General features: G+C 37.6%; 1 long non-coding RNA gene across 1 annotated transcript; it reads left to right on the top strand.

Moving 5' to 3' along the window:
- Positions 1–30,195: 30,195 nt before the first annotated feature.
- On the top strand, positions 30,196–55,131 carry LOC129642303 (uncharacterized). The gene is made up of 3 exons (XR_008709606.1): positions 30,196–30,303; positions 35,384–35,547; positions 55,011–55,131. It is a non-coding gene; the product is annotated as an uncharacterized LOC129642303 (long non-coding RNA).
- The last annotated feature ends 16,958 nt before the right edge of the window (positions 55,132–72,089 follow it).

The raw sequence follows: 72,089 nt of genomic DNA, 5'->3' as shown, positions 1-72,089 counted from the left end.
GCCACGAAATTAAAAGACGCTTGCTTCTTGGAAGTAAAGTTATGATCAACCTAGACAGCCTATGTAAAAGCAGAGACATTACTTAACCAACAATGGTCTGTCTAGCCAAAGCTATGGTTTTTCCAGTAGTCATGTATGGATGCTAGATTTGGACCATAAAGAAAGCTGAGCTCCAAAGAAATGATACTTTTGAACTGTGGAGTTGGAGAAGACTCTTGAGAGTCCCTTGGACTACAAGGTGATCCAACTAGTCCATCCTAAATGAAATCAGTCCTGAATATTCATTGGAAGGACTGATCCTGAAGCTGAAACTCCAATACTTTGGCTACCTGATGGGAAGAGCTGACTCATTGGAAAAGACCCTGATGCTGGGAAAGATTGAAGGTGGGAGGAGAAGGGGATGACAGAGGATGAGATGGTTGGATGGTCATGAGTTTGAGTAAGCTCCAGGAGTTGGTGATTCATGGGCAGGCCTGGAATGCTGCATTCCATTGCATTGCAAAGAGTTGGACACGACTGAGCCACTTTACTGAACTGAACTGTAAAATGACTAAGCACTGATTGAGTCATCTTACAGGAAAAAAAAAAAGAAAAGAACATTTTGGGCAACCCAATACTAGTATTATAATAAGTGTTGAAGTTCCTTTACCGACTGAGCTATCAAGGAAGCCTATAAAGAAGGAGGGAAATTATAATTATTTAAATCCAGGCAAGAAATGATGTGAGTTTAATGAAGTTCAGTTCAGTTCATTTGCTCAGTCATGTCCGACTCTTTGCGACCCCATGGGCTGCAGCACACCAGGCCTCCCTGTCCATCACCAATTCCCGGAGTTTATTCAAACTCATGTCCATTGAGTCAATGATGCCATCCAACCATCTCATCCTCTGTTGTCCCCTTCTCCTCCTGCCGTCAGTCTTTCCCAGCATCAGGGTCTTTTCAAATAAGTCAGCTCTGCATCAGGTGGCCAAAGTATTGGAGGTTCAGCTTCAACATCAGTCCCTCCAATGAACACCCAAGAGTGATCTCCTTTATGGTGTACTGCTTGGATCTCCTTGCACTCCAAGGGACTCTCAAGAGTCTTCTCCAACACCACAGTTCAAAAGCATCAATTCTTCGGCGCTCAGCTTTCTTTATCGTTCAACTCTTACATCCATACGTGACTACTGGAAAAACAGTAGCCTTGACTAGATGGACCTTTGTTGGCAAAGTAATGTTTCTGCTTTTCATTATACTGTCTGAGTTGGTCATAACTTTCCTTCCAAGGAACAAGCGTCTTTTAATTTTAGTTTATGAAGTAGTAGTGGTAGAAATAGAAGGGAAAAATACTTTTAAGTTGAAGGTTGACTATGCAGTGATTGGAAGATAAAAAACTAGGATGATTTCTCAATTTATGTCTTTAAGGACCTTGTTCAAATTCAGTCTGGTGAGAGGTATAGAAAGTAGTGCAGAGGGGCATAAACCTATAGTAATTATTGTTTTAATATGCTGAGTTTGAGTAGGCATGGCGCATTCTAGGAGCAATTTAGAGTAGGCAGGTGGATTTACACAATATACTCATGAGAAAAGCCTGCACTAGTTGTAATTTGATAATTATCATTGTTTTCTGAAACTCAGGATATAAGCCTAATGTCTGCTTTGTATAGTACGGTATTTCCAGTATTTCTTAAAGTTTTTTTTTTTTTCTCCAAGTTAGGTATTCAATAAATATTTGTTGAGTGAATGAATCTGTTTATATTTGACATTTAGTTCGAGGTGTTGATGAGATCACCTGAGTAGATTATATAGAATGAGAAGAGAAGACCAAGAGCTGAGCCACAAGGAAGAGAGACATTTATACTATGTCATTTCCATTACAAACCAGGGACATTTGGGGAGGAAAAGCCACTGAGTTAACTGGAAACCCAGAAAACAAAGTATGTAGAAGAAAATGAGAAAATTTCATAGAGACTATCAGAATGATGTCAGTGAAAAAGGATCTGCTGATCCTGGTGTCAATACAAAGATTGGAGGTGACCATAATGAGAGTAACTATTGAAATGATTAGATAGCAGCTAAATCAAAGTATGCTGAATGATAAAGGAGAAAGGAACATGTGAAACACACTAGCTTACTTGCTGTGAAACAAAGGCAAAATGTGAGTTATAGCAAAACCAAGGTATAAAATCACCCATTATATACTAAATGGAATGAAAGAATAAGATGGAAAAAATGAGGATACAAGAAAAGCCAGGCATAAAAGAAATGAAAATTTAAGTTCAAATGCTGCTGCTGCTGCTAAGTTGCTTTAGTCGTGTCCAACTCTGTGCAACCCCGTAGACGGCAGCCCACCAGGCTCCCCCGTCCCTGGGATTCTCCAGGCAAGAACACTGGAGTGGGTTGCCATTTCCTTCTCCAAAGCATGAAAGTGAAAGGTGAAAGTGGGATTGCTCAGTCGTGTCCGACTCTTAGCGACCTCATGGACTGCAGCCCACCAGGCTCCTCCATCCATGGGATTTTCCAGGCAAGGGTACTGGAGTGGGGTGCCATTGCCTTCTCCAAAGTTCAAATGCTACTTCTGTGTTTATTCAACAGTGTGTTCTAAGTGTCTGCACATTGTTGAAAGGGCAGTTATACATAGGAGGATTAGACATATTTTAGTTAGGCAGGCTTTTGGTCAGTGTCTTGCAGTGAATGCTAATGAGGCACATTGCATACATTGAGACTGATTTTCATTTGTGCATCAACCGTGTTAATAATAGCATCTAATTAAGACATTCATTAAAAGTCTATAATGTTAACTTAATGGGAAAAAAACCTAATAGAATGCCATTAGGTTTTGTTACCTTAAAATTATACAAGTGTAACAAATGCCTTAATTAGTTGGTAAAAGAAAGGAATATTATAAAATTTAATTTAGTATTATTTAATGTAGAGAATAGCATTTTCCAGTGCTAACGCTTTATTTTAGTGATATATAAAATACTAGATATATTTTTAAATAGACATAGGAGCTGATGGGTGACAGTCCATGGAGTCACAAAGAGTTGGACATGACTTAATGATTAAACAACAGTTTCAATATAGGTCAGGAAAATAAGTTTCTACTGGAAATGTAGAAGTATAATATAAGAAATAAAATTCAAAGGAAACCTTTATAAAACCTTTATGGTAGTTCCTGTGTAGGTAAAATTCTCATTATTCGGTTTCCTTCAGAACTAGAAGTACAAGTTGAAAATAGAAATTTGCTTAGTTTTAAAAGATTGCTTACATCATATTGTATTAGAACAAAGAAGAAAGAACAAAACTAAATTTTGTTGAGATAAAAGACTTTTGATTTCCATGCAGTAGGTACAATCATGATACTTTTAGTTCTGATTGCCGCTGGGGTTGCATTTTTTTTCCCTCTTAATTTTAATCCTGTGATTTTCTGTTTTTTTACATATTCTGTCTTTCCCTTAAGTATTTTGATGAATAACATTTTATGATTAATAATGTTAATAGTTATAACATTAATAATAAAACTAATACAAAATATTCACTAGCTATTAGTCCATAATAAAAGACCTGACACAGTTCTACAAATAGAACATCAAAGAAGTTGGAGAAGGCTTGCGTCTAATGCACATTAAACATTGTAATACTTCTCAGTAAGTTCAGAATGCTAAAAATTAACCAAACTAATGCGCCTAGGGGCTTCCCGGGTGGGTCAGTGGTTCCGGCGCAAAGAAGCCCTCTGCCAATGTAGGGGCCATGTTTTACATCTCCGACCCAGGAAGATCCCCCTTGACACAGAGCAATTACGCCCATGTGCCACAGGTACTGAGCCTGTGCCTAGGGCCTGGGAGTCACAAGTACTGAGCCCACGTGCCACTGAAGCCCATGCCCCCTCACAATAAGAGAGGCCACTGCAATGAAAAGGCCGTGCACGACAGCGGGAGAGTAGCCCCCAGTAACCCCAACTAGAGAGAAACCCAACAGCAATGAAGACCCAGCGCAGCCAAAAATAAATAGATAAAAAAATAAAATTATATATACACACACATATATATATATATAAACTAATGAGCTTAGGAATTTGCCTTTCCTTTTTGGATTCAGATGAAATAAGAAGTCTTAGGCAAAATGCTTTATGAAATACTATTCAAAACCCAAGTCGTTTCTATAAGCTTTTGCCATTCTGAATTATCAGAGAAATATGAGTCACGTCTCCTGGATTGTCAGTCTGGACCTTTTGACTGGCCTACTATTGAATGGGGATAGGAAGTTTCTTTTTTAAGTTTGTACCAAAAGATTTACCCACAAGTAAGTTTCCCGCAAAGAGTCGGACGACTGAGCGACTGAACTGAACTGAAGTTTCCCGACAAGCAAAGGCTGAGATGGGGATTCTTGACCGCGTGCTGTAGCGCGGGGTGAGAGAAGGGAAGGGAAGGGAAGGAAGCAGGGCTGAGAAGGGAACAAATGAAATAAGATGGCTGTTTTAGCCAGAGACAAGCTGAACTTGGATCGCACAGGGAAGGGCGGAGGTATAAACTGCACCACAGAGTTAGCATCATGTTGAAACAAGAGGAGAGATTTTATTGCCTAGTGTTAGCTAGTTGCCTGCGGGCTGCCTCAGAGCAGGAAGAGGAAGCCACAAGGCCCCCAAATGCAGCGTATGTACATCCAGGAGCGATCCCTGATAGAGGGGGGAACTGGAGTGGTCCCCTAACATTCACAACCAGCTGGAAAAGCATTTCCGTCTATTTGTTTTTTGAATAGTCATCCTTCTTTACTTATTCACGTGTTCCCTTAGGTCTTGGCCTTACCTAGACTTTCTAAATTATTAGAACTTGTATTTTGATGTCTTCAAAGTGCGGGTAGTTGATTTTTCAACTATTACACATGCAGATAATTTTTCCTTTCTCTAAAATTAAAAACATAGTCACAGATTGGATATTTTGTTATTTTTATATCCCAAATGCCTAATTCAGAGCTTATTTATCAAAGACATAAACATGTGAACAGAAACTGAACCATAATTTCTGAGTAAACTATCAATATTTTTACAGACTAGAAATAATGAAACCACCAAACACATTGCAGTAGCTGTTCCATTTTGTTAGAATTTTACTGAAACACATGCCGAATAGTACAAATGTAGCAGAAGAGCTAAAACAAACTTAGAAAAATAAATATATTACAATGTGGTTTTCCTCCGAGTAAATGAATAATTATATACAGAATAGCTGATTATGCTCTAAAATATTTTCTTTTATTTTTACATAAATATGTACAAATTGTTCCTAGTTTTTGTTCAAGTTCATCACAATTTCTAGAAAAGTTTTTTACCAGAGGGTGTGTGGGGCAAGCTAAAACTCCTGGTGCTGCAGCTTGTCCTGAGTGTATAGCTACTTTATTCTGGAGGGGATACTCAAGCCTTTGAAGGCAGCCCTAATCACTTAGCATTCGCCTCCAGGATGTGATGTTGTTGGATTGCTATCTCAGTGGGTGGTTCTGCGTGTGGGAGGGCAGTTTCAGCATGTGTAAGGCAATATGCAAAGGAACTCAGAACCCAGCAAATTTATTTAAACATCTTTCAACTGAAGCAAATAAACACTAATTACAAAGTCAAACACAGGGCAAAGCAATAACTTAAAGTTAAGGATGGTTAATGAAGTATTCATGGAGGAGGTGGGAAATGACAGTGGATGCTCAAAAAATAGTAGAAATTGGTCAGCGAAGTATGGGAAAGTTTTAAAATATGAAGATAAAATGATGAATGGGAGGAGATGTGAAATATATGTCTTAGGGACAGTACACCAAGTAAGCTGGGACTGGGTGCTGTTGTGAAAGAGAAAATAGTAACCGCATGAAGGGAATTATAGATGGTCTTGCATCACAGGCTCAAGGAATTATTCTTATTTAGAGAGCCAAATATTTGACTGCCCTTTGAAATATAGAATGAGATGAACAGATCTGGACCTGTAAAGATAGACATGGCCACTTTGATACCTAATTGCATGGTGAAAAGTGATTTGGAGAGGCAAGTTTAGCAATAGTGTTAATGTAGCTCTGAAGTAGATACTCTAAAAATACAGTGAAGATTTAATTTTATAAATGCTATTGAAAAAATTGCAGATGTTCCAGTCATGTTGCACATTGCCTGCAGATTTCTTTCCATTACAAGCACATCATGGATGTCACTGAAAGGCTAAATCCCACCTCTTGCTTCAGAGAAATAAAGAAGAAAGAGTGTATGTGCTGGATGCATATATTTCTTCTGTTTCTTAGCAAAAAAAAGAAAAATGCATGCATATATGCTATCGATAAGGTCTCCATTCTTAATTCAAAATAGTGTTGAGGTCATAAAACGTAACAAAATGGAACCACCTTGACATTTAGGATATATATGCTGCTGCTGCTAAGTCACTTCAGTCGTGTCCGACTCTGTGCGACCCCATAGACAGCAGCCCACCAGGCTCCCCTGTCCCTGGGATTCTCCAGGCAAGAACACTGGAGTGGGTTGCCATTACCTTCTCCAAGGCATGAAAGTGAAAAGTGAAAGTGAAGCCGCTCAGTCCTGTCCGACTCTTGGTGACCCCATGGACTGCAGCATACCAGGCTCCTCCATCCATGGGATTTTCCAGGCAAGACTACTGGAGTTGGAGTTATTCCATATTTTATGGATCACAGACTTGAAAATTACTACAGACTAATGCCAGAACTGGATTTCCCAGGTGATTCAGTGGTAAAGAATCTGCCTGCCAATGCAGTAGAGGTTAAGAGATGTGTGTTCAATCCCTGGGTCAGGAAGATCCCCTGGAGGAGGGCACTGCAATCCACTTCAGTATTCTTGCCTGGAGAATCCCATTGACAGAAGGGCCTGGTAGGCTACAGTCCATAGCATTGCAAACAGTCAGACACAACTGAAATGATTTAGCGCATGTGTGCGCGCACACACACACACACACACACACACACAGCCAAAACACTGAAAACAGAATTTCATACAACGCCACAACAGGAAACACAGAAGTCAGCTGGCTGCATTGTGGAGAATGTAGAAAAAAAGAGCTGCAATAGGAATTAAACTGTTCTGATTCAAAGCATCCTTGTATTTATGAGCCTCATTTCCTTGGCACAAAAGCAAGACTGTGAACACGAAGGGCAAGGATGGTGTCTGCAACCATAATATGCACTACGTACAGCGTTTTCAAATACTGTGTTCTAAATTGAATTATTAATATTTAATTGAAAAAGTCAAAGAAAAGAACAAAAAAAGGCTGTCTGCAAGTTACAAATAGATTGGATTCCTAAAAGTCACATAAGCCAGTGACTTAGAACACCAGATGCATGGTTCTCATCAGAGCAACAAAAACTGAATTCATTCACTTACTCATTTCAACAATTATTTATTGAGTGCATACTTAGTCACTCTGCTAAATATTGCTAATAAAAGTAGAAAAGATATCATTCCTGCTCTTAAAACTGCCTATTTATAGTTTAGTGGAGGAAAAAATGATAACAAATCAATCAACCATAGCCTGTCGAATCCATAGTATAATAGATATATGATTGTGGTTCCATAGAAAAAGAGAAGCAAGTGCTTTTTTTTCCTACTGAGGCAAATACATGATTGAACAAAGAGAAAACTGGCAGAGACTTAGGCCATATAAAACGTCCATATATGCATAGGAAGTTGAGCAATCATTGACAAGTTTTATACATTTGAGGATGATGATACTAAATTACTCATATCCTGATTGAACAAGACAGAAGGAAGAGAGAGCAGTTAGAAAGGATTTTTTTAAGAGCCAAGGTCAAAAATGTGAGACTACAAACTAAGGCAGTGTCATGAAACAAAAACAAAACAAACCAAACAAAAAAACCCTTGTATTTTTAAAAATAAATTCAGGCAATTGTATTTTTTTTCATTTATTTATTTTATTTTTTAACTTTACAATATTGTATTGGTTTTGCCATATATCAACATGAATCTGCCACAGGTATACACGTGTTCCCCATCCTGAATCCTCCTCCCTCCTCCCTCCCCGTACCATCCCTCTGGGTCCTCCCAGTGCACCAGCCCCAAGCATCCAGTATCGTACATCGAACCTGGACTGGCGACTTGTTTCATATATGAAATCCAGGGAACTTCTTACTTTTTTGGGTTAAGTAGCCAGTTGGTTGGATGACAGTGTTTCATGCACACCCATATAGCTCTATTTAGCTCATAATATTCCTTGTTTTTGCACTCTCATACCCACCACCTGGTGTCAGAGCTGTGACCCTTGGAACGCTGGACTACAAAACCAACTTGAGATTTCCCTGAGCTTCCACGTTCCTGTCTCAGTGGTTAAGGCAGCATGATGAAGCTGTGATTGTGAAAAACAGAGAGACAAGACACAGAGAGACTGAGAGACAAAGAAAGAGAGAAAGAAACGTTTTTATATTTTTTCTTTCAGTTCCCTGGGTGGAAAATATTTGAGCTAAAGCATTTTTATTTCATTTATTTCTAAAGTGCACTTTGTTTCATCCATCATGTGTCATAGAAAGATTTAACTTGCAGAAACACTTCAGTAACTTATGATTATGTTCCTACGTTAAGCTATACTTTCAGTTCAGTTCAGTCACTCAGTTGTGTCTGACTGTTTGCAACCCCATGGACTGCAGCAGACCAGGCTTTTCCAAGGAGTCAGTTCTCCACATCAGGTGGCCAAAGGATTGGAGTTTCAGCTTCAGCATCAGTCCTACCAATGAATATTCAGGACTGTTTTCCTTTAGGATGTACTGGTTGGACTCCTTCCTGTCCAAAGGACTCTCAAGAGTCTTCTCCAACACCACAGTTCAAAAGCATCAATTCTTCAGTGCTCAGCTTTCTCTATAGTCCAACTCTCACATCCATAGATGACTATTAGAAAAACCAAAGTTTTGACTAGACAGACCTTTGTTGGCAAAGTAATGTCTCTGCTTTTTTTTTTTAATGTCTCTGCGTTTTAATATGCTGTCTAGGCTGGTCACAGCTTTTCTTCCAACGATCAAGTGTCTTAATTTCATCACTGCAGTCACCATCTGCAGAGATTTTGGAGCCCAAGAAAGAACTGTCACTGTTTCCACTGTTTCCCCATCTATCTGCCATGAAGTAATGGGACCGGATGTCATGATCTTAGTTTTCTGAATGTTGAGCTTTAAGCCAACTTTTTCACTCTCCTCTTTCACTTTTCAAGAGGCTCTTTAGTTCTTCCTAGTTTTCTGCCATAAGTGTGGCTTCATCTGAATATCTGAGGATAGTGATATTTCTCCCAGCAATCTTGATTCTATCTTGTGCTTCCTCCAGCCCAGCGTTTCTCATGATGTACTCTGCATATAAGTTAAATAAACAGGGTGACAATATACAGGGTTGACATACTCCTTTCCCTATTTGGAACTAGTCTGTTGTTCCATGTCTAGTTCTAACTGTTGCTTCCTGACCTGCATACAGATTTCTCAGGAGGCAGGTCAGGTGGTCTGGTATTCCTGTCTCTTATTTTCCACAGTTTGTTGTGATCCACACAGTCAAAGTCTTTGGCATAGTCAATAAAGGAAAAGTAGATGTTTTTCTGGAACTCTTGCTTTTTCTATGATCCAGTGGATGTTGGCAATTTGATCTCTGGTTCCTCTGCCTTTTCTAAATCCAGCTTGAACTTCTGGAAGTTCATGGTTCACATATTGCTGAAGTCTGGCTTGGAGAATTTTGAGCATTAATCTGCTTGCGTGTGAGATGAGTACAACTGTGCAAATATAGTTTGTGCAACAACACAAGATACGTGTGTGTGTGTGTGTGTGTGTGTATATATATAAAATAAGGTTTTTTCTATATAAGAATATCTTCAAAACTTTTGAATTAATACAAGTTCTCCCAGAGAGAGCAGACACCATATAATCAGGTGCTATGGTGGGTGAGGTTAAATTAAGTTTCTGGCCTCTCTGCTTTCGTAAGCAAAAGTAGGTGAAACAATGGAGGATGTAGCATACTGGACATTATAGAAATTGAACAGGCCAATATACTTATTTTTAATCCTTTTTTTCTTTGGCTCTTCATATTCTCATTTTCTCTACCAAATTCTGTTTTTCTTTGATAAGCCTTATGTTTAGGACATGTTTTAGCACAATCACATCTCATAACAAGTGTTATAGTGTGAAATATCTATTTAATGTATTCATAAGAAGTCTACATTTTAGTGTCAGATAACAAGTTAATCTTTATGTGCAGATAAGAAAGTATTTCAATCAAACTATTGCCAGCAGGCCCAACACTTCTCAGAGATATTAAGAGGAAAGTGAGAACATGTAACAGATTAAATATTTTTATAAAGGAAATAAAATGATTTCCACCATTTCTAAATTTCGACTCTGATGCTGGGAAGGATTGGGGGCAGGAGGAGAAGGGGACGACAGAGGATAAGATGGCTGGATGGCATCACTGACTCGACAGACGTGAGTCTGAGTGAACTCCGGGAGTTGGTGATGGACAGGGAGGCCTGGCGTGCTGCGATTCATCGGGTCGCAAAGAGTAGGATACGACTGAGTGACTGAACTGAACTGAGCCGAGTGTTTCAAGGCAATGGAATACAACAGTGAATCAAGTGAGACATAGTGGATGTGCAGCTTCAGTGAACTATTATCTTGGCTGACTTGGACTGAGGTCAGTGGAAAAGAAAAAGAAAACCAATAACAACCAATAGGTATGTGACTTACTAAGGTATTCTTGCCTGGAGAATCCCATGAATAGAGGAATCTGGGGGGCTAAAGTCCATAGGGTCCCAAAGAGTCAGACACAACTGAAGCAACTGAGCAAGCCCACAGTAGCACTTTTCCAGATATTCATATATATCTCTAATTACAAAGCTATTGTTAGTTTTTTCCTATCAGCTTTTATCCTTAATTAAGTCATATTGCATCAAATTGCATGAACTCCACCCAAGGTATCTTCCCAATTCTTTTATGAAGATGGAGCTAATTAAACTATGCATTGTTCTACCTCTAATTATGATTTAATTATATTTTTATAGTTTTTCAATCATAAAGTCATTATGATAAACAGGTGCCACATTTCCACATTTGCTGCTGCTGCTGCTGCTGCTAAGTTGCTTCAGTCATGTCTGACTGTGCGACCCCATAGACGGTAGCCCACCAGGCTTCCCCGTCCCTGGGATTCTCCAGGCAAGAACACTGGAGTGGGTTGCCATTTCATTCTCCAATGCATGAAAGTGAAAAGTGAAAGTGAAGTCGCTCAGTCATATCTGACTCTTAGCGACCCCATGGACTGAAGCCTATCAGGCTCCTCAGTCCATGGAATTTTCCAGGCAAGAGTACCGGAGTGGGGTGCCATTGCCTTCTCTGCCACATTTGCTAGATACTCAGTTAGTATATGCATGAATCAGACTAAGCCAGATATATTTTTATCTTTGGTTAAAATCCTTGTTCTAATTTAACAATACATTTTCTCCTTTGAATTATTCCAGGACAGTGCTGTTTACATAACAGAAAAAAAAAAAAAGGAAATTCTTCTAGTGTGTTATAAACCATTTAAATTAGTTCACAATTTTTTTCCATACTACTGCCAAATGTGTAGCAAAAATATTACTTTTGCATTTTCAGAAACTATTCTAATTCATCTCAGTAGATGATGATATAAATTTTGATTAACAGCAGTTATTTTAGTTTGATCTTGCAATTTGAGCATTCTTTTTAAATAACTCTTCCTCATTTAGGTGAAGGCCCACTCTTTAATAATTCCTCCCTTTTCCTCCTCTTTTCCAAGTTTAAATGATCCGTTGTGTCCTATTGGTCGAGGCAGAGAAAATTCCTTGGATTCGGGCTTGATGTTTTTCAAGTGTGCTCAGTCCTAGTATCGACTCGGACTAGTTTCTTTCCTAAGAACTAGGTCAAAACCAGATTCCAAAACCAGCTTCTGAAGCAAAAGAAATCCATGGGCTGCCCCCTCCCCTTCCCTCTCTCTCTTTGCGTCTCTGCTTAGCACAGTCCGTAGCCTCCTGAGCTGGCTTTGGTGCACCTGCGCTTGTGCTCCTGATCCTGGCGCTGTGGATGTCTTCCGGTTCAGATTTAAACTTACGCGGTACTCAGTCCAGGTTGTCTGCTGGGCCACCCTGCTCCATCCCACCACCACTTTGTACCTTCCAGTAGAAATTTCCTTTGGGCAAGGTATCTGGTTTAAGGCCCCTAGCTAAATATCACGCCTCCCACAGGGACAACCAGGAATATTCTGGTCTCCCTACGACTCAAGAGAATGAGGGGAAAAGAAAAACTCCTAGGTTTATATATCAATTATTTTACTGTGATGTCCCACTCAGGCTGATCTGAGGAGCTCTTATCATGTTCTCTTTCAACACCCTTAAACATAACATTTGAATTCCAGCGAAAACCCCATATCCCTTTTCTCCCAAAGTAACCTAACACAGGACTGATGCTGAAGCTGAAACACCAATACTTTGGCCACCTGATGTGAAGAGCTGACTCGTTGAAAAGACCCTGATGCTGGGAGGGATTGGGGGCAGGAGGAGAAGGGGACGACAGAGGATGAGATGGTTGGACGGCATCACCGACTCTATGGACATGGGATTGTGTAGACTCCAGCTGTTGGTGAGGGACAGGGAGGCCTGGCGTGCTGTGGTTCATGGGGTCGCAAAAAGTCGGACACGACTGAGCAACTGAACTGAACCGAACCTAACACACCACATTTCACTCAAGACCGAAGAGTTAAGATCCCTTTCACACGTGTCTTTCTTCCCCATTTTTTCTTTCCATTTTGTATAACCATCCTTGTCCATGGGGAAATTCTTTTGTTTTTCCATCCACTTTTAATTGAGATTAATCTGTCCTGTAACCTCTTCCCTAGGACAGAGGCCCACATGGATCATACTATGGGCACAAAGTCTGTCATTTACATTGTGGCTGAGAGTTGACCTGAATCATTCAGTGTTGATAATTTATATGAAAAGAAATTCAGAATCATTTCTCTCTATATAAACATGGCTTTTAAGCATATGTTTGTGCTGTAAAATAGGATTTTAGATGTAAGCATTTCTATTATTAAAAATTTTAGCCATACTAAGGGTATTAAGATCCAATTTGGATCAGAATTTGAATATTATTTCTTCATTCCTATTAAAATAACTGTAAAGTATTCCCTTTCTCTCTGCCCAAACTGCTACCTCAGAAACAGAGAAGCAGACAAAAACATAGAAACCTCAGATAATTGGATGCTTCAGGCTGACCAGACAAAAGATACATCATCAAAGATTCATTAATATTTCTCAAATTGTTGCCCATGTTTTACATCTTGGCACAGTTATACGCTTGCATCCATGGTTAAACCAGTGTGTTTTTGTGATATGAACATTAAAACATATCAAATTTATGTTTTAATTTTAAGGTTTAATAATTATTAAGGTTTGATAATTTAAACCTGGTTCTACTTACCCAGTTTTCTGTTTATGCATCCATGTATGGATTCTGGTTAAGAGTCTCCTAAATCTGAGCCAGATATTTTTTCTGTATATGCATTTATTATCATTTTCTGAGCAAAAGAACAATGTTTTCATCAATTCTACACAGGGGACAATGGCAAAATATTAAGAATCTTTTCACTGAAAAGAATGGGAAAAATAAGAAGGAATAGGAGGACAATTAAAATAAGCACCAAAAACGCAGAGAAGATGTTCTTTAAAATTAAAAGGGCTAAGCAATAATTGTGTTGATGTAAGGAATTATTTTTTGTTACTCTTTAGCTCTGTCCTTATGTTAGAATTTCTCCCCTACTCCAAATTTTCTGATCTTCATCTCACTTGATTCTTCCCAGTGTCCATTAATCGCTTTCTCTAATCGACTTTCAATGCAGCAGTCAGGGAAGTCTAAAATGCAAATCTGATCATGTCACTCCTCCATTTACAGCATTCTGAGGTTTCCCATTTGCACGTATTAAAAATGCACATTTCCTCGCATAGGATTCAAGATTCTTTTATGATCTGACTACTACTGAATTCCTCAGTCTCATCAAGTGCTATTTTCTGTCCCAGGATATATTGGTGTCTCATTAGCCATACCCGCTCAGAAGCCAGAGAGCAGGAAGATCCTATTGATATAGTGGAGCAAGATTTTAAAATCTGGACCACAGTGCTTGGTGGAAAAGGACAAAGAGTGAATCTAGAAGAGAAAAAGAGTAACTAGGTGAACAGGATCAAAGAGAATGAAGACAATATGACCTTGTAGGACTATCTTAACTTGGCTGTATTGGTAGTTTGCAATTCCAGTTAACAAGCGATCTCAATTAGTGACTCTTTGTTTACTTTCCCAGCTCGATATTTTTGCTTCCTCCTCATATTACATGCTTGCAGAAAAAGAGATTATATCTCTTGTTTCTGTATAGCCAAAAGAAAGTGCTTTAATCTTTAAAAATAACATTTTGCTTCAATTATATGGTGTGTGTGTGCGTGTGTGTGTGCATTGACTCTACTGTTAGTGTTGTTTGACCCTCACAATGATTGATGCATGAATAGTCAACAAATGATTCAATTATCACAATAGATGAAAATGCCAACTAATGTACTCATTTGATGTTGTTACACGTCTCTGTTGCCAAATATGATGCCATCTGTAAGTTGATTGCAGAGCTTTATTATTAAACAATTGGATTTTTATTTATAATGCAAGTAGTCAAGCCTAGTGAAAGTATAAAGAAGAAAATATTTATTACATAAAAAGAGTAAAATATGTCTATGTTGAAATTAAATTCTTTCAGGCTTTTATCCATTTGTGTGTGGGCATGCTAAGTCAATTCAGTCATGTCTGACTGTATGACCATATGAATCATAGCCCACCAGGCTCCTCTGTCCATGGGATTCTCCAGGCACGAATACTGGAGTGGGTTGCCATGTCCTCCTCCAGGGTTCTTCCTGACCTAGGAATCAAACTCGTGTCTCTTATGTCTACCTGCTTTGTCAGGAGGATTCTTTACTACTAGTACCACTTGGGAAGCACTTTTATCCATTTACTTAATGTTAATATTTTCTATATTTGTTATTAAAAATCAACAAGCATGAACTAATTATAGAATTATTTAAATCCAGTCTAAAAATTATACCTGCGTTATTCTTGTTTATACCCTTTACTCTATAAATACTTTGTTCAGTTTTGCTCACCATGACAGAGAAAAATCTTTGTCTTAGTTTTTACTTGCATCAGAAGTTAAGCATTTTCTGCATTATACGCTATAAGACAGTACACACAAATTATCCCACTCTTCAAGCACTAATATACTTCTTTAAACAATAAAACTATTTTATTAATTAAGTTGATTCTAGTCACCAGTGAATATTGGAATAACTTTGTCTCTCCTGCACCCCCACCCCCCTACACACACAGAAATACATGTTAATGGGAATTGGTGACAAGTTCTCACTGTGAGTCATGGTCACTCAAAAGTAACCCAAGTGTACATTGCTTACCAGATGCATCACTTTTCTATGCTTATAAATGACAGTATCTCTTTTTCTGTATTCTTAAACATATACTATATATTTTCTCCTGAACTTCACAGTAGCTGATGAACTTTGTCTAAATTAGGGCTGTTAGACAAAACTTCCCACCAAACTTCCTCAGCTTCCCACCAAAATTTTTGCTAATCCAGTTCCCTAATTTCTTACTTCTTTAGATGGGGTTATTTTAAGTGTCTTCACAACCCTATCTAAGGCTTCAATCCATTCTGGATCTTCATCAATTTTATGTCAAGAACTCTTCCACTCATCAATATCTCATTCTCTATTGTATTATTCCTAGTGGGAAACAAACATGGTATTTCTCGTTTTAAAAATAGCATTTCTTTTTTTTTTAATTTTATTTTATTTTTAAACTTTACATAATTATATTAGTTTTGCCAAATATCAAAATGAATCCGCCACAGGTATACATGTGTTCCCCATCCTGAACCCTCGTGCATCGAACCTGGACTGGCAACTCGTTTCATACATGATATTTTACATGTTTCAATGCCATTCTCCCAAATCTTCCCACCCTCTCCCTCTCTCACAGAGAAAAATAGCATTTCTTATCTTAAAAACTAGTTGTTTTGAACTTTTACTCCTTAAAAACCATTCTTTTGCTTGCAGGGATGCCACGCCCTTCTGGATTTCTTTCTAACTCACAGCACACACATATTCATACTTTGTTGCCTTCTCCTCTCTTGGATCTGACCACACATTGTCCTGGGGTGGTGGTTTAGTCATCAAGTTGTGTCTGACTCTTGCGACCCCCATGGACAGTAGCCCGCCAGGCTCCTCTGTCCCTGGGATTCTCCAGGCCAGAATACTGGAGTGGACTGCCATTTCCCTTCTCCAGGGGATCTTCCCGACCCAGGAATTGAACCTGGGTCTCCTGCATTGCAGGCAGATTCTTTATCGACTGAGCTATGAAGGAAGTCTGTTCATTGTCCTGGTGGTGGTTTAGTCGCTAAGCGGTGTCTGACTCTTGCGACCCCATGGACTGCAGCCCACCAGGCTCCACTGTCCATGGAATTCTCCAGGCAAGAATACTGGGGAGAACTTCCACTTCCCTTCTCCAGGGGATCTTCCCAACGCAGGAATCGAAACTGGGTCTCCTGCACTGCTGGCAGATTCTTTACCACCTGAGCTATGAGGGAAGCCCACTCATTGTCCTGGTGCCCTATAATCTTTGTCCTATGCCCTCTTCTAGTATTTTTTCTCTGTGTGACATCATTTGATTTGAGGTATTAAAGAAAGTCTATTTCTCATGACTTCTACATGCATCTGAAGTCCTGGACACTCAAACCTGGGTCTCCTGCATTGCGGGCAGACGCTTTACCATCTGAGCCACCAGGGAAGCTCCATTAAAGAAAATCTATTTCTCATGACTTCTACATGCATCTTAAGTCCTGGACACCTCCAGAAAATCCAGATGAATATCTCTAACTGCCCAACTGATCTTCTCATTAAGATTGCATACAGTGCCTCAAACTGAATAAAATCTAAGATTTCTTTACACATCTGTTTTCTCCACAGTCTCTCAACTTCAGCCAATTTTACCACATTTACCAAGTTTCTTCAAGCAGCAGTCTATAAGATATACCTGATCTTTGATTTTCCCTAATTCGCTACATCTGATGCAAATCCTATTTTTGGAGAATGATTATTCTCTCAACACACGTAATAAATCTGCCCAAAATGTTTCCTCTGGTTTATAGACATTGCCTGGCCTCCCATGGTGGCGTCGTGGTAAAGAATCCACCTGTCAATGCAGGAGATGCAAGAGATGCAGGTTGGATCCCTGGGTCGGGAAGATGCCTTAGAGGAGGGCATGGCAACCCACTCTAGTATTCTCGCCTGGACAATCCCATGGACAGAGAAGCCTGGCAGTTTACAGTTCATGGATCACACAGAGTCAGACATGACTAAAGAGACTTCGCAGGCACCCACCCATAGATACTGCCTACCTCGATCATTCAGCTCCAGTTACACTGATTCTTTCCCTGGTGGCTCAGACAGAAAGAATCCTCCTGCAATGCGGGAGACCCGGGCTTGATTCCTGGGTTGGGAAGATCCCCTGGAGAAGGAATGGCCACCCAGTCCAGTATTCTTGCCTGGAGAATCCCATGGACAGAGGATCATGGTTGACTACAGTCCACGGGGTGGCAAAGCATCAGGCATGATTGAGTGACTAATACACACACACACACACACACACACACACACACACACACACACACACAGTGCTTCTTTCTGGGAACATCTCTTCTAGCTGTTCTCTCTGTATGTAACGTTCTTAACATTATTTGCTTAACTGGCCTTAGTTAATGTTTAGGTTTTTAGCTCCAACTTAATTACTTAAATTTACCCAGAAAGAGGCTAACAAAAATGCTACCCTTGATCAAACTTTAGACAAGCTCCTCTGAGGTCTCGTCTCAATGAGTGTTCCTCTTAGTCCCAGTTCTTGCTTGTCCCACCTAGCCCAGTTTTAGCAAGAATCCTACCAAGCCAATTTAGACAGGAAAATTGATCATTGGTATCTGAGTGCCTTGTCCTGCCTTCAACAAGAATCCTCTCTAGTCAGTCTGGCAATAATCTTCTTACACTTGACCTTATTTCAGTCCTTTCCACTCACTGGTCCCTTCCCTCCACTCATTGGCTTCAAACCTCCAGCTGTCTCTCTGTATTTGTAATTGAGCCTGCTTTCTCTTCCCTATTGAAATATTCTTATTAAATAATCTTCAGTAAAATCTCCCTGTTTAAAAAAGTATCAGGTTGCTTTTTTCCTTAACAAGCTTTGACCATATCCTTCAATTTCAAGCGGTCACCCAGCTACTATCCTCATTGAAAAGTCATAGGGAAAGTGTTAGAGGCCCAGTCATTTCCTACTCTTCATGACCCCATGGACTGTAACCTGCAAAGCTCCTCAGTCCATGGAATTCTCCAGGCAAGAAGACTAGAGTGGGTAGCCATGCCCTTCTCCAGGGGATCTTCCTGACCAGGATTAAACCCAGGTCTCCTGCATTGTAGGCAGATTCTTTACTGCCTGATCCACCAGAGCCCTGCTTACATTATTTCTTGATATAGTACTTACACTGTTAGGTAGCTTTAATATTCTTTCCTACATTTGTGTTACTTCCTTTATTTCTTTTTTTTTACTTCCTTTATTTCTTTCAGAATTTCCCCCTTATTTCATTTTCTTCCTCTCTTCATTTTTTCCTTTGTTCTCCTTTACCGTTCTCCTTTTTCATTGCCTCTCCTTGCTATAAAGGAAGTTTCACAAAAGCAGGCATATTGTCTCTCTTTCAATCACTGTCTTCTCAGAGACTGAAGAATAATTGTCACAGAAGAAGCTAATAAAACTTATTAAATAACTGATTGAATTATTACAAAGACTTAAGTATATACTAAGATAGGGATAAAGACAAAGGAGCTAAAGTTTAGAATAAAGAGATACTTATTTAGAGTGGAAAATTATGATATGGGACTTTATAAATGATATGATCATCAAGAGGGGTAATGTTCTATGGATTTAAGGTAGATATGAGGAGAATGAAAACAAGCAATGTCATGTAAGAATAAATAGAAATCATTAAGTATCACTTTTCCAATTAATTTGACATCTCGTAATACTATTCAAATCATACCTCATATTTAATAGCAATAACAAGAGGACTTTAAATATTTTTGATACTCTTCCCACCTCTTAGAAATGGATACAAGAAATGTTTACCCTGGGATTTTCAGTATATCTTAAAAATATTAATTTCATAAAATGATTGTCTTAGCTACTGCTACAGATAAAGTAGTATAAAAGTGAGCATTGAGAGACCAGATGCAGCTCAGCAATATCTGCTTCCTGTTGCCCCACCAGTCCATAGTTCTCTGTTCAGTACTTTATGTCTGTGAGTATAATATTATGTGTTCTTCAGGCTGATAAACTCTGGGAGATTAACTGATGTATGGATCTCTTAGGATAACCTGTGTAGCGATTTGCTGATTTAAAATGAAAGTGTAACTACAGAGAGTATACAAATGCGCCTTCTTTACACCAGAATACAATTTACTTAGGGAAGATTTTATTTTGAAACTTCCTTATTGAAGCTATATGCAGAGTAACTGACAAAAGACGTTGATCTTCTGAGGCATCTAGCTCCATGACAAGCCCAAAATTATTTTTAAAAAGAACAATTTTATGGACTACACTATAATTTTTACAACGTAAAGGTTTACTTATTTTAAAGTGTGATAAGAGGAAGAGCAAATTATCAAGAATATAATATGTAAATTTACACTGGGAAGTCAATCTGGGTCTAAGACCTTAAAGTGCAATTATATTACTGGGTTTGTTTGGTTTAATGTACTGACTTCTACAAGTCTGAATAACTGCTCAAAATGAGACTAATCTTGTAGGGTAAATATGTACTTGAAATGCTCAGGTGGCCTAGTCAGAATTAGGTCAGGTTTGAAATATATCTTGATGGGAATTTGTTTTCCTTAGGCTTAACTATGTCTTTCAAAAAGTAACAAAGGAAAGGAGAGAGTAGACCTCAGATGTCCCAGGGAGCTCCAGACAGATTTCCCTGGTGCAGAGTGAGAGACTCAAAACAGAGTGGTTCCAAGTGGTCTTGTTGATTTGCTAAAATTAAGACTGTGTGGCTGCTGCTGTGCTGATTTGTTTCATTTTCACTCTATAAAACATTTAGTTTCTTTTCTACTTTCTAGACATTTGAGGCCACGGATTTGCCAAATATGATATTACAAGGTAATGATGCAGGGACTTTTTGTTTCCATTGCTCTAGCAAAATATTTTGTAACTACTCGTGATTCAAATCTTTTCCGAAATAACTATGACTAATCCAAAACCCTCAAGTTTCTCTTCTTCCGGACAGAAGACTATAAGGCATAAATCCCTGATCGTTCTGTTCATCTATCATCTGCCCCTTTGGCGCTACGATGAAGCCATCATTTTAAGCAAAGCCATGACAAAGTAAAGTCAGTGGTGAATAGCCTCATCATTTAACGTCAAGGTGCACCGAAGTCTGTGGCAAGTTTAATGGAGACTTTGATGAGATATTAATCTTTTTAGCCCTTTCTTACTGAACTGGGAGACTCCTCAGTCAGTCTGCATTTAAGAGTAATTCCCCTAAGGTCTGACTGAATGTGACTAAATCTGAACTAACCACGTTTTTGGGTGCCTGCAGGGAATGAAGGAACCTCAACAAAACGTGGCTGTAATATCCAACAAATACATGCAACCAGTTCTGTTACAATATCTGTTAGCTGTTATTAATATGTTAATATATTTAAACATATTTATTGAGTGCCTGCTATACCCTACATTGAGGTATATAGCAGGGTATAAGAAGTCAAGATACTTGCTCACACAGTGCTAACAACCTAACACAGAAGAGAAAGAAAATACATTATTAAACAAACAGAATAATTTAAAATAGCATCAAGTGCCATGAAGGTAATCACGCAGGGTTGACATGGTGAGCGGGGATGACTTCATGAAGTCAGCTACTTTAGTTATGGTGACAGAAAACTTTAGGCAAAGTGACATCTCTGGGGAGAAAACGTGTTGTCCGAGCTTCATAAGGAGAATTGACCAAGTGAAAACTTGGAACCAGAAAATTCATGCAAAGTGAGCAGTCAGTGTTAAGGTTCACATGCAAGAGAGACATGCAGGTTTCATAGATTCTGGGGAAAAAAGGCTAGTGTTACTGTACCACAGTATACCAAAGGAGGTATGACAGGGCACAAGTCTGATAGAAAATCAGGACCCAAGTTCTGTGGCATCAAAACCACACATGTGGGAACTTGGACTTGATTGTGTGTGCTTCCCCTTGTATGCAGCACGTGCTATAAATAGTATAATGACGTGATCCTATGTTAAAGTATTTTTCTTTGTTTCATTTCTTCTTGTATATTTTTTCATCTATCCAAAATTCTGAGTCTTTGGTTGGTGTGTTTGTGTGTGTGTGCACATGTGTGCGTGCACTCTGACATGTATGCACACACATGTAAAGTCGCCCTTGCCATGATCCATGGGTCTGTGAAGTCCAGCCATGTTGAATACTCAGGGATTCATCAGCTTCTTTTGATTAATGATGTGGTATGTCCCAGATGTTAAGTGAACCCATTCCCAGATGTCCTCCATATTAAGCAGTCACAGATCTAATGAATTGTAACTTTGTAAGGTGTGTTTTTAAGATCAGTGAAGTAAATGGAGTGTCAGAGAAATTTAGTTAGGAGGTGGGAAACATGTGTCTGTATTAGGGTCACTTTTGAATATGTGTAAGGGCAATAGATTCTCCAAACATATTTTTTGTCTGTTCTCATTAGTGGGGTTATGTAAGTAGCCATGGGATTTTTCATAGGTTCTCTTCGTTTTAATTTTTATTGAAGTATAGTTGATTTATAATGCTGTTTTAGTTTCTGCTGTTCTTTACTGCCATACAAGGACAGACTACCATGTTACAATAAAGTCTTTTTTTTATGAGTGAATATGAGTTTGAAAACCTTCTTTAATCAAATTTATCAGTTGTAAGTATGAACTATTCAGTTTCACAAATCTCCAAATGCAGCAACTGTATGTTTTTATGTGTAGGTGTGCACATGTGAATCATTGTGATTCAATTAAATAAAACAAAAGAAACTAAAAGTGCAGAAGTGTTGTGCTTCATTAGAAGACCAAAAGCCTAATGATAACTGCTCAGTTTCTAGTGAAAGGTTACGGTGGCTTCAAACCTCACTCCCAGAGAAGGCCCATGGGGGCACCTGGACCATCACTTATCCACAGAGCTGATACCCCCTTAGAGAACCTGAGGCCCTTCACTTTCATCCACCTCATTCATCACATTTGGAAAAACACTCAAGGCCCCAGTGACAAATAGGGATTACTAATATTTTTTTTTTTAAATTTTATTTTATTTTTAAACTTTACATCACTGTATTAGATTTGCCAAATATCAAAATGAGTCCGCCACAGGTATACATGTAATATTGCTTAAGCTTTCTCAGTCTGCTTCTCTACTTGCAGACTTTAGATAGACTTTAGATACACATACAAAAATACTAAAGTAAATTTCAGAATTCTTAGGACCATTAGTCACCAATGAGCCAAACCTTTTATCGAAATCCTTAACAATTTTCAGTGGATCAAAATGAAAGATACTTATCAAACTACAAGTAAGATCTGTAGTTCTTGAAGTGTATAAAGTATGAGATTATGTGAAAGTCAAATCATGTAAACAATGAAAAGTCAACTTACAAAACACATTTTCCATTCATTTGATTTTCGGGGCGTCTTGATTTTGTTATGAAAATATATGACGTGTCTTCATAACAACTTTTAAACAACTCCAGGATTGTCACTGAAAGTCCAGTTTAATACAAAAATGAATAATTTGATTCACAACAGGGATTTATCTGGAAAGAAAATTCTAATAAATCTTCCATCCCACTGGGATATTTTGACAAGTGCAATAACAGAAGCTGCAGTTGGCAGTCTCTTCAAGTGATATCTTGGCCCGTCACCATAATTCTGGCCATAGGACTTGAATTACCTTCTACAAAGCTTAGTAATAAAAACTTCCATCTTTGACCCTTGAGGAGATACCTTTGAATTAGGTGAGCACTTCTGCCTATCTGAATTATAAATTATGCTTTAACTGTTTCATAGTTTTAGGCTTTCACAAAATTGATACCTGATATCAATTGCATTTCCCTCCTGAGGAAGTAAGGTGCCTGAATACAAGCAGTGCAGAACGTCATAAGCTGTGTCAAAAGTGGTTCTGAGAGCAAAGTAAGGGGAGAGTATAGCGAGTCTAAACAGTGTCTCCCCTGTATCAGCAGAGATATGAAGCATCTGGAACTCCCCATCACTCTGTATTGTCCCATGCCACGTTCAGGGGTACACGAGAGAGGAGAAATCCACGCCTAGGATTCACTGCGCATTTCAGCAGGCGGTTTCATGAGTCATAATATTTGGGTGTTCTACCAGCATGTAGTAAGCGAAGGCCAAGGATGTTAGATACTACACTGTGAGGAGTGATCATGCTTCCTACTAACATTCAAGTAGATTAATGTTTACCGAATACTAATATAGAGTAAAATTTCCCTGAATACAATTAGAGTATGCATTTTATAAAATTTTACTTGGTTATGTTTGGAATTTTGCTCATACTTCTTCACAGCTGAGAAGATCTGGAGTCTTTAGTTTTATAAATTTGCCTCTGTCTGCACTCGTGGTTATTCTCCATGTTGGGGCCAATATATAATTCTTCAGTACATGTGCTGGTGCTGTCCTGTTTAAGTGTGTACATACTTAAACATGCAAAGTGTACATACTTAAACATGCAAAGATCGCATCATTTCATTGCGACCTTATTTTCTTCTGTATGATGAAGAGCATGATCTAAATCATTTTAAATTATGTGAATACATTCCTCATTTTGTTTATGAACTTCATTTCAGCAGAATAAAGAAGGACTTTCTGAATATTTTTTAAAAGCAGTATCATTGTGTCTTATAGGGTCAAGAACAAATGTTGGCAGAGTTTGCACAGGGGATAGGTACTGCAAAGAGTCGGGTCGAAAGGCTGGGGTTACAATCTTGTCTCTGTTCTATATAAGTTTCTATGTCTCAGGGGAGGTTTGAAGTATTGAGCTTACAATTAGTCATCTATAAAATAATATGACTTATCCTTATCTTATTCTTATAAAATAAGAATGATTACATATAGTGTACATATCTCTTATAATTATGACACATATTGAATTTTACATATGAAACTTATTTTTTATAACTTTTAACAAATGATAGAAATAGAGGCTATTACTATTACTAAGTATGAAAGCACACTTCTCCCCTCTATGGTTTTATTTGATTTCAAAATGATTAATCCCTCTTTCACAGGTATTGGGATTAATCACCATAAAAATAACAGAATTTTATTCATTCCACAACAAGCATTTCCAAACTAAAGTTTAGTACAAAGTACTGTTCTAAGTCCAGAGGATAAAAGAAATGAGCATGACAAGTGTGTTTTGTGGTCTAGTTACGTTTATCTTTATACATGGCTATATTTAGCATTTATACAAGAATGAACGTGAACTGGAAGTGTCAGTCACTCAGTCGTGTCTGACTCTTTGTGACCTTGTGGACTGCAGCCTACCAGGCTCCTCTGTCCGTGGAATTTCCCAGGCAAGAATGCTGGAGTGGGTTGTCATTTCCTTTTCAGTGGATATTTCTGATCCAGGGATTGAACCCATGTAACCTGCATTGCAGGCAAATTATTTACTGTTATGGGCCAAATTAAGGACATTTTGGATATTTCCAGTTTGGGAATATAACAAATCGAGCTGCTATAGATGTTAGTGTGCAGGTATTTTTGTGGACTAACTTTTTTGTTTTTCTGAGATAAATATCCAATCATACAATTACTGGATCATGTGATAATTTCCTCTCAAAGTCAGCCAATTAGCCTCCTCACTTCCATCTACAGCTTTAATTCCCTCATTATCCAACATATTCATAGTTTCTGGAGATTTTGATATAAATGTTTCTGTGCAAGGATGGGATGGACACTTACCTGCTTAACACAATTATTTTAATTATTCTTGAGTCTATATCTTAATATATAAAGTTTATAAAAAACCTTGTTTGTCTGTATAAAAGATCAATGTGGTAAAAATAGACTTATCTTCAATATTGAACTTTCCAATCCATGAATATGGTCTCTCCATTTACATGGGTATTTCCAAAATTCGTTTTTCCAGAACTTTATTAAAATATGTTAAAAATTAACATATTTTTAGTAATACCTAGCTTTCATGTACTTTGGAGCATTTTTAATACTATTTTATGTTTAATTTTGGCCTCCACATGTTCACTGTTAGTACATAGACATACAGTTTTTAAAAATAAACAGCTTTATTAAAATATAACTCACATAAAATTCACACTTCAAAGTGTACAATTCAGTATTTATTATTATATTCAGAGTTACACAACAAATAATGCCACTATATCATATTAGAACACTTTAATTATACCAAAAGAATCTCAGATAATCCCCTTTCCCATTCCTATCCACTGATTATGTCAGCCACTTTTGGATTTATGCCTCTATGGATTTTTGACATTCTGGAAATTTCATATAAAGTGAATTATATTGGTGGATTTTTTGTGTTAATTTTTTCACTTAGCATGTTTACAAGGCTTATCCATATGACCTGTATTGTACTTCATTTCTTTTTTACAGTCAAATAATATCCCATTCAACATACCACAAATTGTCTTTTCATTTATATGCTGATGACATAGGTTTCCACTGTTTTGCTCTTAGGAATAATGCTGCTGGGAATACTTGTATACATTTTTTTTTTTTTTTTGTATTGACAAATATTTTCACTTTTCTAGTCTATATACCTGGGTCATATAGTAGCTCTGTGTTTAGCTTATTCATTGTCAACTGAGAAGATTATTTCTTTTCTCTAACAAAAGCATTTCTACTTTTGTCAGATGCTTTTACTGAACCTATGGAGATGATAATATGGTTTTCCCTTTCATTCTTTGAATACTGCTTGTTATATTACCTAACTTTTAAACTTAAATTAACCTTGCAGTCTGAGAATAAAGCTTGCTTGATCCCATTACCTTTTGCATCTTGTTCTACTCCTTTACAGGATATTTTCTTAAGGATGTATGTATCTATACTTATGATGGTACTGATCTATCACTGTCTTTTTCTAAACTAACTTTTCAGATTTTTATTTGTGGGTTCATAAAATGACATTCTTCATCCTAGACTATTTGAAAGGGTTTCTGCCTTGTTACTGTTACTTCTTCTTTGTGTGTTCGTCAGAATGCACTAGCGAAGCCTTGGAGGTGTAGGCCTGGAGGCTTCTCAGTGAAACATTTTAAAACTTATACTCTCAATTTTTTAGTTATTATTATTTTTTTTTCTTTTTCTTCTTCGGCTTTAGGCTGCCCTGGGTCTTTACTGTGGTGGGCAGGCTTCTCCAGTTTTGTTGCACGGCCTCCAGAGCCTGCGGGCCAGCGGGTGCAGCTCACAGGCTTAGCTGCCCATGACGTGGGGCCTTCGTTCCTGGACCAAGAGTGGAACTTGGGCTCCTACATGGGAGGGTGGATTCTTGACCACTGGGCCACCAGGGCAGTGCTGTTACTGGGTTACTTTGATTTTATATTTCTCTGCTTTACAGTTAACTTGTCCACCTTTGTTGTTTCATTTACTGAGAAAAATCGCTAAGAATAGCTCTTCTTTACCTTTTTAATATCTGTAGAATCTTGGCTTTTGTTCTCTTTTTGATTTCTGATAGGGAAATTATGTTTTCTCTCTCACTCTTTTTTTTTTCCTGATCAATCTTACTAGGAGTTATGTATTTTCAAAAGATCTTTCAAAGAAACAATTTTGGTCTTTGTGCCTTTCCATGTTATCTCCTTGTTTCCTCTTTCATTGATTTGCACTCTCATGTTTATTATTTGTACTTTTCACTTAACAAAGGTGTAGTTTGCTTTATTTTGAGGACTAGAATTTAGTTAAAAAGTCTGCTTCAACTCAGATAGCCTATGCTTTTTAACTCTTTGGAGATAATTATAATTTCTTCTCTCTGATATGACCCTAAGACTAACTACTTCAAGTCTGTCAGATCTCAGTGTTGAATCTGCCAGACCTTGAAATCATAAGATCACCTCCAGTCTTCTGTATATCAAGACACTTAGGAACACAGGGTCTGCTTTTCACATAGGTCTCAGTTTAAGCACCCGACACACAAATATATTTTAAGTAAGACAGGATGTGATGTAAGTGTATATTTATGGATTTGGTGAAAGAAATCAGTTGACAACTGAAGCTGTGTTCTTTCTAATTAACTTTGAATTTACTCATCCTGTCATGTTAGGAACTGGGTAGGCAACACTGAGACAGTGAAGGGTTAAGTTTTCTTGGCAGGATTTAGTAATTATAGATATTGATTACTTTAAAACATCATTGAGCTGACAGGATAAGAAAAGCCCACTTGTCTTACTGTTCGGTCCTTTTATTTCTCACAAGATGGATGAGTTAATAAACAGGGAGCAAGCGCTCCCATAAATTCAGCATCAGTAATATTTGTCACCTTTGGAATTACTTGGATGAGAGGAACATCCTTTATGTGAATCTGCGGGAGAGGACTAGCAGACTTTCCCTAGAATCTGTATTCCACAGTGTGATTAATACCATGTTGATGTTAAAAAAAGGCAGTGTCATTTGGCGAATATGCAATGAGAAAGAACTGTACTTCCTGTAAGCATATTCTGAATGCTAAGCTTTTTTTTTTTTGATAGGTTATGGTTTTGTTCAGTAGCATGGTTTTGTTACTTCTTATTCCTTATAGCATAGCTTGAAACAGTAAGAAGTTGAACTACGTATTACACACTGAGACATAGGTAGTCTCTTGAACAAGGGAACCCAAATAATTATCTTAAAGTTATATTGTAAATGGCTATTTATATTAACATAAAGGTAATCTAGTTCTAGTCCTTCACGTTTACAAAGGAAGAGATTAAGACTTAAAGAGTGCATATGACTTTTCCAAGGTTAGAGGAATATTCTATGGCAAGCGCATGTGCTCAGTCATGTATGACTCTTTCTGATGATACAAGCTGTAACCTGCCAGGCTCTTCTGTCTGGAATTTTCCAGGCACGAATATTGGAGTAGGTAGCCATTTCCCACAGGCTGTATATTGTCCCCTTGTTTATTTAACTTACATAGAGTTGTTGTTGTTCAGTCACTCAGTTGTGTCTGACTCTTTGTGACCCCATGGACTGCAGCACACCAGGCTTCTCTGTCCTTCACAATTATCTGGAGCTTGTTCAAACTCATGTCCATTGAGTCAGTGGTGCGATCCAACCATCTCATCCTTTGTTTTCCCCTTCTCCTCCTGCATTCGATCTTTCCCAGCATCTGGGTCTTTTCCAAGGAGTCAGATTCTTGCATCAAGTGGCCAAGGTATTGGAGTTCAGCATCAGTTCTTCCAATGAATATTCATTGATTTTCATTGATATTCATTGAATGAATATTCAGGATTGATTTCATTAGGATTGACTGGTTTGATCTCCTTGTAGCCCAAGGGACTTTCAAAATCTTCTCCAACACTACAGTTCAAAAGCATCAATTCTCCCATGCTCAGTCTTCTTTATGGTCCAACTCACACATCTATATATGACTACTGGAAAAGCCATAGCTTTGACTACACATACCTTTGTTGGCAAAGTAATGTCTCTGCTTTTCAATATGTCATTGAGGTTTGTTGTAGCTTTTCTTTGAAGGAGGAAGCGTCTTTTAATTTCGTGACTGCAGTCACCATCTACAGTGATTTTGGAGCCCAAGAAAATAAAGTCTGCTACTGTTTCCACTATTTCTCCATCTATTTGCTGTGAAGTGGTGGGGCCAGAAGCCATGATCTTAGTTTTCTGAATGTTGAGCTTTAAGCCAACTTTTTCACTCTCCTCTTTCACTTTCATCAAGAGGCTTTTTAGTTCCTTTTCACTTTCTGCCATAAGGGTGGTGTCATCTGCATATCTGAGGTTCTTGATACTTTTCTTGGCAATCTTGATTCCAGCTTTTGATTCATCCATCCTGGCTTTTTGCATGATGTACTCTGCATATAATTTAAATAAGCAGGTGATGGTATACAGCCTTGATGTACTCCTTTCCCAATTTGCAATCAGTAGTTGTTTCCATATCCAGTTTTAACTGTTTCTTCTTAACCTATGAGCGGGTTTCTCAGGAAGCAGATATGGTGGTCTGGTATTCACATCTTTTTAAGAATTTTCCAGTTTGTTGTGATCCACACAAAGACTTTAGTATGCATAATGAAGTAGATATTTTTCTGAAATTCTCTTGCTTTTTTTTTTTTTATGATCCAATGGATGTTCGCAATTTAATCTCTGGTTCCTCTGCCTTTTCTAAATCCGGCTTGAACATCTGGGAGTTCTTAGTTCATGTACTGTTGAAGCCTCGCTTGGAGAATTTTGAGTATTACTTTGCTAGTGTGTGAAATGAGTGCAATTGTGCAGTAGATTGAACATTCTTTGGCATTGCCCTTCTTTGGATTGAAATGAAAACTGACCTTTTCCAGTTCTCTGGCCACTGCCGAGTTTTCCAAATTTGCTGACATATTGAGTGTAGCACTTTCACAGCATCATCTTTTAGCTGGAATTTCATCACTTCTACTTGCTTTGTCCGTAGTGGTGTGTTCTAAGGCCCACTTGAATTCGCACTCCAGTATGTCTGGCTATAGGTGAGTGATCACACCATCATGGTTATCTTAATCATTAAGATCTTTTTTTGTACAATTCTTCTGTGTATATTTGCCACTTCTGAATATCTTCTGCTTTTGTTAGGTCCACACCATTTCTGTCCTTTATTGTGCCCAATCTTTGCATGAAATATTCACTTGATATCTCTAATTTTCTTGAAGAGATTTCTAGTCTTACCATTCCATATTTTCCCTCTATTTCTTTGCATTGATCACTTAGGAAAGCTTTCTTTTCTCTCCTTGCTATTATTTGGAACTCTGCATTCGTATTGGTATATCTTTCCTTTCCTCCTTTTATTTTCACTTCTTTTGTTTTCTCAGAAGAAAAGAAGAGAACATCATGAGGAATGTCAGACTGGATGAAGGACACGCTAGAGTCAAGATTGTCAGGAGAAATATCAACAATCTCAGATATGAAGATGATACCATTTACGCAATGGCAGAAATCACAGAGTAACTAAAGAGCCTCTTGATGTAGGTGAAAGTAAAGAGTGAAAAATTTGGCTTACAACTCAGCATTCAAAAAACTAAGGTCATGGCACCTAGTCCCATCACCTGATGGCAAATAGATCGAAAAAGTGGAGACAGTGACCAATTTTCTTGGGCTCTAAAAGTTACTGCAGACCATGACTGCAGCCATAAAATTAATTAAAAGTTACTTGCTCCTGGAAGAAAATTTATGACAAACCTAGGTAACATATATGGAGAAGGCAATGGCAACCCACTCCAGTACTCTTGCATGGAGAATCACATGAGTGGAGGAGCCTGGTGGGCTGCAGTCCATGGGGTCGCTAGGAGTCAGACACGACTGAGTGACTTCACTTTCACTTTTCACTTGCATGCATTGGAGAAGGAAATGGCAACCCACTCCAGTGTTCTTGCCTGGAGAATCTCAGGGACGTGGGAGCCTGGTGGGCTGCTGTCTATGGGGTTGCACAGAGTCAGACATGACTGAAGCAACTTAGCAGCAGCAGCAGGTAACATATTTAAAGCAAAGACATCACCTGCTGACCATGGTTATTATAGTCAAAGCTCTGGTTTTTCTAGTAGTCATGTATGGATTTGAGGATTGGACAATAAAGAAGGCTGAGTGTCAAAGAACTGATACTTCTGAATTGTGGTGCTTGAGAAGATGCTTGAGAGTCCCTTGGATAACAGGGAGATCAAACAAGTCACTCCTAAAGGAAATCAACCTGAATATTAATTGGAAGAATTGATGTTGAAGCTAAAGCTCCAATACTTTGGCCACCTGATGTGAAGAGTCGACTCACTGGATAAGATTCTGATGCTGGGAAAGATTGAGGGCAGAAAGAGAAGGAGGACTCAGGATGAGATGGTTGGATGGCATCACTGACTCAATGGACATGGATTTGAACAAATTACAGGAGATAGTGAAGGACGGGGAAGCCTAGCGTGCTGCAGTTCCCGAGGTCAGAAAGAATTGGACATTACTTTGCTACCAAACATCAGCAACAACTCCAGCATCTTTTCCAACCCAGGGCTCAAACTGGCGCCTCTGGAATCTCCTGCATTGGCACGTGGATTCTTTACCTCTGTGCCACCTGGGAAGCCATTGCAGAGACACCTAACTATTCCCATTCAAGTATAGGGGACTTAGGACTATTTTGGTAAATCATGGAAGTCTGCTCAGTCATTGGAGAGTTTATGTTTTCTTTTCTATTTTATAAAAATGTGGCATTTACATATTTAAATTCGATTTAGTCTGTGAATGAAGGCCCTTTGGGTAAGCTCGTAAATGTTCATGCTTTTTTATGTTTGGAAATTAAATTTTTGGTAAAAAGATACAGAGAACAGAAAACAGGGCTTAGTTTCTAAAACTTGAGCTGAGTCATTGGAATTTTTGATGTACACAAAAAATGACTAGTGTTCAATTTTTGTGAGTTATTTTTCAAACGGTAGAAGAATCAGGATTTCTAACCTATAGTTGTGCCTCTTATAAGGTAAACGGATCTGATAGATAAAACTATATATATATATATATATAGAGAGAGAGAGAGAGAGAGAGAGAGACAGAGAGAGACAGAGAGAGACAGAGAGAGATGGATATAGATACATTCTTTAATACTTGACATATTGTTGACTTCTTATTTATTTCATGTATGAATAGATTCTCCTTTTCAAACAAAATGATTGTGAAACCAGATTCTGGGCACACTAAATATGGAGTTTTACTTTCCACTTGACTGGTCATTGGTAGAACTCAGTATTCAGTAATCAGTGCAGGGGCTTCCCAATGGCACTAGTGATAAAGAATCTGTCTGTCAATGCTGGAGACACAAGAGACACGGGTTCAATCCCTGGGTCAGGAACACACCCTAGAAGAAAAAATGGCAACCCACTCCAGTATGCTTGCCTGGAGGATTCCATGGACAGAGCAGCCTGGCAAGCTACAGTCTGTGGGGTCACAAAGAGTCAGACACAACCAATCCTACAAATGTGAATCTTTACTATCAGAATGAACTGTTCAGAACAGTAGACATGTGAAATGGCAGGAGTTTAGTCCAATCTACACTTTTAGTATTTTGTAATTTTAGGTTTTACTATCCCTTTTTAATGAGGAGACGTAAGGATAAACATGTTTACTCTAGTACCTATATAATTCTAATTCAACTGATCAATATTTATCACAAATATAATCAAATTTAAGCTATTAAAATGCCTCATCCAATGTGAGAGTTAAAACTCATAACTTCCTTTAAAGGTAATATTTTTCCCTAGCCCAGCATCTCTTTCCAGCTTGCTTCAGGCTAGACACCACTTGCAGTAGAGGAAGAAGGAATGTGATCAGCATCTTTTGTCTTTTTGTTCTTCTCCTCATCACCCTTTCTTTAGCTGATGCTTCTGACGTTTACAGAATCCCACTCAGGAATTAAATATAGAGAAGAGGTGTGGAAAAGGGCAGAGAAACTTTCCCAGGCAGCCAGAGAAATATGGTATTTAGTGAATAATTAAACCTAGCTTTTTAAATTTTCTATGGCCACATTTGTTAATAAACAAGAAGACTAAAACCAAGAAATCCAGGTTTAATAGACTGAAAAATTTCCACAAAACACAAGTGATTATACTCTGAACTATCACAGGAAATATTTACAAGATCAAACTGACAGAAATAGAGGGGATTAGGTATCTTAGGAATCTGGATTTTGATCCTGAGAGATATCGGGAAGTATAATGTGTGGCATTTATAGACAGAAAAAATAATTCTAGCTAATGAGCAATTGCTAAGGTATATCACTTTTCTGATGATTCTTAACACTAGAACAATAATCATAGTACATGCTTGAAATCCCCCTAGGCAACATACAAATCTATTTAAATAGACAATAGGGGGGTTGTTTTTACTAAATAAGAAAGGTAAATAATAAATTTGGAATTAGTATGGGCTTACACTATAGATAAGGAGCTTGGATGAGTAGCTGTATTTTCAACTGTTGGGTGAGAAAATGACTTCTCTATTTATATGACCCTGTACCTTTTTAGACCTTCTCTGAGTAACCTCTGTCTCCTGAAACTCTATTTTTCTCTTCATTGTCTTGGTGTTGGACAAGATGAAGATAAAGAACAGTAATAGGGATGTTACTAATCTTTGGCTACTTCTAGTGAGCAGAACAACTTCTACACTGAGTCCAAAATGACATTCATCCCCTTATTAGGCAGATAGAGGAATGTAGTGATAACAACACCCCTTTTATATCTTCACCAGCATAAAGAATTGCATTGTACCCACTTCATGCTCAAATTTCTATTGGGCACAACAAAAGAATTCAATTCATTTTAATTTACATGAAGAATTACATATGGCCAATGGCTGAAAATTATAGTTCAGCAGAAGGAAGGGCTTTCTAAGTACCTAACTAAAAAAATAAACAATGAAAAAAGATGTCTTGAGACAAATCTGCTTCTAATAAGTGAGCATGTTTTACTAGAGACTGGACAAACACTTAAGGTGCTTTATAAAAACATATTTTTAAGCCTCCATATTTATGTAAAATTTTCCTGCTATTCATATATTGGCATGTGCACATATTTTTTGCAATAAAATTTTATTTTATTTTTTAAACCAATTTTAATTTTTATTTACTTTAAAAAATATTTGACTTCAACCTAAGTGAATATACTCATGAAATCTAGGCATTTGTATGCTAGTAATAGCTTAGTTTTCTATTACTTATTAAAATAAATTGATAGCTATTAAAGTTTTAAATATCCATCTGTGTTGCTTCTAAATCATCTTATGTACAAGCCCTGATAAGCAGTATTCTAGTTTGGAAAAGATGACCATTACACTTCATTCCAGCCACAGGATTTCATAATTTCCTAAATTTTGCATAACATATGCACTTTAATTTGTACATTTTATATATTCATATTTTCATATTTATGAGTATAATTATGTATGGCATATGTGATATTGGTGACTAATATTTAGGTCTGAACATATTTACCACTGTAACAGAGTTTGGTAATAAAATATATCTATTTCTTTTCATATAAACTAGTGTAAAACTAGCTTGGCAGCACTTCACTATTTTATAAATTAAACCCAATGGGCATTGAAGCTTTAAGCAATGTCTTGATGCAATAAGATATATTATAGCCTGAGATTTTTAACATTTAAGAAAATAAATTTTCCCACCGATGGTTTCATATGTTTTTCCTTTAGGGCCTTTGAAGATCTGCATCTTCCCACTTTCCAGCCATATCAATTCCCTCCATCACTTCTACTTTGTGGACCATATATGCTAGTTTTCTCCAAATTTTCTAAACCTTCATTCTAATTCCCTTATCTTTTCATTTGCCTGTCAATGTCTTCAGTTCAGTTAGTTCAGTCTCTCAGCCTTGTCCCATTCTTTGCGACCCCATGGACTGCAGTGAGCCAGGCCTCCCTGTCCATCACCAATTCCTGGAGCTTACTCAAACTCATGTCCATTGAGTTGGTGATGCCATCCAATCATCTCATCCTCTGTCATCCCCTTCTCCTGCCTTCAATCTTTCCCAGCATCAGGGTCTTTTCAAATGAGTCAGTTCTTCACCTCAGGTGGCCAAAGTGTTGGAGTTTCAGCTTCAGCATCAGTCCCTCCAATGGATATTCAGGACTGGTTTCCTTTAAGCTATACTGGCTGGATCTCCTTGGGACTCTCAAGAGTCTTCTCCAACACCACAGTTCAAAAGCATCAATTCTTCAGTGCTCAACTTTCTTTATAGTCCAACTCTTACATCCATACATGACTACTGGAAAAGCCGTAGCTTTGACTAGACAGAACTTTGTTAGCAAAGTAATGGCTCTGCTTTTTAATATGCTGTCTAGGTTTGTCATAGTTTTTCTTCCAAGGAGAAAGTGTCTTTTAATTCCATGGCTGCAGTGATAATCTGCAGTGATTTTGGAGCCCAAGAAAATAAATCTGTCACTGTTTCCATTGTCTATCTGCCATGAAGTAATGGGACCAGATTCGATGATCTTAGTTTTTTGAATGTTGAGTTTTAACTCCATTAACAGTATGAACATAGTTTGCTATTGTTTATTTTTCCCTAGGGTAAATACATGCATTTGTCTGACTCTTTGTGACCCTATCAACTGTAGCCCTCCAGGCTCCACTATCCTTTGGATTCTCCAAGCCAGAACATTGGAATGGATTGCCACGCCCTTCTCCAGGGTATTTTCCCAACCTGCATCTTTTACATCTCCTGCATTGACAGGTGGGTTCTTAATCACTATTGTCTGGGAAGCCCGTAGATTATAATCACTGTTTTGTACAGTATGCATACATTTAACATTATAAGAAACTACCAAATGGTTTTCTACTGTGGATGTATGAGTCTATGTTCTCATCAGCAAATTATGAGAGTCCCTATTGCTCTGCAACCCCTCAGCTCCTTGGTGTTCTCACTATTTTTAATGCTATATGCTCAGAAACTCAGTCATGTCTGACTCTTTGTGACCCCATGGGCTGTAGCCTGCCAGGCTCCTCTACCCATGGGATTTTCTTGGAAAGAATAGTGGAGCGGGTTGCCATTTCCTTCTCTAGGGGTTCTTCCCTACCCAGAGATCAAACCTAGGTGTCCTGCATTGCAGGAGTATTCTGTACCCACTGATCCACCACAGAAACCACATTTTTAATGCTAGTCATTCTAATGGATATACAGTGGTATGTCAATGTGGCTTTATTTTGCATTACCATGATGACTGATGATATCAAATATCTTTTAATGTGCTGATTTGCCTTGCATATATCTTATTTGATAATGAAAGTAAAAAGTGAACGTGAAGTCGTTCAGTCATGTCCAACTGTTTGCGACCCCATGGACTGTAGCCTACCATGATCCTCTGTCCATGGGATTTTCCAGGCAAGAATACTGGAGTGGGTTGCCATTTCCTTCTCCAGGAGATCTTCCCAACCCAGGGATTGAATCCGGGCCTCCCACATTGTAGGCAGACGCTTTACTGTCTGAGCCACCAGGGAAGCCTTATTTGATAAAATATCCGATAAAGTGTTTACCCTTTTTAAGTTGGGTTGGATTTTCAATGCTTAGTTTTGAGAGTTCTTTAAAAACATTTAATGCAAATTCTTTGCTGGATATAAGGTTTACAAATGCTTTTCACACTGTGTAGCCTTGTGTTTTTATTTTCTTAGCCATGTCTTTGACATAAAAACTTTGCAACATTTTAATAAGCTTTTACTAACGCATATATATGGAATTTAGAAAGATGGTAACAATAACCCTGTGTACGAGACAGCAAAAGAGACTGATGTATAGATCAGTCTTATGGATTCTGTGGGAGAGGGAGAGGGTGGGGAGATTTGGGAGAATGGCATTGAAACATGTATAATATCATGTATGAAACGAGTCACCAGTCCAGGTTCGATGCACGATACTGGATGCTTGGGGCTGGTGCACTGGGACAACCCAGAGGGAGGGTATGGGGAGGGAGGAGGGAGGAGGGTTCAGGATGGGGAACACAGGTATACCTGCGGCGGATTCATTTCGATATTTGGCAAAACTAATACAATATTGTAAAGTTTAAAAATAAAATAAAATTAAAAAAAATAAAATTTATAACATTTCAAGTTTACAGAGAAAAAAGTTACAGAGATAGCAGGGAGAATCCCCATATAACCAACACACTTTCCCCCTGTCGTTAACATCTTACATTAATATGATGCATCTGTCAAAATTAATGAACCAATAACGATTCATTCTCATTAACTAAAATCCATGCTTTATTCAGAGTTCATTGATTTTACCCCATATCCTTTTTCTTCCAAGGTCTCATAAAAAATGCTATGTTATATTTAGCCACCATTACTCCTTTAGGGCTGCTCTTGATTGTGACAGTTTCCTAGACTTTCACTGATTTTGCTATCCTTGAGTTTTGAGGAATACTAGTCAGGTATCCCGGAGAAGGCAATGGCACCCCACTCCAGTACTCTTGCCTGGAAAATCCCATGGGTGGAGGAGCCTTGTAGGCTGCAGTCCATGGGGTCCTGAAGAGTCTGGACACGACTGAGCGACTTCACTTTCACTTTTCACTTTCATGCATTGGAGAAGGAAATGGCAACTCATTCCAGTGTTCTTGCCTGGAGAATCCCAGGGATGGGGGAGCCTGGTGGGCTGCCATCTCTGGGGTCGCACAGAGTCGGACACGATGAAGCGACTTAGCAGCAGCAGCAGCAGCAGCAGCAGTCAGGTATCCTGTAGTTTGTCCTTCAGCTGGGATTCATGTGATGTTTTCTTATCATGATGATACTGAGATTATTGGTTTTTGGGAGAAAGATTGCATAGGTAGAGTGCTTTTCTCATCATAAGAGAACATATTATCAGCATGAGTTATCACTGTTCTTACTAATTTGGTCCAGTTGGCTAAGGTAGTATTTGGTTTTTCTCAGGAAAAGATATCCTGCTTCCCCATTATCAAGCTTACCTTTGGGGAAAGGATTTCATGTGCAGCTCACACTTAAGGAGTGGGTAGTTTTACGTCGAAATATAAACATAAATAATTTTTAAATTCTTCTGCAAGAAACGTATGTCTATCCCCAGTATTTTATAAGTGTATTTATGTATGTAATTTTGAATTTATATCAGTGTAGACTATTGGGTATTTATCTTATACTGGGGACTATACCAACACTTCTTTATTTATTTGGTAATTAGTTCTAAATTAGGCCAGTGGCAGCTCTTTCATTTGGTTCCTGTGCTCTTTTGCCATGTATCAATCATATTGGGATTTACTAATAACTATAATAATAAAATAGAAGAGGAAATGGCAGAGAATCCTGGCAAGGTACAGTCTATAGGAGAGTTGAACATGACCGAATTGACTTAGCACATAATAAAACATAAAAATTCTGCCTCACCAGCTTCCTTGTCTTTTTACCTGATGACAAAACAGTGATTACTATGTGCTAGGGACAGTGATAATTTGCATACATTTAATTAGTTAGTTCAGTCACTCATTACTGTCCTACTCTTGCGACCCCATGGACTGTACCACGCAGGCCTCCCTGTCCATCACCAACTCCCAGAGCTTACTCAAACTCATGTCCATCAAAACTTAGATGCCATCCAACCATCTCATCCACTGTCCTCCCCTTCTCCTTCCACCTTCAATCTTTCCCAGCATTAGGATCTTTTCCAATGACTCAGTTCTTTGCATCAGGTGGCCAAAGTATTGGAGTTTCAGCTTCAATATCAGTCCCTCCAATGAATATTCAGGACTGATCTCCTTTAGGATGGACTGGTTGGATCTCCTTGCAGTCCAAGGACTCACAAGAGTCTTCTCCAACACAATAGGTCAAAAGCATCAATTCTTCAGTGCTCATCTTTCTTTATAGTTCAACTCTCATGTCCATACATGACTACTGGTAAAATCATAGCCTTGACTAGATGGACCTTTGTTGGCAAAGTAATGTCTCTGCTTTTTAATATGCTGTCTAGTTTGCTCATAGTTTTTCTTCAAAAGAGCAAGAATCTTTTAATTCCATGGCTATAGTTGCCATCTGCAGTGATTTTAGAGCCCAAGAAAATTTCCATTGTTTCCCCATCTATTTGCCATGAAGTGATGGGACCAGATGCTATGATCTTTGCTTTTTGAATGTTGAGTTTTAAGCCAACATTTTCACTCTCCTCTTTCACTTTCATCAAGAGGCTCTTTAGTTCTTCTTTGCTTTCTGCAATAAGGCTGGTGTTACCTGTGTATCTGAGATTATTGATATTTCTCCCAGCATTCTTGATTCCAGCTTGTGCTTCCTCCAGACCAGCATTTCTCATGATGCACTTTTCATATAAGTTAAATAAGTGGAGTGACAATATACAGCCTTGATGTACTTCTTTCCTGATGTGGAACCAGTCTGTTGTTCCATGTCCAGTTCTAACTGTTGCTTCCTGACCTGCGTACAGATTTCTCAGGAGGCAGGACAGGTGGTCTGGTATCTCCATCTCTTTAAGAATTTTCCACAGTTTTTTGTGACCAACACAGTCAAAGGCTTTGGTATAGTCAATAAATCAACAAAGTAGTCAATAAAGGCTTTAGCATAATCAGCGAATCAGAGGTAGATATTTTTTTTCTGGAAATCTCTTGCTTTTTCTGTGTTCCAACTGATTTTGGCAATTTGATCTCTGGCAATTTTTCTCTGCCTTTTCTAAATCCAGCTTGAACATCTGGAAAACCTCAGTTCATGTACTGTTGAAGATTGGCTTGGAGAATTTTGAGCATTACTTTGCTAGTGTGTGAGATGAGTGCAATTGTGTGATAGTTTAAACGTTCTTTGGCATTGCCTTTCTTTGGAATTGGAATGAAATCTGACCTTTTCAGTCCTGTGGCCACTGCTGAGTTTTCCAAATTTGCTGACATATTGAGTGTAGCACTGCATCAACTTTTAGGATTTGAAATAGCTCAGGTGGAATTTCATCACATCAACTAGCTTTGTTCATAGTGATTCTTAAATCCCACCTACTTCACACTCCAGTATGTCTGGCCTTAGGTGAGTGATCACACCATCGTGGTTATCTGGGTGATTAAGATTTTTTTTATATAATTTTTCTGCATATTCCTGCCACATCTTCTTAATATCTTCTGCTTCTGTTAGGTCCATATTGTTTCTGTCCTTTATTGTGCCCATCTTTGTATGGAATGATCCCTTGGTATCTCTAATTTTCTTGAAGAGATCTCTAGTCTTTCCCATTCCGTTGTTTTCATCTATTTCTTTGCCTTAATAACTTAAGAAGGCTTTCTTATCTCTCCTTGCTGTTCTTTGGAACTGTGCTTTCAAATGGGTCTATCTTTCCTTTTCTCCTTTGCTTTTCACATCTCTTCTTTTCTCAGCTTTTTTAAGGCCTCCTCAGACAGCCATTTTTCCTTTTTGCATTTCTTTTTCTTTGGGATGGTTTTGCTCACTGCCTCGTGTACAATGTTACAAACTTCTGCCCATAGTTCTTTAGGCACTCTGTCTATTAGATCTTCACTTGAATCTATTTGTCACTTCCACTGTATAATAGTAAGGGATCTGATTTAGGTCATACCTGAATGGTCTAGTGGTTTTCCCTACTTTCTTCAATTTAAGTCTGAATTTTGCAATGAAAAGTTCATTATCTGAGCCACAGTTAGCTTCCAGTCTACTTTTTTCCTTACTGTCTAGAGCCTCTCCTTCTTGAGAACTGTATGGCCATAATAATAATACATTACAAAACCTTAGAAGGTGATTGTATTGGTAGTAGTGAAGTAGTGGCTAATGGAAGGTGGGGAAAGGCAGATTTTGGTAAGGTGCACAAGAGGTATCCAATATGCTCTTCTTGATCAGTTTCACATTCACTTCCTAAACATGTTGAAAACCCCGCATATATTCCTCTCCATTCTGATCATCATAGTTCAATCCTCATTATTTCTTGCTTGAATTTGGGAAGAACCTATAACTGATATTTCTGCTTTTAGTTCTGCCTTTTTAAAAATCCATTCTCCATTAGAGAATATTTCCAAGACATATTTATTTATAAGAGACAGTTGAGCACTATGAAATATTACAGACTTCGGAGTGAAATTGGTATGGATTTGAAATTTTATTCTACTTTCCCTTTGGTTTAAGCAAATTATTGAACATCACTGCTCTTCACCTTTCTTATGTGAAAATATTTACTAAGCATAGGGTCATTGCAGACATCATAAAAATAGCTGACCTCAATACTGTTACTCTGTTTACTGTGGGAAAAACACTAAAGGATGTGTTCAGTCTGGCATCAAAATATCTCTGAGCTGGAGATTAATTATAAATATGAAAACTGACATACACAAATTATGTGATTATTCAAGATCACAAAGCTATCAAATGATAAAGCTAGGGTTCAAACAGGAATTTTAAACTCCAGAATCCATGCTTTTTAAAACCACACTGGCCAATTTCAGAATGATAAAGTTATGGTGCTAAGAACGGAATCTAAGTTTTCTAATATTTCAAACTGTTTAGTATTATTTTCTAAAAAAGAAAAATATTTAAAACCCACTAGTTCATTGTCCAAAATACATAAAACATTGATAAATAGAAATGGCTCTTTATTATTATTATTTTTATAGCCACTGTTATTTAACCTGCTGCTGCTGCTGCTGCTAAGTCGCTTCAGTCTTGTCCGACTCTGTACAACCCCATAGACAGCAGCCCCCTGGGCTTCCCCGTCCCTGGGATTCTCCAGGCAAGAACACTGGAGTGGGTTGCCATTTCCTTCTCCAATGCATGAAAGTGAAGTAGCTCAGTCGTGTCCGACTCTTCGTGACCCCATGGACTGCAGCCCACCAGGGTCCCCCGTCCATGGGATTTTCCAGGCAAGTGTACTGGAGTGGGGTGCCATCACCTTCTCCGATTATTTAACTTACTGTTTAATATTTTTGTAGACTCTGATCACATACTTTGACATGTAATTAAGAAACCATCCTTATCTAGCCTTGTTTTTATATTTAGACATTCAGATCTGTCTTTAGTTTTACCTTTCTCTGTCTTGCTATCTCTATGGTCTCTAACTCTATTATAGATACACATAGACACAGAAAGAGATGCATAAAGACGCATACAAAGTTCCTGTTGTTCAGTCGCTAAGTCGTATCTGACTCTGTGTGACCCCATGGATTACAGCACTCCAGACTCCCCTGTACCTTACTATCTCCTGGCGTTTGCTCGAGTTCATGTCCATGGAGTCGGTGATGCTGTCTAACTACATTATCCTCTGCCTCTCCCTTCCCCTTAATACATTTTTTATTCAAAAATTTGGCATTGTTTTATTGCTCTTTTTGTTTATGCTAATTCCTATGTTTGCAATAACTCGTGACCCTTTTCAAGATTACTTTTTGGGCTTCCTTGGTGACTCAGATGGTAAAGAGTCTACCTACAATGCAGGAGACCCAGGTTCGATCCCTGGTTTGGGAAGATCCATTGAAGAATGAAATGGTTATCCTGCACTCTTCTTACCTGGAGAATCCCAGGGACTGAGGGGCTTGGTGGACTAGAGTTCATGGGGTCTCAAAGAGTTGGACATGACTGAGCGACTAACACTTTCACTTTTCAAGGTTGAATTATGCCTAATGTTTATGTAATATTTTTATGAAATATTTCTTCCTTCAAAGAGTCTTCCCCAAACTTCACCTCATCCTTTTTGTTTCTATATTCCATTTTCATGACATATATTACTCTATCTTGCATTCTTTCATATGTCAGATTGCCCTTTTAAACAGTAAGCTTCTTGAGCTCAAAGAATATGTTTTACGTATATGTTCCTCAAGGTTCATTACACAACATGTTAAAAGCCACAATTATTTCTAACTAGTAAATAAACTGACATAATGAATCATTGTCTAAAATTTTCAGCAAAATATTTTAATCTGAATTTATCAACATTACCAAAAGAAAAAGAAAGAAAGGAAGAAAGAGCCTTCCCTCTATTTTGCAAGATAGCAGTTTCAAATGCTCCTTATTATATTCAGCTTCTCATCAGTTTTCCTAGTTAGAAACATAGATGGCTATACAGAGTTCAGAATATATTGGGAATAATTCAAAATTGCAGTGATTCCTTTTTTCGAGTGCTAAACAAACCAATGGTTATATAAATTCTACTAAAATTTGACTACTTCATGGTTTACAAAGGGATGTGAGTAGAAGAAAATCCACTTTTTACTCTACATAGAAAGTATATTTGACTGAAATATTTGTTTTTTTTTTTAATTTTATTTTTAAACTTTACATATTTGATTTCATATCTTAGCTTTAAAAATTCATGGTAGAAAGAATATGTACAAACACACATATTCATGCTTAATTTTATTGTTACTTTGTCACTCCTGGGTTGAAATTCAGTAACTAGTCTTATTTGAACAAATCAATGCTAATATCTACCGAAAGGATGATAGAATTCAAAGATTGAATAATCTGTTATGAAGTTCTTTGTAATTACTTATATATTGATTTGGTTAAAAGTGAAACCAATCTGGGAGATGTTAGTCTTCATAATACAATTAAAATCATCATTTAAAAAGGCTTCAGATTTTTCTGAGGAATGCAACAAATATTAGGATAAAATATTATTAGAGAAGTTAACAAAAGATCAATGTTGATAAATATGCTAATTGTGTTCTAACAACTTCAGAAAAAATATTACCATTGGTATTGGAATTCAAAATAAGGAATTAACTTGAAAGTATGCCATCGTTAATACAAATATGTACCATCACTAAATGCGTAGACTGTGATAAAATTCTCTATGGAGTAGTGAATAAGAGCCAAAATAATTAAACAAACCTCAATATATCACAATGGACTAACTCATCAAGAGCGAATGGGAGGGAAACACATTTCTTTCTATAAGCAGAGTGATCATATATTTGACTGTGAGATCATTTCTAAAAGGAACATTGTCTCCCTTCGATTTAATACACCAAATGGATTAATCACTATTAAAAATCCAGTTTGGAACTCCTCAGTTGGAGATATTTATGTTCTTTTCTTTCTTTTTTTATTTCCCCAGTGGAATCAGGATTGTATATGAAAAATATATAACACTCTGTTGCTGAGTAGAAATAGGGAATTCATTTTATAATTTAAAGGATCACAAAAACTTGCATAATTAGTTTTACTGTATGAGAAAACAATTTTCATCAAAAATTAATTTAACATTCTTCAGTCTCTTTAATTAGTTATGTAGTGCACATTATTAATAAATGCAACATTTTACATTTCCAGATAAAAATTCATTTTAATATTTTAACAGCTCATTAGAAAAATTACCACTAATAAACTGATTGAGCAAATTATTGCAACTTGTACCACAATTTTATTTAAAAAGACTTCTAAATTTAGGTAAATAATTCTATAATAATAGTGGTTGGCCTAGTTAAACTCTCTCTTAATTTAATCATTAAATTTTCCTTACAAATATAAAACAAATATTGGACAAAAGAAATCCGATTTTTACTTGAAAATCATGTTTTGATTTTGAAAAATTTTACTATTATTTATATAAAATCTATTCCCATATTAAAAATGTAAAAGTAATTGAAACTGAAATAATTGCTAGTTTAAAATTAGGATATACTTCTAGTATCATTTCTAATTCTTATTCAGAATGAATAATTGGTGTGCACAATTTATAATCTGTGTATATATAACCATAAATTTGATTTGTTCCGTACACTGATGCCCAACTTAGAAAAGTAAAGTGGTTTCATTTCAGAACTGAGTATGAATTGGGATGACCTCTGAACATTCGCATATTTGTTTGAGAATCTTTGGAGTTGGTAATGGACAGGGAAGCCTGGGGTGCTGCAGTCCATGGGGTTGCAATGAGTTGGACACTACTGAGAAACTGACCTGAACTGAACTGAATGCATTATGCAATGAAGATTATGTATAACATTTTCAGAAAAACTATAGCTTGTTTTCAATGATTAAAAAAAGAAAACAGAGTTAAATAAGAATATATTAGGTATAAATCAACATAATACATGAACACAGTTTTTCTAAAGAGTTGGCTAAAAATTTATACTTGGAATTACATTTTAAAATATGATATTCAGTTAAATAAATCTCACTAAGGCACAGAGAAGTTTAATTTTGGTTTAAAGTGCTCTAAAGATTATAAGGGGAAAAAAAAAATGCCTTGAATCAACCCACACACTCTACATGTTTTCCTCTATAAGAGCTAACAAAATTTAAAGATTCAAAATAAGATCATTTTATTGTCCTAATGACGATGATTCCGAGTCTCCCACTTATGTCTTTCCTCTATGGAGTTCCCCTGTGATCACAAGACTAAGACCTTCAGATGTGATTATACCACCGAAGACGTCACAACCACCACCGATTCGCAGAGAGGGAAGTAAATGTCTGGTCAGCCTGTTAAATGTGCTGCTGCCAGGATTACTTGAGATTTCAGCTAGGATCCTGTTCCCCAAGCCAGGAACTGCTAAACGCAAGAGGTATCTCTATAGACCATGTCTGTTGCAGGAAAAGTCACACTCACTGATATCTTACCCTCCAACAGAAATCATTATCTTGGATATCTATCCAGATGACGATTCTAAAGCAACATGCAAAGCTAAAAGGATCAGAGGAAGACCTTGCCTTCTCCTCAGTGTTCCTGTCAGAATGAGCGTTCCATATTGAAGCTAGTTAACATTACTGTTTGTTTTCCACAAAGAGCTTTCGGTTCGCATCCACAGCTGCTTATCATTTTTTTTTAATTTAAATTTATTTATTTTAATTAGAGGCTAATTACTTTACAATATTGTATTGGTTTTGCTTATCATTTTTACCCAAATTGTGTATGGTGCTGACTGAGGAGCCTTGAACACTGGACCAATACCTGCCCAGCAGTTGAACTCAAGTCACCCTTACTAAGACTCTCTCCTTGGGGACTTTGGGATTGTCTCCTTTGAAGTATCCTTCCTCAATGTCACCTCAGACAACAGAAAATTTAAATAATTTTAAACCAGAGTAAAAAAGTTGAAGTGCCAATATATATATATATATATATATATATATATTTTTTTTTTTTTTTTCTTGTCAGAAGAACCCTTGTATTTGCTCCTACATTTTAAATAAAATATTCCAGTGGATATAGTTGAATGAATTTCTCTTCCTATTCAGTTCACTTCCTGAGCATAAAATCCTGCCCTCACACTTTTTCTAGAATTGGTGCTCCACTGCCATATTACACACATACACACCCAAAAACAAACCAACAAAAAAAAGCCACATTGGCGATTGCAGATTGGGAAGTGAGGGACCACTTCCCAGGGACTTTAAGATGGAAATGGGTGATCATTTTCAATGTGCAGTTTTACTTTTAATGTGACAATTTTTAAATATTATGATAATATAAAATAAAAATTGTACCTCACCATATGCCTAGATTCATTTTAGCTAACTATAACACAGTGATCCGTGTGAGTTAGAGACAGACATCATTTATATAGTTTTACTTAGCTTTGGCTCCATTTTACACGGGAAACATAACAAAGTACGGCAGGAAAGGAAAATAATCCAGTCCAAAAATAATGAAATCAAAAGCTTAGTAGGCCATTGCCTTGGCAGACGAGGAATTATAAATTTGGAACTATATTAATCTTCTTAGTGTTTTAATGTCCATTCTATAAAACAATTTAAATAAATCAGGGGGAAAGCACCTTAAAAACCTGAGTTCTTCAAAAAAGCATAACAAACATGGGCTGAAGCAGAAGCAATTCTAAGAGGCTACTTTACAGAGATAAACCTCTACAATAAGAAAAAAGTAGGATCTCAATCTAACATTACACCTCAGTGAACTAGAAAAGAAAAAAAGAAACAAAGCCCAAACTTAGAAGGAAGGAAACAGTTGAAGAGAGAGGATAGATAAAAAAGAATAAAAAAATTAGTGGAAAATGTCAATGCAATGAAGATAGATTTTTTTTTTTAAAGATAAACAAAATAGGCAATCTTTAGCTAGACTTCCCAAGAAAAAAGAGAGATCACTCAAGTAAATAAAATATGAGATAAATGAAGAAATATTACAACCTATACCACAGAAGTGCTAAGGATTATAAGAGACTGCTACAAAGAATTATCTGCCAACAAATTGTACAATCCAGAAAATGGATAAATTTTTATAAATGGAAAATCTGAACAGACTAACAACTAAGGAGATTAAATCAGTCATCAAAAAGCTCCCAACACTTCTGTGTCCTGGAAAATCCTAGGAACAAATAGTTTTACTAGTGAATTCTACCAAAATTTTAAATAAGAGCTAGTGCCAATCCTTCTCAAAGTCTTCCATAAAATTTAAGATCAGGGTACTCTTCAAAATTAGGTTTACAAAGCTAGCATTACCCTGGTCCTAAAATCAGACAAGGAAAACTAAAAGAAAATTTCAGGCCAATATTCCTGATTAACATAGATGCAAAACTCCTCAAGAAAATCCCAGCAAACTGAATACAAAGATGTATTTTCAAAACTCACACCCGTTGATCACATGGATTCATTGCAGAGATGGGAGGATTGTTCAAATCCACATAACAATCAGTGTGATATACCATGGTTGCAAACTGAAGAATAACAACCATGTGATCATCTCAATACACACAGAAAAGCATTTGAAAATTCTTTCACTATAAACCTCTTAAAAACCTGAGCATTGAGTGAACATACCTCAGCATAATAAAGTTTGTATATGAAAAGCCCACAACTAACATCGTATTCAATAATGAAAGCTGGAGGCTTTTTCTCTAAGATCAGGAACAAGATAAGGGTGCTCACTCCCACCATTTTATTTAACCAGAACTTGTTTACAGGAAAAATGAATAAAATACTTTATTCTGTTTGCAGAAGGTATAGTACTGTATTCAAAAACTACAGTCCACAAAAAAAAAAAACAAAAAACAAAAAACAACTGTTTTAAACATATCAATTCAGTAAAGTTGCTGGTATGAAAATCAATACACATAAATCAATTTTGTTTTTATACAATAAAAATGAACTATCAGAGAGATTATAAAAATAATCTGATTTACAACTGAATCAAAAATAATAAAATACTTAGGAATAAATTTAAACAAGGAGGTAAAAGATCTGTGCACTGAAAACTGCAAAACATTGATGAAAGAAATTGAAGGAGGCACAAACAAGTGGAAAGATATGCAATGTTGATGGATTAAAAGAATTAAAATTGTCAATATATCAATATTATCCAAAGTGATCTACAGATTCACTGCAATGCTTATCAAAATTTCAATGCTACTTTTCATAGAACTAGAATAAACAATTCTAAAACTGTATGGAATCACAAAAGACCCCCAGTAGTCAAAACAATATTTGCAAAGAAGAACAAAGCTGGAGGCATCACACTTCCTGATACCAAACTATATTACAAAGCTATAGTGATCAAAACAGTATGTTTTGACATTAAAAAAAATAGACCAATGGAACAGTACAGAGAGCCCCAAACAAACATGTGCACCTGTGGTCAGTTATGACAAAGAATCCAAGAATATACAATAGAGAAACAATAGTCTCTTTAATATAAGTTTTGAGATCATTAGAGAGCCACATGCACAAAAATGAAACTGGAAGCTTATCTTACACCATGCACAAACATCAGCTGAAAATGGATTAAATACTTAAATATAAGACTTGAAACCATAAAATTCCTAGGGCGGGGGAAACCTTAGGCAATAAATTCCTAGACTTCATAGTCTGCAATGATTTTCAGGATTTGAGACTGCCGGGGTCCAGCCCCGGCTGATCCAGGGTATTCGAAGCGGGGATGGCGTCGGCGACCTATTTAATTATTTATTCATCAAAGATATAAAGAGTAATAGAATGAGGATAGCTCAGTAGGAAAATTCAGTGGAGAAAAGAGGCTGAGTAGCTTGGTTTACGAGGGAGACCAATAAAACTTCAAGACAAGAAGTTTGCACCACTTACGTAGGCCGCAGGCGTCCTTCCGTTCTCCCGAAGGAGAGGAGACACTGAGGCCTCCCTGGTCGGATCTTAGAAGCCCAGGCATAATTAGCAAGCATGGCGGGTTCCGCACTCCAGATGGAGACTCAGCCAGAAGTTGAAAGAGAGAGCGACATGGGGAGACCAAGTTTTGGTGAACAAGGCCCACACTTTATTTTCCAAAGTAGTTTTTATACCTAAAGTTGTTTATAGAGGATAATGGGGGAAGGGGTGGAGTCATGCAAGGACAGCAGTTCCTGGTCCTAATCGAAGCCAGGCTTTTCAAACTTATCATATGCAAAAGTTCAGGTGAATTACATCATCTTCTGGCCAGGAGGCCTGTTAACATTTTAAGAAACTTATCTTTCTCTAAAGGTGATTATTCCAAAGTCAGGCACCAGCCTCCAAAAAAGCATTGGACAAAGCTGCATTCCTATAGGGCAAAGGTGAGGTGGGCTCAATCAAGAAAAGAATTAACTCAAGGGTCCAACGTTACAAACATTGAGGCTACTACTTACATTTCTATACACCCATTATATCAATCAATACACTGCCAAGGACACAGTAGGTACGGAGTATGGAGACTTAGCAGCAAACATTGGCTCAATAAGTGAAAAACCCTTCACCAATACAATTTCTAATCAATCTTTTAACTACTCAAAGGAATCTGTGTTTAGACAGTTTAGAACATCTCCTGCCTCTCACAGTTGGGAGGCTCTGAACAATCACATGTGGCCAGAAAAACCTATTCAGGCAGGCTAGAGGATTTCCAAAGGAGTTTGTAGGTTAAACACTGTCACACCCAGGAATTATTAACTGGAGCTGTAAGCTAACTCTTTTTTCAGAGAGAGGTAGTGGGGGACAGCCCCCCGTAAAGTCAGAGGTGTAGGTGAAAGCACAAAGCAGAAAGTAGGCAGACTCTGGTTTGGGGGGTAGATGCTCCAGAATTTCCAGGGGGACTCCTGAGGCTCGATCCCGCCTTTGCGTATGCCGAGCCTCCTTCCTCATGACCTTTGTCATGGGCGGAATTCCTCACGCTGGCTCCCGGCAGTGATAGAATTCCAGTTGAGCTATTCCAGATCCTGAAAGATGATGCTGTGGAAAGTGCTGCACTCAGTATGCAATATGCACTCAATATGCAATATGCCGGCTCCCGGCATGAGACCAAAAGCAATAACAAACAAGTTGGTCTACATCAAATTAAAAAGCTTCTAAACAGCAAAGAAAATCATCAAGAACATGAAAAGGTAACCTAAATAGTGGGAGAAAATATTTGCAAATCATAGATCGTAAGGGGTTAATATCCAAAATATGTAAAGAGCTCATACAACTCTACAGCAAAGCAAAACAAAAACACAATTAATTCAAATTAAAATTGTGCAGAGAAACTGAAAAAACATTTTTCCAAGGTATAAAGATGACAAACAAGTACACACAAAAAAACTGCTCAATATCACTAATAATCAATGGAATTGAAATCGATACTACAATGAGTTATCACCTCAGGCCAGTTAGAATGACTATCATCGAGAAGATGAGAGTTAACACATGTTAATGAGGATGTGGCCTCTTGTGCATTGTTGACAAGAATGTAAATTGGTGTAGTCACTATGGACAATAATATGGAGATTCCTCAAGCTATTAAAAACAGAACTACCATATATTCTAGCAATCCCATGTCTAGACGTACAGCTGGACCTTGAACAGTGCTGGAGTTAGGGGTGGCAACTCCTGTGCGGTTGAAAATCCCACTATACCTTTACAATTGGTTATCACAGTTCCAGGTTTGACATACACGCAAACATGGATCCTGTAGTGAAGTAGTATGTGTTTATGGAAAAGAGGAAAAACAATCCACATTTACAACCTGTGCAGTTCAAACTCATGTTTAAGGTTCAACTGTATGTCCCAAGGAAATGAAAACAAGATATCACAGAGATATCTATATTTGCATTTTCACTTCAGCATTAAATACTATAGTCAAAACATTGAAAGAGCCTAGTCTTCATCAATGATGAATGTATAAAAAAAAATATGCCACACATATACCAAATGTTTTTCAACCATTAGACACAAACAAAAAAATTCCTGCATTTGCAGCAGCATGAATGGGCTTTCAGGGCATTGTGTTAGTGGGTCAGTCATGTCTGACTCTCTGTAACCCCATGGTCTGTCCATGGAATTTTCCAGGCAAGAATATTGGAGTCGGTTGCCATTCCCTTCTCCAGGGGATCTTCCTGACCCAGGGACTGTACCAGGATCTCCTGCATTGCAGGTTGATTCTTTACTGTCTGAGCTACCAGAGACTTTCAGGGCATTATGCTAACTTAAATAAGAAATATAAGAGAAAGACAAATTTCATGGTGTCACTTACATATGGAAGCTTTTAAAAATGTACACTCATGGAAACAAATAGTAGGATATTGGTTGCCAGGGGCTAGGGGAGATGGTGGAGATAGAAATCAAGAGAGGTTGGTCAAAGGGGGGAAAAAGCAGTGTGGCATTGATTAATAAAACATTAATTTTTAATGTAAATATGTGATTTTACTTTTTGTAAATCATAACAAGTTCATTATATTGATTATATATCTACCTTGTGGTATGGTCAATATATTCCCCAACTAACTTTCAAAAGAATTTAGCAGATAAGACAATAAATATGATCTAATACAATTACATAAAAATACATTGGAGGGACTGATGTTGAAGCTGAAACTCTAATACTTTGGCCACCTGATGCAAAGAACTGACTCATTGGAAAAGACCCTGATGCTGGGAAAGATTGAGGGCAGGAGAAGAAGGGGACAACAGAGGATGAGATGGTTGGATGGCATCACTGACTCAATGGACACGGGTTTGAGTGGACTCTGGGAGTTGGTGATGGGCAGGGAGGCCTGGCATGCTGTGGTTCATGGGATCCCAAAGAGTCAGACGTGACTGAGCAACTGAACTGAACTGAATACCATTGCATTTAAGATGCATAGAACAGGTTGGAGGGTGAATTCATTTCACTTAATAGATAATTAAAACCTACTGTATAAATATTAACATTATTCTGCTAGTGGTTGGGACAAAGGATGTAACAGGTCAAAGGATGCTTTTGAAATATAATAAGATTGCATTTCCTAATATCAGACAAGAGGAGATAGATCCAATAATTTGTTTCTAATTCTGGCATTTAAAGCCAGCTTTAGTCTTTTAAAATGCTAAAATGTCTGAGTGTTTGTTGACTCAGTCTCTTTGCTGGACTCTGGTGCTCAGAGGGAATAGAAGTCTTAATGGGATGCTACCAAAGTCATAATCCATAACTTGCTTTTATCAGCAGACTGTCAAGATGGGAAGCATAGGCTTGAAAAACAAATGTGCTGTATCATCATCAGAAAAGAGTTTTAGTTGCTGACCCGAGGTTTTGCACCCCATACATTACTTCAAGGAGTTTTCTTGGCCTTTTGACCCGTCACAACTAATAAAATCTTTTCCTGTTAAGTGGTACTGGTCCAAAACTTTTTGAGGAAATGGTATACAAGGACCACTCATATTAACATTTTATGTTTTCCTCTCAACTTCAGTGGGAAATGGGGTAAGCTATAGTGGAAGTTTGCTATATCAAATACAGCACAGACCTGCTAAGAAAAGAAAAGCATTTGACAGTCTATGACCTGAAGAACTCAGGTAGAAAATTATCATCAGGTTTTTCAGCAGGAATCTAAGTAAAGCAAAGAATACACATCTATACCAACTTATTTATTTTATTGGAGCACCTTTCAACTATGGCTCTTTTAAAGCATTTAGCAGATCATATATCAAGAAATTCTAATTTCTCCTGTTGCTAGTAGTGAATCAAACACTAAATAACTTTCACTAACTCTCTTAAAATAGGGATGGAAACATCTTTTTGGTGTGCGTGGCCCAAAAGGACATAAAGGGAAAGAGTTTGAAAGAAGTTGGTCTGCCTTGGTTCTCATTTCTTCAACTTCCGTTTTGGTGAAGGAAGACAAAAACTGGCCTTATGAAGTCCTGTGGGGTTTTTTGTTACATATGTAGAGTCTTACCATTGTTATTTATTAAATACAGGAAAACATACTATAGAGATGGATTAGAAGGACACTGATAGAAAAAAAATTCTCATTGTCTATATAATGCAGTCCTTAAACATTCTGTAATTGTGTTTTATAGAATTATCACTCATAGTTTATATGCTGCTGCTAAGTCGCTTCAGTCGTGTCCGACTCTGTGCGACCCTATAGACGGCAGCCTACCAGGCTCCCCCGTTCCTGGGATTCTCCAGGCAAGAACACTGGAGTGGGGTGCCATTGCCTTCTCTGCATAGTTTATACACACACACACACACACACACACACACACACACACACAAAAGAGTATAAAATTTATGAAGGTGGGAAGAACAACTGTCTGGATTATTGCCCTAGTCTCAGGGTTTTGCACAGTGCCAGTGCATTATAGGAGCTCAAATAATATTTATAAAATGTTTGAAAGAAAGCTTCCTATGGCATTCCTTTAAATACTTTTACATTTTGTGTTCTATTTCATTAATTTAGAACTCAGGAATTGGCCTCACACTCCAGAAGCCAGTTTTCTATTTCCGTTTTGTTGAAGGAGAAATTCAAGGGTCAGTTATTATAGCTACACGGAAGGTGACATGTTTCCTTAACAATATGCCAAATATTGAGATGTCCAATTGTAGAATAACTCCTTGGAAAGCCTGAGTACAGGCTTTTGTACAATCTCAATTTTTTTTTTTTTTTTTTTACCAGTCTAAATTGTCATCACCGCTTCTTGGCCTTTCGGCTAAGGTCAAGTGTAGATAATCATCATGCATGTATCTGATTAGTCTACTAATGTTTTGTGTGTATTCAGTGCAATTGTCTGTTATGCATCTATCTGACTCTTGTTTTATTCAATTGGAGACATATTATGGTTGTGATTATTGAGCATACTAGATCTGCAAGATTATACCATCTTAGTTTACTTTCATAAAACAAAAATATTACTTTTATTTTATGAATTTACCTTTGCCACTTTTGTTTGTTTCTTTAAATCAGTTAACATTTCTGGTTAATATTTTTCATAGATTTAAGAAGAGAAAGATACATGCATTTCTCTCAGTTTAAATAAAATGGTTTCACTTGATGTCCATCGAAAGGTCTGATTTTCAAGGCACTTAGAATGATGTCATTCTTACTTGACAATTAAGACTACTTCACAGCAAAAGTCTAGTTTGAAAAAATTGAAACATAATGAGTTTATCTTGGTATTATTGCTTTCCATGTTTCAGGCTGCAAGTCATCTGTTTTCTTTACAACATGTAATTATGGAACTTATTTTAAACCTGTTAATGACAACATTAGTAGGCCTTAAAGTTGAGTGTGTTGCCTAGGATAGAGTTATTGGAGAACAGGGTTTGTCGTTTTACAATGTTAGGTAACACGTTTCTGAACATTTTTGTTCAGACATGTATGTATCTTAACATTTTTGACATGTGTGTATCAATGGCATGTAGACTGCAGTAACGAGAAAGCCTTGCTACTGATTTATAATATTTATTACAGGTGAGGTTGACTTGTCAAAGCAGAACCAGTACTTGTATTTATCATTATGACAAAGTACAATTTAAATATATCACTACAAACATTTAAAGAAAAAGACATAAATTCATAGAACTCCATTTTGAAGCTTTAAAAGAAGAGAGATGATATAATGGTAGATGTTGCTTCCATCCTTAATCTGGTGCAATGCTACATTTGATATATATTTGTAGATTTTAAAAAGATAGTTTATCCTTGTCATTATCCTTGTAGCTATTAACAGAATATATGCAAAATAGTATATTAAATAGTAACATATACTCAAACTGAAGTTTCTCAGTCAAGAGATTTAAAATATCTACAGGACAATGAAAACTGGAAAAATTAAACCAAAAAAATTCAAAATTAGTAAATTAATGAGATGTAATTATTTTTTATTGAACTCTGATTTGAATTATACACCTCAAAATGGTGAGAGAAGAAAAAAGTTTTCTTTAATTTGAAATCTAGAATGTCTCTGTGTTGAAGGAATCTAGACTTCCAAAAACAACAACAAAATGCTTAATTGGTTTGAAGGTTGTGTGTGTGTGTGTGGTAGACGAAGTCTTGCTCCACCTGTGTGCTTACAGATCTCTCTACCATTTTCACATTGTGCTTTTACATCCAACAGCTAACACCTGCAAGGAAAGCCAGCAATACCTGAGATTTGCATCGCCCTACAAAGAGCCCTAGCAAATGGCTCCCAGCCCAGAAGTAGAAACGACTCCAGCATCCTTGCCCCTAGCCCAGACTGCTCTGACATAAGACTGTCTTCAAAATGTTTTGTGGAGTTGAGCCTAAATTGCCCTTCATAGGACTTTCTTTGATGTCAAATATTTGCTTGATTTCCTCCTCGTCCTGGTCTCTCTTCACCACTCCCTTACTCTTCCCCCCCCACCCCCCCATGGCAGCACTTCCTAATAAATTATCTTCATATGTATCCTCATCTTAGGGTCCACTTTTGGTGAGTCCTGCTTAAGACACAGTGATACTCATTAACCCTACCCTTTGCCTTCTAGGTGCAACACAGACTGGCCTCCTTTTGTTGGGCAATAGCCAAGTTGCTGGCTCTGGGAGAGGTGATGTATGGCACTTCTGGTTGAGCATTGCATTTCCGAGATTAAACCCTTTAGAGCTCTGCTGTGGTGACCATGAATGTTCCAATTGGTGACTATTCTATCAGCCTGGGAGAAATATCAATAGTCTTAGATATGCAGATGATACCACCCTTATGGCAGAAAGTGAAGAAAAACTAAAGAGCCTCTTGATGAAAGTGAGAGAGGAGAGTGAAAAAGTTGGCTTAAAGCTCACCATTCAGAAAACTAAGATCATGGCATCCAGTCCTATCATTTCATGGCAAATAGATGGGGAAACAGTGGGAACAGTAGAAACAGTGACATACTTTATTTTTCTGGGCTCCAAAATCACTGCAGATGGTGATTGCAGCCATGAAATTAAAAGACACTTACTCCTTGGAAGAAAACTTATGACCAAGCTAGCATATTAAAAAGCAGAGACATTATTTTACCAACAAAGGTTCATCTAGTCAAAGCTATGATTTTCCAGTAGTCATGTATGGATATGAGAGTTGGACCATACAGAAAGCTGAGCACCCAAGAATTGATGCTTTTGAACTGTGGTGTTGGGAGAAGAGTCTTGAGAGTCCCTTGAACTGCAAGTAGATCCAACCAGTCCATTCTAAAGGAGATCAGTTCTGGGTGTACATTGGAAGGACTGATGCTGAAGCTGAAACTCCAGTACTTTGGCCATCTGATGCAAAGAACTGACTCATTTGAAAAGACCCTGATGCTGGGAAAGACTGAAGGAGGAAGAAGAAGGGGTCGACAGAGGATGAGATGGTTGGATGGCATCATCAACTCAATGGACATGAGTTTGAGTAAACTCTATGAGTTGGTGATGGACAGGGAGGTCTGGCGTGCTGCAGTCCATGGGGTTGCAAAGGGTCAGACACAACTGAGTGACTGAAATGAATTGTTTGTGCTTATGTTCTTGACCTATATGTCAAAACTCTGTGACATAATTCATATCATGATAATGCACAGATGATATTTGGACAGGTATCTCTGAATGAGACCTAGTTCTCCAAATGAGTAGTGACTCAACTCTTGTGTCTTCAGGAAACTTGGGGTACGTTCATATATGTGTGTATATGAGAAAGCAGGAGTGGGAGAGGGCCAGTGAATGAGAGTTCATTCACATTTTGTATGCAAGATTTTAATAAGCAATAGGAAAGAAAACGTAAGTTCAAGAAACAACATGATAGTCCCCACTCTTTGCTTAAATGTTTACTCCATAGGGGATACAGAAAGTCTGAGTTCCATAATTCAAATGAGTGTCAAACCACCTGATTGTATACTGGAAGTGATCTGGTACCCAAAGAAAATAAGGAAATTCACACAAATTTGTGTTATTGTTCCTTAGAAATCACTTGTGGGGAGGAAGCACATGCTAGTGCTCTAGAGGGCTTGGTTGCTTGTTTCGTGTGCTTTGCTTACCAGGAGTACAGCAAGGTTAATGTTCAGAGGAAAGCTGTAGAAGTCCTGTCTGATATTCAAGTCAAGCACAATGGCTCTATCAGGCGTTGGAGGAAATACAGCTCTAAAATGTCTTACTTTGTTTCTCTAAAGAGTTGTTGAAACATTTAGTAAATGTACACAGAAGGATTCAAAGGTTTATTTATGTTTTCTAGGCTCTGCTCCTCCAAATGCCAAGATGTCATCAAAAGCCTTTAATTTTAGTTATTCCTAGAATTTCTGCAGAATGAGCTTATTTCCAACTTCACTTTTTTTTTGCTGTTTTTTATTTTTATTTTTTAATTTAAATTTATTTATTTTAATTGGAGGCTAATTACTTTACAATATTGTATTGGCTTTGCCATACATCAACATGAATCTTTTATTGGACGTAATTCCATTTCCATTAAGCTGTCAGAGTACATGTTTGTCAATTTACGACACCAGTGCAGATTTAATTAAATAATCTTAAATACATGTACTTAAAAGTCAAATGAAGAAATTAAGATCCAGTTGTTCACCTGAAACTGTTTAATTTATGCTGGCTATTTAGTTGAAAGTCAATAACCGGGAAAGAAAAAGCATATTCATTTGAGATTATATTAGAAACTGCAAAGCATAATCAATTGCATGATTCACAAGTGTATCTATTTATTTAAATTTAAAGTAACAATTTTGTCCTCTTCAAATATGTTTATCAAATATATATACCATTTTAAAGTAATGTTAAAATTACTAATATTCTCATACATTTGAAAAGAATAGTAAATTTAAGCTGCCAAGGGCTAAACTTATTAATGCTGCAGATTTTATTGTCATGTGTATAGAAGTATTTTTAAAATCACGTTTATTTTAACATCTTATTAAAGAGATAACTACAATTATGCTTTAAGCATGAGGTCTTTTACTTACATCCATATGAAAACTCTATATAAACCTTGTGTTTAGTAATCATGCTATATAATTTAGTTGACTCTTATTTTTCATATCTATCATTCCTGGCTATATTTGTGCCCAGTGGAAGGCATATAATAAGACATTTTCATTGATTACAAATTTAAAGGAGATATATTTAACAGGGAAGGAGATTCTTACATTTACATGTTACTATACTAACTGTATATTTACTGTGTGACTTTGAAGAAGCTGCTTAGCTTATGGTGTCTCAGTTCCTCTACTAACAAAATACTGTAGCAGGCAGGCAGGTAGATAATTATTTATTTTTATTTGAGACGATTTTCTGAAATAATTGGGAAGAAACAAGGTAGTGAATACTTGAAGTTTAAAAAAGAACATAAAAGGGTCTTTATCATATATATGAAGCAGATCAGGGAAGTGAAACTTTGTAGAAGAAACCAAGATGTCATTTTTTGTATAGAGCATTGGAATAAGAATTTTAATTTCCTTAAGTATCAGTTTCCTCCATTGTAAATTAGGAATGATTATATATATTTTTTCCACATAGATCTGTTTCTATGAATAAAAATAATTACACTTTGGAATTCCTTATAATTTATAAAGTAATATATATGTACTCTTTGGATCTTCCTGGTGGCCGAGTGGTAAAGAATCTACCAATGCAAGAGACACAAGTCATGCAGGGTCGATCCCTGGGTTGGGAAGATCCCCTGGAGGAGGAAATGGCAAGAACTCCAGTATTCTTGCCTGGAAAATCCCACAGGCAGAGGAGACTGATGGGCTGCAATCCATGGGGTCGCAAAGTTGGACATGACTGAGCAGCTGAGCACACCACACTGATGCTACTCTTCAGTGCAGTGTTGCTCGTGGCAATCACTGAGACCTGGATCTGCCACGTTTCTATGATAAGCAATCCTTTTCAGGCCTTACCAACTTACCAAATTTATTTAATATAAATCACAGTATCTAGACTATTAAGATTTTGTGGAAAAACATGTCTACTGTTTGATGAGTTTACATACCACCTCAGGGGGCTTAGTGGTAAAGAATTCACCTGCCAATGCAGGAGACATAGGTTTGATCCCTGGGTAGGGAAGACCCCTTGAAGGAGGCAAGGGCAGACTATTCCAGCGTTCTTTCTTGGAAAACTCTTGGACAGAGGAGTCTGGAAGGTTGTAGTCCATGGGTCTCAGAGAGTCAGGCAAGCCTGAGTGACACAGTGACTGAGTATGCATCAGAACATGTTACTCTTCCCTGGTGGTGCTGGTGGTACAGAATCTGCCTGCCGATGTAGGAGACTTCAGACACGTGGGTTTGCTCCTGGGTTGGGGGGTTCCCTGGAGAAGGAAATGGCATCCACTTCAGTATTCTTGCGGAGAGAATCCCATAGGCAGGGAATCCTGGAGCGTTATACTCCGTGGGATCGCAGAGAGTTGAACACGACTTAGCGTCTGAGCACTCCGAGCTTGTAAGAGTCTTACCTGCTAGAACTATTACAGTCAAGCGGTTATGTCTTGCCATGTTTATTAAATATAAACTTTATCTTCTGACAACTTTAGCAATATAGCCAGTGTTATACTCATTGGTATCTCAAGTTTCAATTAATCATATATTCCAAAATTTCAAAGTGTTTACTTAGGAAGGAAAGATAATTATTCTTTCCTTTTTTGCTAGAATAAAAGCTAGCAAAATCACACTTAATATATTTTTATTGCATTCTGATTAATTGTACTTTATAGTTTCATAAACACAAAAAAACAGAAAATATTAGAGCCACATCTTATATTTGCCTGTGGGATTAAGTGGCATATTTGATGAGTCTTAACAACCATATTTCTCTTCTTGGAGGACACAGGGAATATTTTGGGAAAACAAATCAGGAAATACTTTATGATGTTTTGTAGTTTACGCATTCTACAAGTTTTCTTTAACACAATTTCCTCTTTATTCTTTTAAAGAGGTAGACTTATTTTTGAAAAAAAATGATATTATTTGTTTTGAGATTCTAATTTTCTTGATCAACTTTTTAACATTTTGACTTATTAGCAGAATTAGTAGATTAAATGTCCTTAGTGAAATTAAATTTGCGGTGCACTCTTTCATGGGTGGAGTGCATTTGCTCTAATACCTTGATTATATGTTAGTAAGAGCATTGTAGGGATTTTCAGTTAAAATGATGGATTGTATACTGGTATCTATTTTCACAGTGTAACAAAATTCTGGAAAAAAATGTTAAAGGGATTGTTTTAAGGATGTGAAACTCCAGTGGTGGAGAAAACTAGAAGGCAGAGAAGAGCAACGAAGTTGGAAGCTAGAATGTAGATGGAATAGTGGTAAATGAATTAACAGACCTGGGTTATCTGACCTGAGAAATCCAAATTCTTAATCACTAGTGGTGCAAACTGAGAAAAATTCTGAGTCTCATTACAGAATTCCTCTTGGCCTCAGGAATTGGAACATCAGGTCCTGCTGGGAGTTAGGGCGAACGAAAGAGATGGCTACAATGAGGAAGGGTAGTTGTAAGTAGTTTAAGAGGCAGTGTGAAGGCTAGAGATCCTTCACACTACACAGCCTAGTCATAGCCTCTTCCAGAGGGAAACCAGTTCATTTTCTGGAGGAGTTAAAATAGTGAGACTGACCTGAGAAAAAACAGGTATACTTGGGAGCAAGGTTATCATAAAGAAAACCTTAGTGGGTGTGGTGATTAAGTAACAAATGACACAGTTTCTGTTGAAAACCAGAATCTCTTTCAATATTTGACTCTTTGTATTTGGGCAGTCAGATCTTTTCAAGTTGGAAATTAAAAGTGGGTCAGTTTGATATTAAAATACAAAGTGTTTGCTATCAGAGTTTTTATCCTGAAATAAAGTACATAGCTGACAAGACCCAGTCATATGCTGAAAGTTCTCAATCATCTTTTACATCCCTACTCCCTCCCAAATGTAAGGAGATATTAAAAGGAGATGGAAAATGAAGAAAGCCTTGTGTTTGTGTGCGTGTGTTTGAGAGAGAGAGAGAGAGACACAGAGAGAGAAACCAATTCAGGACCACTGGTTTCCAGTCCAGGCAAAGGAACTTAGAAGTCTCTCAGTTCAGTTCAGTTCAGTCGCTCAGTTGTGTCCGACTCTTTGTGACCCCATGAATCGCAGCACACCAGGCCTCCCTGTCCGTCACCAACTCCCGGAGTTCACTCAGACTCACGTCCATCGAGTCAGTGATGCCATCCAGCCATCTCATCCTCTGTCGTCCCCTTCTCCTCTTGCCCCCAATCCCTCCCAACATCAGAGTCTTTTCCAATGAGTCAACACTTCGCATGAGGTGGCCAAAGTACTGGAGTTTCAGCTTTAGCATCATTCCTTCCAAAGAAATCCCAGGGCTGATCTCCTTCAGAATGGACTGGTTAGATCTCCTTGCAGTCCAAGGGACTCTCAAGAGTCTTCTAGAACACCACAATTGATGAATTGTTCAATGCATCAATTCTTTGGTGCTCACCTTCTTCACAGTCTAACTCTCACATCCATACATGACCACTGGAAAAAGCATAGCCTTGACTAGACGGACCTTTGTTGGCAAAGTAATGTCTCTGCTTTTGAATATGCTATCTAGGTTGGTCATAACTTTCCTTCCAAGGAGTAAGTGTCTTTTAATTTCTGCCCTAAACACAAGTAATAAATTGAACAAAGTGATAAACCAACAATCCTTCTTAGAACTGTCAGAGAAGTGGAGTCACTGATTAAACTGCTGATGCCAAAACTGAAGAGACAGATGGATAAAGAGAACCTTAATTTATGGGAGCAGAAACTCACATGCAGACCCAATGCTGGAGTTCAGTTCAGTTCAGTCACTCAGTCATGTCTGACTCTTTTTGACCCCATGAATTGCAGCACGCCAGGCCTCCCTGTGCATTACCAACTCCCGGAGTTCACTGAAACTCACGTCCATCGAGTCAGTGATGCCATCCAGTCATCTCATCCTCTGTCGTCCTCTTCTCCTCCTGCCCCCAATCCCTCCCAGCATCAGGGTCTTTTCCAATGAGCCAACTCTTTGCATAAGGTGGCCAAAGTATTGGAGTTTCAGCTTCAGCACCAGTCCTTCCAATGAACACCCAGGACTAATCTCCTTTAAGATGGACTGGTTGGATCTCCTTATAGTCCAAGGAACTCTGAAGAGTCTTATCCAACACCACAGTTCAAAAGCATCAATTCTTTGGCGCTTTTCATCCATACACGACCACTGGAAAAACCATAGCCTTGACTAGAGGGACCTTTGTTGGCAAAGTAATATCTCTGCTTTTGAATATGCTATCTAGGTTGGTCATAACTTTCCTTCCAACGAGTAAGCATCTTTTAATTTCATGGCTGCAATCACCATCTGCAGTGATTTTGGAGCCCCCCAAAATAAAGTCTGACACTGTTTCCACTGTTTCCCCATCTATTTCCCATGAAGTTATGCAACCAGATGCCATGATCTTTGTTTTCTGAATGTTGAGCTTTAAGCCAACTGTTTCACTCTCCTCTTTCACTTTCATCAAGAGGCTTTTTCGTTCCTCTTCACTTTCTGCCATAAGGGTGGTGTCATCTGCATATCTGAGGTTATTGATATTTCTCCCGGCAATGTTGATTACAGTTTGTGCTTCTTCCAGCCCAGTGTTTCTCATGATGTACTCTGCATATAAGTTAAATAAGCAGGGTGACAATATACAGTCTTGATGTACTCCTTTCCTATTTGGAACCAGTCTGTTGTTCCTTGTCCAATGCCGGAGTAGAAAATGGTAATTGATGAATTGTGGTAAGTGCAATGGAGAGAATTCTGAGAATTGAAATTCTAAGACAGGATCATAGGAGAGTCCTAGCACTTTCGAAAGTGTGACCTTCTGAAGGCCTACCAGGCCCTCCTAGTGATTATCAGAGAAGAATCCCCTTGAGCTTCCAACAGGAGATTGGAGCCTAATCTACCTGCAGAGAATGGAAATACACAGATCCAGCCCTTTCACCCTCCCTGTTCTACAGAAAGGGAGAAAAACAAAACATGTCAAGCATCAGTGAAGCTCATGGATCAGGGATGCAGGCTAACCAAAAACTAAGACATACTCATTGGCTATATAATGGTTCCCCTTTCTCCCCAACTTGCCACAACAACAACAACAACAACAACAAATTTAAAACAATCTTAAAAATAAAAAAGCAGCTTCACTGCAATATATGTAAGAGAAAAATATTTTTTACACAATTAATTACTTCATTTGGCAACATACAGGGATTTTAATTGTCCTTATGATTTAAACAGTTTTTCTCTTATAGCCTATCTGTTGATGTATACTAATACTAATGAATATATGTTTCCTTCATACAGTCACTGTCCAGACCACAGGGTGATTTTGGTGATCAAGATGTGTTTCCTCTGGACTTTGTAATTTTTGATCACACTGTTCTAAGATGGCAAGTTTGAGTATCAGTTTTTATAAACTGGGAAAAAAAACCCCAACTTTTCTCTACTTACCATATTATATTCATTTGAGTTTTTGTATAATATCTTATCTCCTATTGAAATGTAAGATGTTAATAAATATGTATCAATTAATTTCAGCTTATGGAACTTGGTACTAGCATTGTTTTGGCATATCTGTACAGAGGATCTGGGTAAGAGGCATCAGGCATTAGAAGAAATAAAATTCTATTATTTCTTTAAAAGTCATAATGATTATCACATATTTTAACAATCTAAAGAATATCAAAAGGAAACTTTCACACCTCTTTAAGAATTTCCTCATTCTCATATCTCCTCTTTTCTTGGTGCCTGGATTACTACAAGTAATTAAAAGAAGAATGCTCCCAAGTAGTGCAGCAAGGGGCACTGTAAGGACCCAGAGTCAGAAAGAAGACAGTTCTGTGACATGTATGTATCAAATGCCCTAAAAAATCTGGTCTACTCACATTTAGTTCTTTATGCAGTTTCTACTGTGCTCGAGACACTGTGATAGGCATTATTCAAGGTACATAGATGAATAACAGATTTTTTTTGCCAGTAAGGAATTTATTTTATATATAATAGCAAAACGTAAAATATAGTCAATAGTATGCTATAAAATGTTCACAGAAACCATAATCAACTAAGATATTTTAAGCTACTGGATATATTAATTTTAGAATATTATCCTCCAAAAGATTAAAATAAAAAGTAGGATATTATGTTCTAATTTTAGAAGTGTGTTAGAATCATTTCAGTTCAGTCCCTCAAGTATGCCTGACTCTTTGCTACCCCTTGGACTGCAGCATGCCAGGCCTTCCTGTCCATCACCAACTCCCAGAGCTTGCTGAAGCTCATGTCCATTGAGTCAATGATGCCATCCAACCATCTCATCCTCTGTCGTCCCCTTCTCCTCCTGCCTTAATATTTACCAGCATCAGGGTCTTTTCCAATGAGTCAGCTCTTCTCATAAGGTGGACAAACTATTGGAGCTTCAGCTTCAGCATCAGTCTTTCCAATAAATATTCAGGGCTGATTTCCCTTCATATTGATGGGTTTGATATCCTTGCAGTCCAAGGGACTCTCCAGAGTCTTCTCCAACACCACAGTTCAAAAGCATCAGTTCTTCAGTGCTCAGCTTTCTTTATAATTCAACTCTCACATCCATACATGACTACTGGAAAAACCATAGCTTTGACTAAATTGACCTTTGTTGGCAAAGTAATGTCTCTGCTTTTTAATATGCTATCTAGGTTGGTCATAGGTTAGTGCTGGAATATTATCTTCATAAAGATTTAAATGAAATTAAGATGCTATAGGTTCCTATGAAAATGAAGTGATAGGTCACTAAGTTAGTTGCTTAATGTCTGACTCTTTGTGATCCCATGGACAGTAGCCCACCAGGCTCCTGAGTCCATGGGATTTCCTAGCCAAGAATACTGGAGTGGGTTGCCATTCCCTTCTTCAGGGCATCTTCCCAACCCAGGGACTGAACACAGATCTCCTGCAGGCAGATTCTATACCCTCTGAGGCAGCAGGGAGATCCGTAGTTTCTTATAGGTGAAATCAAATTTTGTTGGGGAAGAACTTTAAAAAAAAGAGGATTCAACTATCACCAACAGAAAGAATTTTACATTTTTAAAATTTATTTTGAATTGAATGATAATTGCTTTATAATATGGATTTTGACATTTCTTAAGCTTAAAGCATTGTGTGTTATATTTTAGCTGTGTATAAAATTGCACTTTCCATTCATTCTATTTTTCTCTTTCCCATTTATTTTTTTTTTCTTACCAAGTACAATGTTAGTATTTTCTTCTCTTATAATTTCAACACAGGAATTCTCAGTTCACCTTTCTGTATTGTAAAGCTCTTAATTATCATTGACTTTCACACTTTAGTATTTTTAGTAATATCATTGATTGTGCCCAATTAGGAAATAAAAGTTTTCTGAATTATTGGACATTTAAGAAGAAATGACATGGAATAAAATACACACATAATAATCTTCTGACAGCAATTGAGGAATGTGGAATCAATCACAAATGTGAAGGGAAAAGCGTATTTTGCACCCATATATACTAACAGAACAAAATTTATTTTATTGTCATATTCAATATTTGAATAAACCACCACTAAAATGATGAAAAACTCTTCAAAAAATGGACATGGAAGGAACGTACCTCAACATAGTAAACGCCATATATGACAAACCCACAGCAAACATTATTCTCAATGGTAAAAATACTGAAAGCATTCCCTCTCAGACAAGGATGCCCACTCTCACCACTATTATTATCAATAATTTTAAATTAAGCAAGTTTTTTTATTGTTTAGGGAGTAAATTTCTTTCATAAGATAAAGACTAGAGCATTCAAAGTTCTTGTCTAAAATAGTCAATTTAATTTTGTAAACATTTGTGCCTAATATTAGAGAATACTATTGAAGATTGATACCAATTGCAGATACTTTTTTTTGCTAAGAACACATTTAAAATTGTACTAAAACTACAATAATTTTGCAAGTATATTAAGAATAGTAAGTACACAAATATATGCCTAATTATTTACCTATTGGTTATCTCTTCATTTACTCTCTTTGGCAATATTTCAAATTTCTGGTTCACTTGCTGACTTCCTGCTGAATGACTTTAAATGTAAGCAATGGTAGCTCATGATGAAATAAAAGAATTTACTCAGCAGGAAAGACTACACTTTTTGAAAATATTTCCAGGAAATTGTTTATTCAAATAGGAATATGGGAGAAAAGTTTAAGGGAGGGTCAGTTTTGTGCAAACACAGATCTATTGCATTTTGGAAATTGGAGGGTATAGAAAAATGGGATAGAACTGACAAGAGAGTCACTTAAAGACAGAGCTGGGGCAGTTATTGAAGTAGGGTGAAAACCATAGAAGATGGTTTTATAAAGGAAGATGACATCAATAGTGCAGAATATCACAGGCCCCAAAAGCTCAAGATAAAACCATTTTCCTGGCCAGAGGAGTTACAGAACAGATATCCTGTGAACCATAAACTTCTGGGAGATTTCCCTTTGTGTGTGTGTGTGTGTGTGTGTGTGTGTGTGTGTGTTTTCTTACAGCACTTATCTATGAGGGTAGCTCCAGAAACTGCTTCGCAGGATGGGAAGCTAAATTACTGAGAAATAAATAAGCAGAAAATATTGTATCCAGCAGATGATGTAAGGGGCCCTAAAGGGTACAGAGAAGGCGGGGTAATGGAGAGGAATGAGCAAGAGAAGAGAGCTCCTGAGAGGGGTCCATAAACATAAATAAGTCTGAGCTAACCCTGATGGAATTAATGGAACAATCCACTGAAGCACAGGAAAGGACTTGAGAACCAAACTGAACCACTGCAGATGCCGGTTAAATTGCAAAGTTGACAAATCTCTAACCAGACTAACCATGAAAAAAGAATCCTCTTAACCTAGAATTTTTTTTTCTTTTTTTTAAAAATTGAAGTATAGTTGGCTTACAATATTATATGAGATTTGGAAACAATACAGTAATTCAATATTTTTATACACTACACAACACACTAAGTTATTACAATATTATTGGCTATATTCCCTATGCAGTATATTATATCCTTAGGATTCATTTGCAATTGCTAGTTTTTACCTCTAATCCTGTTCACACTTTTCATTCATTCTGTAGCCCTTCCTCTCTGGCAAGCACAAGTTTTTATCACTGCCACTATTGGCCTATTTCTGTTTTGTTGTCTTTGACTTTTTTTTTTTTCCACTTAGTATAATATCCTTTAGGTCCTTCCATGTTGTCACAAATGACAGGATTTCTTTATTTTTAATGGCTGAGTCATTGGGACCTTTAATCCAGTTGTCTGATGATGGCTGGGGCTGTGCTCCCTCCTGTTAGTTTGGCCTGAGTCTGAAGGCTCTATGGCAGGGCTGCTGGCAACCTCCAAAAGGAATTATGCCAACATGCACCTCCCAGGATAATTGAGGGCAGTGCCCCAGGCCCTGCTGCAGGCTGCTGCTGACCCACGCAGGGGCCCCTCAAACACTCGCAGGCCAGTCTTGCTCAGTCTATTAGGGGTCACTGCCCCTTTGCCCTGGGTCCTGTGTGCACCAGCTTTTCACTGTGCCCTCCGAGAGTCTCTGTTTCCCTCAGTCCTGTGGAAGTTCTGTAATCAAATCCCACTGTCCTTCAAAATCAGATTTCCTGAGGATTCCCAGTCCATTTGCTGGATCCTAAGGTTGGGAAGTTTAATGTGGGGCCTAGAACCTTTGCAACAGTACGAGAACTTCTTTGGTGTTATTGTTCTCCAGTTTGTGGGTCGCCCACCTGGCAAGTATGGGATTTGATTTTATTGTGGTTGCACTCCTCCTACTGTCTCGCTGTGGCTTATCTTTTGTTCTTGGACATCGGGTATGTTTCTTTGGTGGGTTACAGCTTCAGTGCCAAGACGGAAGAATAAAAGAACATGCACTCATCTTCTGTGCTTATCTTCTCTGGAGCAGTAAAGAGCTGAAATTCTGGGCTTGCAGCCGTGGTAAAACACGTGAAGGTCCCAGTCTGCAGACTCAGTGGCTCTTACCTCCACATCCAAGATGGACAAGTAATGGTGGAGAGTTCTGATAGAATGCGGCCCACTGAAGAAGGGAATGGGAAGCCACTTCAGTGTTCTTGCCTCAAGAACCCCATGAACAGTATGAAAAGGCAAAAAAATATGACTCCAGAAGATGAGTCCCCTGTGTTGAAAGGCGTCCAGTAAGCTACTGGGGAAGAGCAGAGAAATAGCTCCAGGAAGAATGAAGAGGCTAGGCTGAAGTGGAAATGACACTTACTTATAGATATGTCTGGTGGACAATGTAAAGTCCGATGCTGTAAATAACAATATTGCATAGGAACCTGGAATGTTAAGTCCACAAATCAAGGTAAATTGAACTATATTTTTGAATTGATCAAGCAGGAGATGGCAAGAGTGAACATCAATATATTAGGAATCAGGCAACTAGAATGGATGGGAATGGGCAAATTTAATTCAGATAACCATTAAAAAGAGATTAAGAAGAGGTGGCATAAATACACAGAAAAACTATACAAAAAAGGGTCTTAATAACCTGGATAACCACTATGGGGTGGTCACTCACCTAGACCCAGACATCCTGGAGGATGAAGTCTAATGGGCCTTAGGAAGAATTACTACAATCAAAGCTAATGAACATGATGGAATTCCAGCTGAGCTATTTCAAATCCTAAAAGATGATGCTGTTAAAGTGCTGCACTGAATATGTCCGCAAATTTGGAAAAGTCAGCAGTGGCCACAGGACTGGAAAAGGTCAGTTTTCATTCCAATCACAAAGAAGGGCAATGCTGAAGAATGCTCAAACTACAGTATAATTGCACTCATTTCATATGCTAGGAAGGTAATACTCAAAATCCTTCAAACTAGGCTTCAATAGTGAGGAACAGGTAGACCTGGCATACTGCAGTCCATGGGGTCACGAACAGTTGGATATGACTTGGCAACTGTAAAACAACAATATGGACACTTAGGTTGCTTCCATATCTTGACTATCATAAATAATGCTGCAGTGGACGTGGCAGGGGGTGGATGCATATATCTATTCAAATGTTCTCCCATTCTTCAGATAAATACCCAGAAGAAGAATAGTTGGATCATATTTCCCTCTCTCTTTCTCTCTCTCTTATTTTTTAAGGAATATTCTTCATACTGTTTTCCATTGTGGCTGTACCAATTTACATTCCCATCAACATGGCAAGAGAGTTCCTTTTCTCTACATCCTTGTCAACACTTAAAATTTGCTGTCTTCTGGAGATCAGTTCAGTTCAGTTGCTCAGTCATGTCTGACTCTTTGCGACCCCATGAACCACAGCACTCCAGGCCGCCCTGTCCATCACCAACTCCCAGAGTCCACCCACACCCATGTCCATTGACTGTGATGCCACCCAACCATCTCATCCTCTATTGTCCCCTAGTCCTCCTTCCCTCAATCTTTCCCAGCATCAGGGTCTTTTCAAATGAGTCAACTCTTAGCATCAGGTGGCCAAAGTATTGGAATTTCAGCTTCAGCATCAGTCCTTCCAATGAACACTCATGACTGATCTCCTGTAGAATGGACTGGTTGGATCTCCTTGCAGTCCAAGGGACTCTCAAGAGTCTTCTCCAACACCACACTTCAAAAGCATCAATTCTTCAGTGCTCAGCTTTCTTTATAGTCCAACTCACATCCATACATGACCACAGGAAAAACCATAGCCTTGACTAGATGGACCTTTGTTGGCAAAGTAATGGCTCTGCTTTTGAATATGCTATCTAGGTTGGTCAAAACTTTCCTTCCAAGGAGTAAGTGTCTTTTAATTTCATGGCTGCAGTCACCATCTGCAGTGATTTTGGAGCCCAGAAAAATAAAGTCAGCCACTGTTCCCCCATCTATTTGCCATGAAGTGATGGGACCAGATGCCATGATCTTCGTTTTCTGAATGTTGAGCTTTAAGCCAACTTTTTCACTCTCTTCTTTCATTTTCATCAAGAGGCTCTTTAGTTCTTCTTCACGTTCTGGCATAAGGGTGGTGTTAGTGACATATCTGTGGTTATTGATATTTCTCCCAGCAATCTTGACTCCAGCTTGTGCTTCCTGCAGGCCAGCGTTTCTCACAATATACTCTGCATGTAAGTTAAATAAGTAGGTTGACAATATACAGCCTTGACATACTCCTTTTCCTATTTGGAACCAGTCTGTTGTTCCATGTCCAGTTCTAACTGTTGCTTCCTGCATACAGATTTTTCAAGAGGCAGGTCAGATGGTCTGTTATTCCCATCTTTTGAAGAATTTCTCACAATTTATTGTGATCCCCACAGTCAAAGGCTTTGGCATAGTCAATAAAGCAGAAAAAGATGTTTTTCTGCAACTCTTTTGCTGGATGAGAGTCATTCTGAAAAGTGTGGTTGTATCTCATTGTGTCTTTTTTTTTTAAATTTTATTTTATTTTTAAACTTTACAATATTGTATTGGTTTTGCCAAATATTGAAATGAATCTGCCACAGGTATACATGTGTTCCCCATCCTGAACCCTCCTCCCTCCTCCCTCCCCATACCCTCCCTCTGGGTTGTCCCAGTGCACCATTGTGGTTTTGATTTGCATTTCCCAATGGTTAATGTTGTTGAGCACCTTTTCATTTGCCTTTTAGCTGTCTGTATGTCTGCTTTTGGAAAAATGACTATTCAGGTCCTCTTCACTTTCACTTTTTTGATTGTAACTATTCTTATTGTGGTGATAATATCCTATTAATGAAAATATGAAATTACTATATTGTGTGTCTGAAATTAATATAATAGTGTATGTTAATTATAGGTCAACTTATGTATAAACATATTCTTTATAATATTGAGTTGTGTAAAATTTTTATATTTGGAAATCAACACTTTATCAGGCATATTAATATGATTTGCAATATCTTCTTCCATTAAGTAGACTGCCTTTTAGTTTTGTTGATGGTTTCCCTAGCTGTGCAAAGGCCTTTTAGTTTGATGTAGTATTGTTTGTGTATTTTTTGCTTTTTTGCCCTTACCTTTGTAGACAGATGTAAACAAATATTGCTGTGATCAATATTAAAAAAAAAATGCTACCAATGTTTTCATCTAGCAGTTGTATAATTTCAAGTCTTATATTTAAATCCTTAATCTATTTTGAGTTTATTTTTGTCCCAGGTGTGTAAGGGGCCTATTAAAAATTTTTTTTATATGTTTTTGTGCATTATTTCCCACACCACTTATTGAAGAGACTGTCTTTCCTTGTCTACTTTTATACCTCTTTTGTTATAGACTGTATACATATAATATATAGATATACATAAAATTATATATATTAACTATATGGATTATAGTTATAACTATATTATAATTATATATATGTCTATATATAATTATATAGATATACATACAGTTTACTGTATATATATGGGCATATTGCTGGGCTGTCAATATTATATATATATATTATATATATATATATATATACAGTTATATATACAATTGGCTGTATATATATGGGCATATTGCTGGGCTGTCTATTCTGTTCCATTGATCTCTCTCTCTTCACTGGCTGTCAGGTGTCATTTACCGTGTGTACTGAAGTGTATGGGAAAGGGGCCTATGCCCCAACCAGTAATGCTGAAGAAGCTGAAGTTGCATGATTCTGTGAAAACCTACAAGACCTTCTAACTAACACCAAAAAAAAAAAAAAAAAAGGATACCCTTTTCATCATAGGGGGCTGGGATGCAAAATTAGGAAGTCAAGAGATACCTGGAAAAACAGCAAGTTTGACCTTGGAGTGAAAATGAAGCAGGGCAAAGACTAATAGAGTTTTGCCAAGAGAACACACTGGTCATAGCAAACACCCTCTTCCAATGACAAGATGACTCTACACAGGGACATCACCAAATGGTCAGTATGGAAATCAGATTGTATTATATTCTTTGCTGCCGAAGATGGAGAAGCTCTATTCAGTCACCAAAAACAAGACCAGGAGCTGACTGTGGGTCAGATCATGTACTCCTTATTTCCAAATTCAGAATTAAATTGAAGAAAGTAAGGAAAACCACTAGGCCACCCATGTATGGCCTAAATCAAATCCTTTATGATTACACAGTGGAGGTGACAAATAGATTACAGTGAGTATATCTGGTAGACAGAGTGCCTTAACATCTGTGGATAGAGGTTCATAACATAGTACAAGAGATTGTGATTAAAACCATCCACAAGAAATAGAAACGCAAGAAGGCAAGCG

This window comes from Bubalus kerabau, chromosome 1 (assembly GCF_029407905.1).
Source record: "Bubalus kerabau isolate K-KA32 ecotype Philippines breed swamp buffalo chromosome 1, PCC_UOA_SB_1v2, whole genome shotgun sequence".
Classification (NCBI taxonomy): domain Eukaryota; kingdom Metazoa; phylum Chordata; class Mammalia; order Artiodactyla; family Bovidae; genus Bubalus; species Bubalus kerabau.
Note: the sequence above shows the minus strand (reverse complement) of the source record. Positions and strands in the feature narration are given on the sequence as shown.